Source organism: Suricata suricatta, chromosome 3 (genome assembly GCF_006229205.1).
Source record: "Suricata suricatta isolate VVHF042 chromosome 3, meerkat_22Aug2017_6uvM2_HiC, whole genome shotgun sequence".
Taxonomy (NCBI): domain Eukaryota; kingdom Metazoa; phylum Chordata; class Mammalia; order Carnivora; family Herpestidae; genus Suricata; species Suricata suricatta.
In genome coordinates, this window is record NC_043702.1 from 97933283 (window position 1) to 97998081 (window position 64799).

At 44.0% G+C, this 64799-nt stretch overlaps 1 protein-coding gene across 1 annotated transcript; it reads left to right on the plus strand.

Annotated features, from left to right (window-relative positions):
• The first annotated feature begins 1664 nt into the window (after positions 1 to 1664).
• On the plus strand, positions 1665 to 42533 carry LOC115287038 (glycine cleavage system H protein, mitochondrial-like). The gene is made up of 2 exons (XM_029933327.1): positions 1665 to 1740; positions 41952 to 42533. Exons 1-2 carry the CDS (start codon positions 1665 to 1667, stop codon positions 42494 to 42496), a joined length of 621 nt encoding a protein of 206 aa, XP_029789187.1. The 3' UTR covers positions 42497 to 42533.
• The last annotated feature ends 22266 nt before the right edge of the window (positions 42534 to 64799 follow it).

Genomic DNA, 64799 nt, shown 5'->3' on the forward strand with positions numbered 1-64799 from the left:
CACTGGGGGTCACAGATGAGTAAGTAAGACGTGGCCAGGCCTCAGGGAGGGCCCAGCGTGAAGGAGGAGAGGCCATGTGAAGTCCGGGCAGCAATGGCCGCAGTGTGAGGACTCGGGGAGGGGTACAGGAAGGGGTGATCGGTGCTCCTGGTCCACTGGCTTTGCAGAGAAGACCCCTTGCAGGCTCCTGAAGAGGGCCAGGGGCAGTTGGCAGGAGCACATGTGCAAAGGCTCAATGCTGAGAACCGGCACCTGTAGCATCAGGGGCCATACGTGTGGTCCGAGTGTAAGTTGTCGGAGGTGGAGAGTGCCCTGCACCAGGCCTCCCTGAGCCTGCACACGCCCCTCCCCCACACTTCAAGGGCCCCTCTCACCTCCCTGTGGAACCATCTCTTCTGTTAGCAGCAGCTGTCCTCCAGCCTCCCACGAGGCCCTTGCTGACCAGATACACTGGCCCTCAGCCACCTGCTGTCCAAGCAGTTGGCGCAGCTCTCTGGTGGCTTGGTGGGGCCTAGACTTTGTCTCCCAAAGGGATTCCAAGCTCCCTGAGGAAGCTCATCTCTGTCATCTGGTTCTCCAGGACCACTGCAGCCTGCACCCTCAGGCTGTGGGGGACATCTAGCTGGTGGTGGATGGGCTGGATGCTCATCAAGCCATAGAGAAGATGCGGGGTCCTGGATACAGCCTGGAACCAGACCGCCCCTTCCAAGCTGTCTACGGGGCCCGTGTCCTTATGTGGGAGGGGACCGGTGAGGGCGGCCAGGACCCCAAGTACTGGATATCCCCTTTAGGATCAGCCCCTACCAGGGAAACAGGGATACAAAGCCAAAGACCCGGAAGCAAGCAGGAAGGCAAGGCATTCCAAGGGAGCCCCCCTCCAAAGGAGAGCCCACAGCTGCATGTTCTTTAACCTTCGAACCAGAACTGGGCAGATCTCTGCGGCTCAGCAAGGACCTGGGTGATGGGAAGACAGATGAAAAAGAGGCCACCATGTTGCGGATTCCAGGACACCCACTGGAGGAGGGTCTATTTCTGGGCCGGGAGGCCCAGACTGGCCGAGCAAGTGGGCTCCGCCATCAGGGGTCATCTGTCACCACTGTCAGCAGCGTATTCAGCTAGCATTTCTGGGGTGCCAACTATGGGGCTGGCACCGCATACACATTAACATGAAGACACTGTGTCCTGCCCCCAGGGACTCCCGCCCTGCTCTGGCGAAAGCTGCCCTTCCTCCTCCCGCCCAGCTCACTCCCTCCTGGCTTCTCCTGGCCAAAGAGAAGCCACATAAAACGTGTTGGTTTTAAAAGTCCTCTCTTGGGGCACCTGAGTGGCTCAGTCAGTTAAGGATCTGACTTCAGCTCAGGCCATGATCTCAGTTTGTGAGTTCAAGCCCTGAGTTGGGCTCTATGCTGACAGCTCAGAGCCTGGAGCCTGCTTTGGATTCTGTGTCTCCCTCTTTGACTCTCTCTTGTCCATACTCTGCCTCCCTCTCTCTCTCATATAAATAAACATTAAAAACAAAATTAAAAGTCCTCTCCTCCCCCTCATGATGAACTGTAGACTGCAAGTGAACGAGAGAGAGGGAGATAAATTGTCCTGTTTTACAGACAATTGGGTGCCTAATGGGTGGAGTTTTGTTGGTAATATAGACCAGAACCCCAAAGTGCATGGGCTATGTGATGGGTGCCTCCGTACAGCCCCCACTGGCCAAGCCGCGGGACAGCAGCATCTGCTGGGCCTCAGGTGAGCTCTAGATGCTCACGCCTGGAGACAGTAACCTCAGCCAACCGCTACGGCACTCTGCACTTAGTTCAACAGTGTGCTGGTCTTGACAATTTCCTAGGTTTTCTTTTGAATCTTTATAGCATGCCTGTGTTTTGTGGGTCATTCAGGAAGCTTGGTGGTCCTACCAACTCCATTCATTCAGTCTCCATTACTGATAGTTTGATCTGTGGCTAAACATACGACGAGGCTCTCTGGGAAGATTCAAAAATCACCTTTAATTCCTGTAGGGTCCCTGAAGGTGAGAATTATGCCTCATTTATCTCGAGGCACTTAGCACAGTGCCTGGCATGTTATGAGTGGACAGTAGGTATAGAATGAATGAATGAATGAATGAATGAATGAATGTTCTTAGAGGCCTGTGGTCCCTGCAAGATGTCCTGATTTGACAGCCAGTTGGCTCTTTTCCACATAAAGACCATTGAGGTGACAAGAAAGATGTGGGTGAGAGGTGTCTCAGCCCCTTTATGCCTGAACTGTTGACATATCCCTCTGCTCCTTCTGAGGCTTGTTAAGTAGGCAGGACCTGCCCCAGGGAGTCTGACTCCCTAGGGCTGAGGTCAGGCCTGTGAAGCTGCATTTGAGCAAACTTTCCCAGGTGACTCCAATGCCGACAGCATCGGACCACACATTTGAAAAGTGTCACGCTGGCCCCACCCAAATCCCAGTGGTCCATATGGACACCTTTGCCTCCTTTTCACAATGTCACATGTGATGACCTTGATGGCTTTTGTCAGCCTAGCTTTCCTCTCTTCTGACAATACTCCCCACCCCCCAAAGACCACGCGCACACACAAGCATGTGCTCACACTAATGCACACTCCCTTAGAGTTCCCACTCACCTCCACCTTGCCAGTCATGGTGCCGCCATGAAAGGTCCGGAGGAGGACAGGCACATAATCCACCTTGCGCGAATCAGAGCCACGTTTCAAGTGGAAATACTCGCCTCACCGATACTCAGTGTCCACACTGATAACACGGGGATATCGAAATGGACCTGGGCTTCCTTTTGTGAGAACTGTCCCTAAATTGCCCATCATGCATAATGGATGCTGTTGTAGCTATTCATTTCCCCGTTTATTTTAATATCACCTAATTCTTTCTTGGGATCCAGCTGGAATCTGTGGGACTTATTAGCTCTCTGCTTCCCATATGAAGCTGAGAGTTCAGATGGGGGACAGGGCTTTGTCCCACACTCAGCAGATGCTTAACCAGTGAACGGTCTGAGTGCATGGGGCTGATCTAGCCAGGCTCTGGACGCAGGTGGAGGGGGGGGGGGCGGGTGTGCACTCTGCTCTGCCCTAGCCAGAGAGAGAACAGAGAAGGTTTAAATGCCTGGAGCAGTGATTTTTTTTTTTTTTTACTGGCATCTCAATCTGTCTACCGAATAAGATTTGCATAGGGGTGTTGGGGCAAGCTCAGTAGCTTGTGATTTAGGGATGTAAATTGCTTTTTAATTTGGAAGAAAAAAATGTTTGGTCTCAAGCAAGGTTCTCTTTAGATGTACAGCGCAGCCCAGTGAATTACTCTTCGGCTACAGGGCATCGGTTAAAGACTCTCTGGTGCGTCCTATAACTCTGGGGGGGCCGTAACTGCTGCGTTAACTCCTAAATTTCCCTGTGGCCAGAGGGTTGCGATCCATTCTCATTTAGCAAATCTGCTCAGGATTTATTATTTTCTTTTAGACTTACTCCAACCTTAAATTTTCCCCTTTCATAGGGGGAAAATTGTTTGCATACATTTGTGCCCTGGGGCTACCCGAACATGCCCATCAAGGACAGAAGCTCCTGACCCTGCCTTTTGGAGGAAGAGGAGGTAGTGTGCTCAGATCAACAACCACCACCCAATAGTCACTGGTCCAGGGCACATGACATCTCACACCTGTGCTGAGCGTATGTGTTATATATATTTACATACAGACAGACATATTAGTGTTTATATGTATACATAACATATACATAACATTGATTTGCATGTGTATGTATCTATACACACATATCCACACATATGCATTTATATGTATATACTTGTGTATGTATAGTTTGGTAAGTAGGGGTAGAAATATCTTCCCCTTTGCAGATGAGGAATCTGAGGCCCAAGAAATAAAGTAAGCATTTTGGGTCACACACCTGCTAAGTGACTGAGCCAAGTGTAGAAGGTTCATTCAACTCAAAAACTGCTTGTAGGCACTGTGCTTAAAAGGTTCATAGGCAGAACCTGGCTAAAAACGGACCCTTGGGGTAAATCACAGGAGACCCTCCACTCATCAATACTCTTTTGCGGCATGTCTTCAGCACCCCCACAAATTTTCCTATGATCATGCAGCCCAAGAGCTTCTGTGATGTGGACCAGGCACTCTCTCTCTCTCTCTCTCTCTCTCTTTTATTTATTTTTTGAGAGAGAGTGAGTGCATGCATGTGTGTAAGTGGGGGAGAGACTGAGAGAGAGAGAATCCCAAGCAGACTCTCCTCTGTCAGTGCAGAGTCCATTAGTGGGACTTGAGCCCATGAACCATGAGATCACGACCTGAGCCAACATCAGGAGTTGAACGCTCAACCTACTGAGCCACCCAGGCGCCCTTGGACCAGGCTATCCTGAGAGACCGACAAAGGCTTTGCTGAAGTTCGGGCGCCTTCATCAGCCAAGTTCACCCTACTAAAACCAAAGCACCTATGTTTGGTATCCTTTTCTTCACGAGCCCTCACTGGGCTCTTCCTTAAAGGAAGTGCTTTCTTCCTTAAGTACTTACAAATGGACAGTTTCACAACTGGACTTAGACAGTTTTCCAGGCACGAACACCAAGGTCAATGGCCTTTAGCTTCATATTTGGAAATTAACTTTGTTTTGTTTTCCAGTTTTGCACATCAGCACTGCATTTGTTGGTGGAGCCCTCTCTCCCTCTCTCTTGTCCTTCCTGTCTTGACAGATTCCAGACAGTGCATCTTTGAAGTCATATTATCCATCTCTTTTCCTGTTTGGAATAGAGTTGTGGAAGACGGGACTTGAATGAGATACATGTCTGCAAGGGTCTGGCAGGGCTGGCCTGCAGGTGGGCCCCCCCAACCCCGCCTCTCTTCCCCTCTCCATCTCTCCTCTTTTCCTGGGCTTCCCCTCCCACATCGAACCCTGTATCCTTCCTACTCATGTGAAAACCCTAGTGAGGAAAAACAATGAAAGAGGCATGGGTATGTGTGCATCCTCTCTGTGCCTGTGACCAGAGCAGGCTGTCATATGCCTGTCCCCTTCCCCCAAGCGGGGGGAGCACTGACAACTGTGGCAGAGAATCCCAGTGGCCCCCAGACAGCACCCAAATCCACATTTCCCAGCCCCAAACAAAATGAAAAAGAATTAATTTTCTCTCGTCCTTGACTTTTCCTTCCAAACCTCAGCTCATTCAATACTGGAGTTTCCCTGACACCACTCTTACTACCCCAGAGCGAGCTTTTGCATTTGTCCTTGGCTGCAACTCTGCCTTTTGTATGTCTCCTTCCAACATCCACGCTCAGACAGAGCTCCCTGTGCGCCCACAGCTCTGCCTTCCACGATTCTCGTGGTTCTGCCTCTCTGCTCAGTAGAGAAGACAGTCAGGACTGCTGGCAGGCTCAGCCCCTGTCCCCAACTGTACGTGTCCGAAAAGCCCTTTCCAGGACTCACCAACTCCAGGCTCCTCCACGACTGTGATACTTGAGTTAACATGTCTATTTCCAAACATATATAGAATTATATACGTGAGTTATTTTTCAGACAATTTTTTGCCATCACAAAAAGCTTCTGTGTTTCAGCCTCATGAATATGTCTGAATTTCAAAGGCTCTGGATCATAGAGAGATCTGCAACCAGGGATTCAGGCTGAGTAAACATTTCCACCTGCTCACACTCATGTATAAGACATAAGGCTTTACTTAAATACATAAACGTTGATATCTTTGAATGGAAATATACACAGAGAACACTGTCTCGGGAGATTGCTAATTTTTCCTTTCAGTAATACCCACAAGTCCTAGCCCAGGGATGGTCACACAATTAAGGACCTGTCTGGTGACTCATTAAACTTTTTTTCCACCTCCAAATGAGGCACATTTATTTTTCTGCCTTTAGCCCAGTACCTACTGGGTCCACTGGCTGCTGAGTTAGCATGTTGATTTTAGCTACTCAACTAACAAAATATATTACATAGTTCTCATGGACAAATTGAGACAGGTGGGGAGGAGGGACTTCAAGGAAAAGGTAGGCTGTGTTCAGCCCCTTTCCTCTCCACTGTCAGCTCTCATGTATTTCACTCTCCCAAGTCAAAGAGCGGCAGGGGCCCGTGGCGACCGATGTAAAGCCCATGACCCATAGGGATCACGGTCAAGGAAACTGATACAGGACTTTCTCCTCCAGGACCAAGAATGATGGGGATGGCATGCATGGTAAAGCTGCAGGCCACGAGAGGAGCTTACCTGCAGACACCTGTCCCCCAGGGGACCAGGGGACCAGGGGATATGCCACCCCTTCCCTCCCCCTGCTCCCATCTGCCTGGTCAAGAGATAGCCGAATAAGTGGCTTGAGTCCTCCACACTCTGGTGGCTGAGGGAGTCCTCTGCCCACCTTAGAGGGATGGTCACCCTGATGGCTGCAGCAGCAATGGTCCACAACAAGGGGACTACTCAACAACCACCGATTTAGAACCTGTGATATTCCAATAAAAGACAGAAACTCAGGTGGGTCACAAAGGAAAATAATGGCCCATCTGTACTGGCTGCTGTAATGTACCACCTGGATTCCCCTACAGGAATGAAGACCTTCCGCCTTCCCTCCCTCTCTCTTCTTGAGCTTCTGAGATGCCTGTAGGTAGACAGACTCAGCTGCCAGCCAGTCCTCTTTGGGAATTGTCCTGGCACATCCAAGGTCATGCCCACTTTCCAGGACAGAGAACACTGAAAACCTGATTGGGTTCAGGAGTATAAAATCTAAGCCCCCTCACCTCAGCTCTAGGCAGTCTTGAAGGGCCATACTTCAGAGCTCTTTATGAAACTAAGCTTGGTGTACAGTGCCCATCACTTCATGAAACCAAGCTTGGTGGACAGTGCACATCACAGTTCAAGTTTTCCTCCTCCCAATCCTACTCCTTCCTTCTCCTCTGGGGATGAGTCCAAGAGAACTCCCTAATAGACTGGCAGTCTGCTCTCCATCTCAGTCTCCTTGCTGGGGATCCCACCTGGGATATGTTCTGGGGCCCAAAGAGAAGATGGCCTATCAGAGAAAAATATACACCTCGCCAAGGAGAGCTCCTCTCTTGATCCTTAAATGTTAGGTAAAAACCCACCTGTAGTCTCACTGACCCTGGTTATTTACTAAATAGTATCTCTCCAATCATTTTCTTTTTCTTTCTTTGTTTGTTTGTTGTTGAAAAAATGATATTTTAACAAAAGAAGATGTTGCTTGAAAAAAATTTTTTTAAGTTTTTACTTAAATTCCAGTTAACATGAAGTATAATATTAATTTCAGGTGTATGATCTAATCACTTCCTTTTCTAGGCTAATTGGTCCTTTCAAGTGTTACATTTCTTCTGTGGTCAATTTAGAAAATATATTTGCTATGAGATGGCACATTTCTTCTAGATTTTATAATTATTTCTCAAAAGTGACACATATTATTCTCTCTGGTATTTTAATTTCTCTTGGCTATACCAGTTTTCAAATTCTTTATCTCTGAGACTGAACAGAAAAACAGAGCCCTCTTTAGCAATCAAAAGCAGCACATACATGATAAAAGACTTTCTGAAGCTGAAATGTGGATTTTCCAACTTATCAATGTGGCACGTGAATGAAAGGAAAAGGTGGCACTGGTTAGATGTGCGTTGGTGGCCTAGAGAGTCACATGACATATACACTAATGCACAGAGCAAAATATAAAGAGATGAAAATCATGAAGGAAAAAATTAGAGAGTTAGAGGTAGAACCAGGACACATGACATGCAAGCGTTGGGGATCTAGAAGAAAACAAAAAGGATCCCATAGCAAAAGGGTGATAATTAAATAAATAACAGGAGAAAATTCCTGAATGGAGAATAATGAGTTGTCTGGAAATGAGAAATATATATGTCTGAAACTCAGAATCTGGAAACTGAAAGGAGACATTTCAAGGGAAAGTCTAACCACAGTCTAGATATAAAAGCACTAACTACTTGAGCAACACCAGGCAGCAGGGGCAGTGGGTGGGGAAGGAAGTGAGAGACATTCCAAATATTTCTTCCAGGACTGGGAGACGGGAGAGGAAGAGGAAGGGAAAAGGGGGTCCTGGGGGTGCAGGCGAAGTGAAGGCATTCTAATGGCTTTATATCATAGGGTAACAATGGGAGGAGAGCAATATAAAAATAGAATGTCTCCCTTGGTAGAGGAGTATCTTATTTATAATAATAATAAGAGGAAAATAAGTGATTATGAGTACAAGTAATGGAAAATGTTAATAGAATGTAATAGAATTTGTTAAGAATGTACAAATTAGGGGTGCCTGGGTGGCTCAGTTGGTTAAGCCTCCGACTTCGGCTCAGGTCAGATCTCACGTTCGTGAGTTCGAGCCCCGCGTCAGGCTCTGTGCTGACAGCTAGCTCAGAGCCTGGAGCCTGCTTCTGGTTCTGTGTCTCCTTCTCTCTCTGCCCCTCCCCCTCTCATGCTCTGTCTCTATCAAAAATAAATAAAATATTTTAAAAAAAAGAATGTACAAATTAACAAAGGTAAAAGAAGATGAGTAACAATGTGATGAAACCAGTGAAAATATGGAAAAAGAAAAATAATGTAAGAGAAATTATAACTATAAAGCAATATGAAAGGAAAGAAAAAGCAGGTATATAGGTTTTTCAGTCATTTGTGAATAAACTGAATTATCTCTTTAAAAGACAGAGCTTATCATAGAGGGTTAAAGCCAAAAATATTTATACATTATTTAAATAAATATACTTAAAAGGAATCAACAATGAAAGCTTCAAATTAAAGGCATGGGAAGAAGAACGCCAGGTAAATGCAAATGAATAAAAAGCAAGAGTGGCAATATGTAATATTAGACAAAGTAGAACTTAAGGTTAAACACTAAATGAGACAAAAAAGGGACACTGCATAACACAAGTGGTACAATTTATGAGGAAGATATTTCTTAAGTGTATGCCTGAAACAATGTATTGGCTAAACATATAAAACTAAAACTATTAGAAATGTAGGAAGAACTTGATTTTTAAAATAATACACGAAGATTTCAGTATAATTCCATTAGAGTATTTCATATCTAATAAATTAAATTACATATGGACATATATAATTTTAAAAACTCAATAATCTTGAATATACATAAAATTTATAATTGCACTGAATAAAGAATATACTTATTCCAGGGGCGCCTGGATGGCTCAGTGGGTTGGGCATCCAACTTCGGCTCAGGTCATGATCTTGCAGTTCGTGAGTTTGAATCCCATGTTGGGCTCTGTGCTGACAACTCAGAGCCTGGAGGTTCTGTGTCTCCTTCGCTCTCTGCCTCTCCCCCTCTCATGCTCTGTCTCTCTCTGTATCAAAAATAAATAAAAAATTTTTAAAAATTAAAAAAAAATAAAAATAAACATTTTTTAAAAATTAAAAGGGGAGCCTGGGTGGCTCAGCAGTTGAGGTTTTGGTTTCAGCTCAGGTCATGATCTCACAGTTCATGGTTCGAGCCTTGCATCGGGCTCTGTGCTGACAGCTCAGAGCCTGGAGCCTGCTTCAGATTCTGTGTCTCCCTCTGTCTCTGACCCTCTCCTGCTCTTGCAGTCTCTGTCTCTCAAAAATAAATAAATAAACATAACAAAATTAATTAAAGAAAAATTTATTAAAAAATTAAAATTAAAAAAAGAACATACTTATGCTATGTTCACAAACTATGTAAAATATTGATCATGTTCTTTCCCCAAAAGAAATGTTGTGAATAATCTAAAAATAGAGATTATATATAGCTATAAAATAGAGATCACATTCTCTAACCATATCGGAATGAAATTAGAAACATATAATAGGAAATGACCGGGGCGCCCGGGGGGCTCTGTCACTGGAGCGGCCAGCTCGTGGTTCGGCTCAGGCCAGGGTCTCAGGGTTTGTGGTCTCGAGCCCTCTGCGTCAGACTCCTCGACGATGGTACAGACCTGCTGGGGATTCTCTCTTTCCTCTCTGCTCCTCCCCTGTTTGCTCTCTCTCTCTCTCTCAAAATAAATAAAACTTTAAAAAAAATAACCCAAATCTTAACCACTTAGAAATTAAAATATATAATCTTAGAAAAACTTTGGATTGAGAGAGGGATATTACAACTTCTGAAGGAGCCAAAGAAAAGAGCACTTTATACGAAACCCATGGGTCAGGAAAATACTAATAAAAATTAGTAGTGTTAACGCCTAACTACTTAAAATTAACACTAAGTAGTTCAGAATTCAAGAAATTAAAACATATAAACAAAAGACATTTCTTAAAACTAGGACTAGGAAACTCACCAAGACAAAAATTGAAATTAAAGTAATAAGCAAATATTTCAAATAAGAGAGAGGGAATATAAATCTAAAATCAAGTACTTTTAAAAGAATAGTAACATGAAATATGTCTTCACAAACTTGATTAAGGAAGAAAAGAAGAGATTAGTAATGTGAAAGTAAATAAAAACATAAATGCAAGAGAAATTAAAATACAAGAAATTAACACATACAACTTTTTGGCAATGATTTAAAAATTTAGAAGAAATGGATGATTTCCTGGAAAACACAAATTACCAAAATTAACACCAGGGGAAGTGGAACATTTGGATAGCAATTATGGGGGAAGAATTAGGAAAGTGAGCAGAGAGCTATGATTTAGTAAATAACAGGGGCCCAATAGGGTCGCAGCTGGGTTTTATCTAATACTGAAAAACCAGTTGATTCCCATGTCAAAGAGCCTACTCTTAACCCTATGAAAAGATGGAGAGCTGTCTTATCTTATGAAGACAGCATAGCTTTAATGTCAAACACTGAAAAACTATTTTTAGAAAAGACATAGGCCAATCTCACAGGTGTCTATAGATGGGAACACTCAATCTAAACTATTAGTAGCCTCTAATGATGCTTCAAAAGAAAAATAGGCTGAACTCAAGTAGAGTTTGTTTAGGAAATGCAGACTAGTTCAATATCTGGACACTTATGAACATAATCCAGTGTATCAGTACATGAAAGGGAAAAAATCATGTGATCCCATCAGTAAATGCTTAAAGAACACTTGATATAAGTCTGCAGCCATTTCTAATTAAAACATAAGTAAAATGGGGATGCCTGAGTTGCTCAGTCGGTTGAGTGTCCAACTTTTGCTCAGGTCAAGATCCCATGGTTCATGAGTTCAAGCCCTGCACTGGGCTCACTGCTGTCAGTGCAGAGCCCACTTCAGATCCTCCATCCCCCTCGATCTCTGTCCCTCCCCCACTAACACTTGTACATGTGCTCCATCTCTCTCTCTCAAAAATAAATAAACATTTAGAAAGACCTAAGTAAAAGAGTAAAAGAAAATACTCAGATATGAGTATAATATAATAAGATTTAATTATAATAAAACAAAGAATTAAGTATTAGGTTAGATAAATATAACAAAACAAAACATAAAATATAACAAAAAATTAAAGGAAATCTTGCTCTAAATGCCAAACGCCTAAAAATATTTAAATGAAAACTCATTAACTAGACAGGGATGCTTGCTTTCATTATAATTACTCAATTATTTTGTTCTGGTGAATGAAATCAGCATTTTTATGCCATAAACATTAAAAAGATAAAATGCTCTCTTTTTATGCTAAGGAGATTATTGCATTTCTAGGAAACTCAATATACTCTAATTAGAAAAGCTTAACAAAGTGTGTAAGAGAGTTTGACAAGGTAGCAGGATATAAGGTAAATATACAAAAATCAACGGCTTCTATCCAAGCAATCCATATGACAAAGAAAATGAAAAAAAAGTGCTGAATACACAAACTAGAAAATGCTAGGGAATGAGGTTAATAAGAAAGGCACAAGACCCGCCTGAAGCAAATTATAAGATTTTATCAAAGAATATGAATATAAAGTAAGATATAAACAAGTGGAAATGGGGTACCTGGGTGGCTCAGTGGGTTAAGTGTCCTGCTTTGGCTCAGATCTTGATCTTACAGTTTGAGTTCAAGCCTCATGTCAAAAACAACAGAGAGCCTGCTTTTGTTCCTCTGTCCCCCTCTCCCTGGCATTCTCTCTCTCAAAAATAAACAAACATTAAAAAAAAAAAAAAGAAAAGAAATCGTCTGCTAAACAAATGGAAACAGATAAAAAATTTTAGGATGGAGAGACTTGGTATTGTGCCAACTAGATTTCCCAGAATTGGTATATATAAATTTAGTGTAATTCCAATTTGAATCCCAATAGGATCATTTGAACTGGAGAACATGGTCTTATGACATATATTTTTATTTATTTATTTATTTTTAAATGTTTTATTTATTTTTGATACAGAGAGAGAGACAGAGCATGAGAGAGGGAGGGGAAGAGAGAGAGGGAGACACAAGGGAGAGGGAGACAAAGAATTGGAAGCAGGTTCCAGGCTTTGAGCTGTCAGCACAGAGCCTGACACAGGGCTCAAACCCACGAACATGAGATCATGACCTGAGCTGAAGTCAGAGGCTTAACCAACTGAGGCACGCATGTGCCCCACTATATTTTTAAAAATATAAGACTGAGACTTGACAATATGTTAAAAAAATACTCTACTTACTAAATTTTACAACATGCTATGAAGTTCCTATAAACAAATTAATGTGTTATTTTCATAAATGTAAACAAATGGATCTGCAAAAGAGAATAGAAAATCCAGAAATAGATTATAAAATAAGTGAGAAACAAATCAGTAAAGCTGGTATTTCAATTTGTGGGGAATAAAAACAAAAAATAAATTTCAGGGACACCTGGGCAGCTCAGTCAGTTAAGGGACCAGCCCTTCGCCTCAGGTCAGGTCACGCTCATGGTTCAAGAGAAAAAGCCCATGTCGGGCTCTGCTCTGACAGCACGGAGTCTGTTTGGGGTTCTCACTCTCCCTCTCTCTCTGCCCCTCCTCTGCTCATGCACACGTGCTCTCTCTCTCTCAAAATATATACATTTTAAAAGTAGTTTTAAAAAGTACAAATAAATTTCAGATGGATTAATGATTTTAAGTGTGAAAAAAAATAAAAATTACATCCAACAACCTGTTATCTTCAATCTGGAGAAAAGGACACCCTCCAAAATGATACTAGAAAACCACAAATCTTATAAGCAACAGCAGAGCAATTAAAACCTTAAGTATAGCAAAAGACACTACAAATTAAGTCAATACACACAAGATAGACTTGGGAAAGTGTTTGCAGTGCGGTAGATAGACAAAGTTAAACCTATATTATGTAAAGAGTTCATACAAATTGACAAGAATTGGACAAATGACTGACAGAAAAATAGGTATAAAAATTAAGAAGACAGTAATCCAGGGGAGAGCAGAGTTAAATGATCGACAAACACTAACTGTATGTAAATTCTGAAGTAGTCAGTGAAATGTAAATTAAAGTAGCAATGATGATGTATGACATGGTGACTGTAGTTAATAAGATTATGTTACATATTTGCAAGTTGCTAAGAGAGTAGATCTTGTAAGTTCTCATCACACAAACACACAATTTTGTAACAGTGTATGGTGACCCATGTTAACCACACTTATTGTGGTGATCGTTTCCCAATATGTACAAATAGTGAATCATTACACCTGAAATGAATACAAGCTTGTGTGTCAACTATACTTCAATTAAAAAAGTAACAATGAGCAGTCACTTACTAACCTAGCAGGTTTGCAAAAATTAAAACACTGGAAATGCCGTCTGCTGGCTTCTAGGTGGAAATGTGATTTATGACACCCATTTTGAAAGTGATCTGGCAACATCTATTAAAATTAAGGTATTAAAATTAAGAGTAGTCTCATTTCTCAGCATTTATCTCATAGGAATAAAAGCACCTGTATGTAAGGACACATGTATGAGAATATTTATTGCTTGTACAGAAAAAAAGGTGAATTCCTACCAATTAGGAATAATTGAATAAATTCTAGCATATTTTTCATATGACAGCCTGTTATGCAAGCACTTAACAGGCTGCATTAGCGTAATGACAGTTGACCTATGGGCTGGAGTTCAGAGTTGAAGTGATTTTCATGAGTTACTGTTGATAAGAAAAATAAGATAAAGAAAAGTGTAAAAGATTAATGTAGAACATTGACTAAAAAACTCAATAACATGCATGTATGGCAATGTACGTGTGTACGAAACCATTATTGTTATACATGCAGGTAAAATTATGAGTGTGCATCTAAAAAGATTTGTTAGAAATAATAGAAAATTAAAAGGTGTAGGAGTGTGCACAAAAAGGAAAGATGACTTTTGAACTTGCTGAACAACCACAGTGTTGATGAAAATATTACAATTAATTTGGGGGGAAGACCAAGAACTCTCTCCCTAGTCCTTGTCACCATCTTGGTCATGACATTGGAAAGATACTGGAAACTATGTTGGTTACACTTGCAGATAAAGGAAAGAAAGATGAGAAAGCTATTATGTTTGGAGAAATGAAATTCAAAACAAGCCGGAAGATTTAGCCCAGAGCTATAAAATGAACATTAATCAAGATAAACACGAAGTCTTGCACTTGGGTTTGAACGGATCCATTTCCTTAAACCATCTGTGTGAGAATTATCAGTTTCTGATCTGTGAATTCCATGAAGTCACTGAGCCTGTCTTATTTATTTTTAAATCTCACTACCGACTACCCAGCATCGTGCCTGGCCCATAATCACACAGGACACAGCCTCAACAGCATCTGGTAGGACAGGGGACAAGATACGAGACCAACCCGCACAAGGAGGAGACAGGACGTCCATGAGGGGCACCTGCTCTATGTCAGATTACATCCTGGGGTGCTGTCACCTCCTAAGATCCTTGGAGAGTGAATAAAATTGATATACTTTGCAGGTAGAATATATTAGAAAGGGCAGGTAAACTAAGTATGTTACTTGCCCCCCAAAACAGGGATTTGAACCCAGGGTTTACCTGACTCCAAATTTTCTCCCGAAAACTTGGTGGGAGAACAAAAATTATTTTAAAATCATAGGGGGCAGGGGACAATCTGTGTGGCTCAGTCAGTTAAGTGTCTGACTCTTCATTTCGGTTCAGATCATGATCTCACAGTTTGTGGGTTTGAGCCCCGCATCGGGCTCTGTGTTGACAGCATGGAGCCTGCTTGGGATTGTCTGTCTCCTTCTCTGTACCTCCTCTGCTTGGTTGCTCTCTCTCTCTCAAAACAAATAAATAAACATTCAAAAAAAAAAAATACAGGATGCCCTGTTCCTTAAAAAAAAAAAAAAAAGTCATGGGTACTTACTGCTGGGAAATCACAGGGGTCAGAGGTCGGGGTGTGGCTGGGGCCTGGGGCTTGAGTTCTGGGCACCTCTCTGCTGCCACCACCACTACCACCACCCTTAACCTGGGAAGTTTTGCTTCTCTCTTTTTTGCTCTATACTTCATAAGAATTGTTGTTTTATTCTTTGTAAGACTCCATTTGAATAAAGAATTCTCTGACTGAAAAGGAAGAGCTTAAAACCAATGATCTCATGCGTGCTGGGTCAGTCTTCATTACATACATGAGAAAAATGGAATTTCAAGAAGAGAGTGAATTGCTTGAATTCTCGAGGCCCTGCCCGGACTGGCCCCAGACCACCAGAAAACCTGAATTTCTCCTGTGGCCTTGACCCCAGACCTGCAGATCTCCTGAGTGGGTGAAGGGGGTGGGGGCTGTTTGCAGGTGGCAATGCCAGACGGTCACTGTCTCTCTGCTCCCTGGTCCAGACACGCCCAATCCCCACCCCCCTTACCCACCAGGCTGCTTTTCCTGTCTGTGCTCTGGGGAGGGCTGAGGGCTTGACATAAGCCTCCTGGGGTCTGTCAATCTTTCCCTGAGTGCATCCACTTTTCCAGAAGGCAGTGCTACCCCTAGATGCTTAAAAGCCCATTTGGGGCCCCCCGTGGGGTGCCGGAGACTGCCCCACACCAGGCAGCGGGTGAGTTCCTTCTTGGTTGCTTTCCTGTCCGTGTTTGCTTGGCTAAGCAGTGTTGGTTTAGCGCTGCTCACCCACTTTCGCTCCCAACAGGAAGCCAGCCTGCTGACCCAGGCAGGCCCTCTCCCCTCAAGCCATGGGGAAGTATCGCCATCTCTATCTCAACCATTGCACAGTCTCCCTGCTCTTCCAGAACCGGGCAGCCTCAGACACTGAGATGGACCTCAGGTTTGAGGCAGCGGGGCCTGAGTTGAGGGGGCCTGCTCCCTGACATTTCCATCCAGGGGGAGTTGAAAGGGCCTCTGCCCTGGTATTTGTTGTTGGAGTAAAGGAGCCTCTGTAAATAAATGACACAGGTCAAAGGGAGTACTGTGGTCTAACAGTGGATGCCTCTGTCTGATAAACTGTCCAGCGTGTGGGGACGAAGGGTGACAGGAGCAAGACCTCACAGCCCAGGGGACTGGCACTCTGAATTCTAGCAAATCAAGCCCCCCTCTCGGACCCTCAGTGATTTCCTCATGCTTACAGTTAAAGACCCTTAGTAGCAAGTGTCTGCAGTTTGTGAACTTGAAAAAGCCTCTACTTCGACCAACGTAGATTTTTGTTTTTTTTGTTTGGCTGTTTTTTTAAGTCGCTTAACACAGCCATTTTATTTGTTCCTTCTTTTGTGGCTCTGAGTTCAGGAGGGGCTCTCCTGGGCTTGAGGTCTCAAGAGGGGTTGCAAACGTCAGGACCACCTGGGGGCTGCCAGCATCCAAAGCCCCAGTTGGGCTGGATGTTTGAGTGGACCCGTTCACAAGGCTGGTGGTTGATGCTGGTTGTCTGCTGGGGGCTCAGGCAGGCCTGCCAGCCATGGCTTGCACATGGTCTCCCCATGTGGCCCAGGCTCCCTCACAGCATGGCGGCCTTGCAGTTAGATTTCTGACATGTAGTTAGATTTCCACAACTCCAAAGGTGAGTGTCCCTGCCTGGAAAGTTTGTCTCACTTAAAGCCCTTTAAAATTTCAATGGGACAAGACGTGATACAACTGAAGGCATTTTAACACATCACGATGGTCATTTCTAACGAGATGTCTGTGGCTATCAGCCACAAGAAAGCCCTGTGTGGCATGGATGGCGCTGACTGTTACAGTTATTTTGTCAACCGGCAGCTTCGTACTCAGGGCCAACCTGTCTTATTCACATCTCACAGCTGGAGTCTCACATTTGTGACTCTGTGCTGGCTGTCCCCATGCTGGTCTGTCCACAACACATTCTGAGCACTGGCTGTCCCTGCTCTGAGTGTCACGTGCAGAATTCTAAGACCCGGAAGCACACCCTTTCCCAGCCCTCCCTGCCCTCAATGGACAGTGGCATTCTGTCAGTTGACTGAGGGCTCCTCTGAAGACTTGCAAAGGCGCATTTCCACAAGAGCAGAGGGACACAGGGGTCCCTGCTTGGTCACTGCTGCTGACCCCAGTATACCAATAGGCATAGGGTACCATGCTGGAAACTTAGCGAAATCTATGCCGAGGTGACAACATGTACATTGGCAACATCAGGAACTCCAGGGTTTTGCCAGGGGCCAGGTGGGTTGCTGTTAAAGAGCCAGGTTGTGAGTACAAAGGATCTTGCAAGGATGCATGCAAAATGGGCATCCGTTCCCCGCCCCACACTTCATGCACACAAATTAGGGGACAGAGCAAGAGCTCCAGCTTCAGCTGTTTTGGAGAGAAGAGAGCAAAGAAGGCAAGTAGAGAAAAATGCTCCTCTCCCCTTGGGGAGGATGAAGGACGGAAACTTCCGGCACTCAGAGGGCAACCCAAGGAAAGGGAGCAGTCAGGGAGGCCGCGATTGTTGGAAAATTGTAGGAGTTGGGATGACTATCGAAGGAACAGCAGGATTTACTTATTTGTTTTGTTAACTTTTTCTTCTCTTGAGAACTTTTAAAATCCTCCCTCCTAGCTACTTTCACTTAGGAAATGCGGTATTATTAACTCTAGTCACTTGGCTGTACATTACATCCCCATTGCTTGTTTATTTTATAACTGGACATTGGTATCTATTGAACTTCATTCATTTAAAATTGTACATTTTATTTTAAAGTGTATTTTGAGAGAGGGAAAAAGAGCCCATGTGCATGTAGGGGAGGGACAGAGAGAGGGAGAAAGAGAATCCCAAGCAGCTTCCATGCTGTCAGCACCGAGCCTCATGAGGGTCTTGATCCCATAAACCTTGGGATCACAACCTCAGCTAAAATGTTGTTAAAAGTGTCAAGAGTTGGACAGGTAACCAACTGAGCCACCCAAGTGTCCCTTAAATTGTACATTCTACTGATGGTAGAAATGTCCTGTATCTGTGCTATTCGATATGATAGCTGTTAGCCATGTGTGCCTTTGAGCAGTTGAAATATGATCAGTCCAGGGGTGCCTGGGTGGCTCAGTCAGTTAAGTGACTGACTTCAGCTTGGGTCATGATCTCATGGTTCATGGGTTTGAGCCCCGTGTCAGGCTCTGTGCTGACAGCTCAGAGCCTGCTTCAGATTCTGTGTCTCCTTCTCTCCCTGCCCCTCCCCCTGTAGCTCTCTCTCTCTCTCTCACTCTCTTTCTCTCTCTCAAAGATAAATAAACATTAACAAATTTTTAAAAAAGGAATATGATGGGGAACTGAAGTTTTATTTTATTTTAATTGACTTAAATTTAAATATCCACATGTGGCTAGAAGCTACAAAACAGAACTCATAGGGCTTGTTTCAAAGAGATAAAACAATATTATCTCTGTACACGAATGTTCATAGCAGCATTATTTATAAAAGCCAAAAGCTGGAAACCAACCAAGTTTTGTTATCAACTGAATGGATAAATAAAATTTGCTTTATCCACACAATGGAATATCATTCAACCAGAAAACAGAAATGAATGGATGACCCTTGAAAACATTACACTAAGTAGAAGAGGCCAGACACAAAAGGCCATGTGTTGTATGATTCCATTCATAGGAAATGTCCATATGAAACAAACCCACAGAGACAGAGAGCAGATTCATGGTTGCCGGGGTCTGGGAGGGAATGAGGAGTGACTATTAATGTCTTCCCTTTTGGCGTGATGAAAATGTCTTAGAACCAGAAGTCAGGGCTGCCCAACATTGTGAATGGACTAAATGTCACTAATGGTAAAGTTTATGTTATACATAATTGACCACAATAAAACAAAACAAAATGCAGACAAACAAAAGGCAATATTACCTCGTCTTATTCTTTTGGAAAAGGGAATGAAGTCTTCTGGCCTCAGTGAAACTCCAGCCCCCAAGAGTTCAGTCTCTTGCCACTTTCTTCCCCTACTCGAGGGGCAGAAGACACCACTTAGGGATAACAGGTGAGGTGTCATGTCTGAAGGGACCAGAAAGAGCCACACAGTGACAGGGGAGGGCAACACCAGTTTAGGTTCTTCTAGCCCCCACAGGGGCACTGGCAAGACTCCTGGACAGGAGGCTGACGCCCGGCACTCCTGAGTGTCTAAGACATGGCAGCCCCGCCCCTGGGAGCTGGTGCTCTCATGTAAGGCGCTGAGATGATTAACAACCCCTTCTGTGGGCCCAGCCCCCATCAAGGCCAAGTGTGTGCCTATTAATCAGGCGGGAGTGCTCTTTGCTCAGACATGCGTTTGGTGGGGCAGGCCCCCAATATTCATCGAGGATGCTGTGTGGAGCTCCTAACCTTTCCCTGCAGTCTGCTGGGAGCCCCGCCTCCCGCACCCACAAGGAGCTGGCCAAAAGGACAAGGCACCGTAATTTAGCTGGGGATGCCACTCAGGAAGGGGTGGGCCTTCAGAAAGGGCTCTGAAATGAGACCATGCTCCTGACTCCACAAATCAATATTCACTGTCCAGGTGGCACTGGAGACAGGTGTGGGGAGGATTCCCCCTCCCTGCCTGCCAAATGAAATAAATTGTGAAGTCACCTGGTCAAAAGAGAAAAATGACTCCTGATCAGGAAAAGCATGGTCTTGAGGGAAGCACAGAGAGCCCAGAACTAAGAGTCCTCTGTGCTGCTGTCCAGCACCGTGTCCCCAGGCTGTCATGCAACCTTTAAAGTTTCAAGTTTGTCAAATGGAGCCAAGGAGCCTGCCCTCCCACACTCATGGGCTCACAGGAGGATGGGCCCTTGAAGTCAGACAGACCTGAGCTCAAATTTTATTTCTGCCACCTGCTAGATGGGTAAAGTGGGATAAGTTGCTTGGTCTTCCTAAGCCTGTTTGCTCATCTGTAACATGGGTAGAAGAAAGTCTACTTGACAGGGTTGTCATGGAAATCAGGTGGCATAATGGATTGTGAAGCCATTAGCACTATGCCTGGCCCTTACCAAGAAGTGCTCAATGGATAACAGCTATTATCAGAATTATATATACTGTCAAACACAGCTTTAGATGGGGAAGCAGTTTCAAAATATGTGGCCTATTTTGCCAGGATGACGCAGTCTTGGAAGCTCTGCAGGGATAGGGAGAAAATTTGGGAATGAGCCCTAGCACTGCCGTAGGCAAGTGGGGCAAAGCCCTACCATGTTTTATCCTGTCCCACCTTGGGTTCTCCAATGGGTCCAAGTTGCTCAAGAAACGGACCCTTACCAACCCAGAAAAGTCTTGCTGTGGGTCCTTCTTACGGAGATTAAATGTGTGTGTCTTCCACCATTCACAGGAAGAAAACTACCCGCCCAAAGTGATGGTGTTTAGAGGGGGACCTGTGGGAGGGAATTAGGTCATGAGAGTAGAGCCTCGTGAATGGGATACTGTTCTTATAAAAGGGACCCAGAGAGCTCCCTCCCCTTTTCCCACTGTGTGAAGACACAGAGAAAAGATTGCCTTCTGAAAGCTGGGAAGTGAGTCTTTACCAGACACCAACCTACTGCTGTCTTAACCTTGGACTTCCCAGGCTTCAGAACTGTGAGAAACAAATGTCAGTGGTTGGAGCCACCCAGCATGTGATATTTTTATTTTAGCTATATGAAGGGACCAAGAGAGCCCCAGAGATTGCTCCGCTAGTTGTCCAGAATGGGGGTCCATATTGCTGTGGCTTACCTCTTCCTTCCCGGATCCCTCTCCATAGGCCTCCCACCTCTGCTCCCCACACCTTGCTCAGATGACTCACCTTGGACATACTTCTCTGGTTACACCCTGGTTCAATCTTTTGGGATCCTCTGGGACCCATCCTCTGGCTTCATCAGCTCAGATGCAGGAGGGATACAGCCTCCTTTCCCACAACCCAGCCTTCAGGACCAGAGCCAACCTCTCAGGTCACTCACCCTAGACCTTAGTTTCCTCATTCATAAAATAAGGGTGTTGAGCCAGATGCTCTTGAAAGTTCCCTCCAGTTTTGACATTCTGTGATTCTAAATATTATTATTGGCATATATAGAATTTTTGTTGTTCTTCTTTTGCAGAATGCAACCTGTGAAATCAGCCATGACACAGGTGGTTCTGAAGGAATGAGTCACTCTGGGGCAACCGAAACCCCAGATTAATTAATTCTTCTCCAAGTGTCTCCCATTTGTCTCACCTCCATTAACCTTTGAGTCTGTTTATTGTGAGAAGCCTGAGCAGGATTGAAGCAGAATGATTCCTGCCCAAGGTGTCAGTCAGCTGCCCCAGGGTTGTTCTTTGGGGAATGGGAAAAGCTGGGTGAAGAGATGGGGCAGAAGCCAGGACTCAGAAATTGTCAGGCTCCCTCATAGGGATGGAGCATGAGATACGGAATCTTTCTCTAAAACACCATTCCAAGTATCAGGCTCCCTGAAGGGGCTCCAGAGCATGGAAAACTCTAGCTGTACTGTACATTTGGTAGCCGCTAGCCACAAGAGGCTATTTAAAGTTACATGATCCAAGTTAAATATAAATTCAGTTCTTCAATAAAACTACCCATATTTCAGGGACTTAGTGGTTACATGTGGCTACTGACTACCATACTGGACATCACAGATAGAGAACACATCCATCATCACAATGGGATATATACAGCTCTCCTAAGGACATAGAAAATAAGACCAAGATCTCCCTGGCATCAGAAACACCAAAGTCGGCAATAACAAGATATCTTGAAGTCACACACCAGTCCACTCTGAAGATGTCCCAGCATCTTACAACATCCCATACCTCCTCTTGGACTCTGGTGGGCAGTTGGGCTGTGCTGTTGGAGGGCAACATGTCAAGATCAGAAGCTTAGAGTGGTCCCTGAAACCTCAAGCATTCTCCTTGTTCATAGAGCTCTCTGGAAGGATGGAAGTGAGAGATAGCTCAGGGAAGGGAATTCACACTTACTGAGCAGTTCCCACAAGCCAGAGTTGTGCCAGATGTTGTATGCATGTTGTTCATTTAATCCCTATACTAAGCTGTGAGGCCAGGCATGCTGTCACCCTCCTAATGACTCCTTGAAGTCAAGGACTGCTGAGGAAGTACTTGCCAAGTTCTTAGAACAGTGTCTGGGACATCGTAAACCATACGAGTGTTTATTAAAGAACTTGGATTCAGTATTCTAAGAAAGTTGGGGGCAGAGCCGAGGATAGAATCTGGCCTGCTGCCTATACTCCAGGGCTTTCTTCTACACCCACTAGCTGGGAAGTCTGACAAAGAGGACATCGTAATTGTTTTTAGTCATCCCATTCTGTCCTCCTGACTTCCTTTTTCCTCATCGTGGGCAGTCTTGGCGAGCTGTAAGCTATGATGCCCTCCCTGCCCTAACCAAGAGAGGAGTCTCTCTCTGCCAGGACTTTGAATTCTGAGCACAAAGACACAGGGATACAAAGCCCCATGGAATTCCCTCACCCCAGCATTAGTGCCTAGAAAAGTGAATTGAGCAAGTTCTACTGCCTGGGTCCTGAAAGCAGTCCTGTGATCTATTCTGTTCCCAACCTGGTTCTCCAGTGACCTGCCAGTTTTTGTGAGCTGCATGATAGGCCTTCATTCAATTTCCTTTTTGATAAAACTGGCCAGAGTTTCTGTAGCTTGCAATCAAAGAAGATTGATTGATGCTTCTTCAAAGGAATATGAAGTCACAACCCTGAAAAAGATGAAGGAGGAGAAAGAAAGAGGTGGAAGAAACTAGACTGGAAAAGGGAGCTGGGTCCCAGCAGCCATTTTTCTGTTCTTTGATGATCCCAAATGATTCTTCATGGATAGGCAGGAGGCATTGAAGAGTGACATGACACACTGAGTGATTAGCCCTAATTCTTCATCTTCCCTATATCTACACCTTTTGTCATGTGGTTTTGCTCCCATTAGAGGTGAAATATATTTCTCTACTCCTCGAGTTTGGGTTTGGCCATGTGACTTGCTTCTCCAAGGAGACATTAATTAGTGAGCATGATATGGGCAGAGGCTTAAAATATGCTTGCACATTTGGGCTGTGCTTCTGCGATGGCAATAAGAATCACAGTTCTAAGCCCTGTGGAGCAGATCTGAACCCAGATCTTACAGCCACCCTGTTGAGCCCACCTTGGATCAGCAGAATCCTAGCTAACCCACAGAAGCAAGAGTAGGAGTAAATGATTGTTGTTTTTGGCCACTGAGTTCTGGTGTAATTTGTTACACAGCATTAGCTAACTGATACAAGTAGATTGTAAATCAAAGTACTACAGTGTTCTCATAAACAGCATATTTATGAATAATAAGTTACCCTTTTTTAGTTTACTATGGGTCAAGTACTGTGTATTCATTTTGCAGGTGCTATTTCATGTAACCACCACCAACAGCCTTATAAGGCTAGTGCCTTAGTTATATTATAGTCAAGGGCACTGATACTCACACTGGATGAGTATTGCCAACATCATACAATTAGCTGGTGGCCACATTGAGATGCAGACCTAGGCACATCTGCCACTATACATTGTACATTTCATATCTCCTCCCTCCATCCTACTCCTTTCCTGGCTCTGACACTGGATTGAGATGATTCTATTCAAAATATCCCGAGCATGATATGTAGAATTTTAGGCCCAGGAATTTTATTCCAAGAACCAGTAGCAGGCAACCAGATGTTTGAAAGTGTGCTCCATTTCTCACTACGAACATGAAACTATTTGTTTAATAATAGTAACAGACCCTGAATGTCATCTCCTGCATTCTTTTTGTATCCGCAATTTAAAAACACAACTCTGCTATTTTCTGTCTTTAATTCCCATACCTGGCTAAAAAGTACTGTGAATTTTCATGTCTTCTAATTATATTGCCAATCGGTTTATTTCCCTCCATTCTTCCATCACCTCTTTCCTAGGTTACATGATCCTCTCCTCCTGGCTCTCCCATTTCCAATCTTGTCCTCCACAATCTATTCTCCGCTCCGCAGCCAGGGCGATCTTCCAAAATGCAAATTGGACCACCTTCTTCCTCTGTTTAAAGCACTTTAATGACCTCTCATTACTTTTAAAATAATGACAAATTACCTGCATGTGGCCTGCAAGCCCCTGTGTGACTTGGCCCCATCAGCCTCTCTAGCACCTTCTCCCACCATGCTCTCTCTTACCCGCTGTGCTCCAGACACTATGCACATTCTACTCTTCCCCAAATGTCCTGTGCCCTAGACTTCCTTTAATCACAGGGCCTTTGAACACTCTGTTCTTACTGGAACATTCTTCCCACCTCAGTCCTATCACCAGGTTAACTCTTACTCATCCTTCATAACACCCCTTGGTTTCCACTTCCCCTAACTAGCATCCCCTTCCCCAGACTAAGTTAGATTTCCTACCCTCCAAAATCTGCATTCTTTGTGGATATTTATGCATTTGCTGTATGATTATTGGATTAAGGCTCCTCATCCCAATGGGGCCATTAGGGTCATGAGTTGAAGGACCATGTCACTCATCATCTGCCTTCTACCTCCAGCCCTGGCACATACCTCACCCTGTAAGTAGTTGGTGAATGGATGAATACAAAATCAAATGTTACCCCCAGCTCACCCACAGCTACTGCCAAATCTGCGCCTCCTGCAGCCTTCCTCATCTTAGTCAGTGAGATTCCATTTTTCTGGTTCTCAGACCAGAGTTCTTGGAGTCATTCTTGACTACTTTCTTTCTCTCATATCCTGTGTCTAGTCTACCAGCAAATCCTATGTGCTCTACCTTTACCTCATGTCCATAATTTGAGCACTTGTCACCTTCGCCACTGCCCACCTTGATCCAAGGTAACATCATCTTTTGCCTGGATCATGGCAGTAACCTCCTACTCGCGCTTACCTTCTGCCGTCTCTTCTCAAGCCAGCATCCAGAGCGCCTGTGTTAAACTGTCAGTCTGAGCAGAGCCATCTCAGAACCCACCCATAGCTCCCATCTTAGAATCAAAATCAAGTCCCCACCCAGCATGCCCTTCTGATCTCATCTGGGGCTTTTCCCTCTCTCCCTTCTGTGTTGGCTTCTGGCCTCTTCGCTATGCAGAACATTCACACATGTTGTGATTTTGCTCCTGCCGTTACATCTCCCTGGAATGCTTGTCCCCCAGACAGTTACTCCACAGCCTTCTCTGCTTGCTTCAAATCTTTACTCAAAATTCCCCTTCTTAGCGAGGTCTTCCGCAGCGATCTTATTTGGAATTCAGCTCCATCCTGACAGTTCATCCCCCTTCCCACTTTCTTTCTTTCTTCCTCGGACTTACCACTTCGTCATGAACATATTTTTAACTGTTTTACTTGTTTGTTGACTGTCTACCTCACTAGAATACAAACTGTGTGGGGGGCAGAGAGTTTGTGAGCCTGCCCACAGCCGCATCCTCTAAGCCTAGACACTACGTACCACATAGTTGGTTCTCAGCAGATATTTGTTAAATGAATTAACAAATATCGTAGCTCAGCCAACCTTGCAAATCAGTCAGCTAATGGCCGACACTGGGGAGTCCTGCCTCTTAATCTGCCTGCTGATTCTCAGGAGGACCAAGCCTTTGCTCAGCTGTTAAAAGCTTTTTATTTCACTCCTGATTTAACTGCCTGAGGCCCACCCACCCAGAAGGTGATCGGCAGTACCACAGCCAGCCCCCTCCTGCTCCTTGGGACCTAGGGCTCTGTTCTGCAATTACAGGCCAGCTTTAGAGTCCATTCCCAGGACAGGGGACAAGGCTGACATTGGAGTGTAGATGAGGGGTATCTGCACCTCTCCAGAGAACAGTTTTGGTAGGGAAATAAGAAGGAGGGTTTGAGTTAAGTGGGAAGAGAAGGCAGAGTAGGGTGGGGGAAGAGCTCTGGGTAGAAAATGAAGAGTCCGAGTTAAGTGAGTTGCAGACCCCTGAGGTCACAGCTTTGCTGAGGCCTGGACTAGTCTGAGATACCAAGTGTCCCATCCTGTAAAGTTTGGAAAGCACAGTTGTGAAAGCATGTCCTGGGGAACAGTGACCAGGACCACAAGATTAAAGCATGAGGCCAGGTCACAGAGAGCCGACGCCGCACACTGAGGTTTGCCAATGAGTTCAAGAGCAGGAGGGGAGGTTGGTAGGCTGACATGATGGGATGGTTGCAGCAGGCCCACTCCGGAGAAGAGGGGAGAGGGGACTGTTCAGTGCTCGCCCTGGGCATCCTGCATGATGGGGCCACATTCAAGCCAAGCCTCCCGGGCAGCTGGTTTCCATGACCCTCCTCTAGGGGCAAGCTGGCAAAAAGTGCTCAGGGGAACTGAACTTCTTCTTCTTTTTTTTTAATGTTGTATTTATTATTGAGACAGAGAGAAACAGAGCATGAGCAGAAGAAGGTCTGAGAGAGAGAGAAACACAGAATCCGAAGCAGGCTCCAGCCTCTGAGCTGTCAGCACAGAGCCCGATGCGGGGCTCGAACCCACGAACCGTGAGATTGTGACCTGAGCCACAGTCGGCCACTTAACCGATTGAGGCACCCAGGTGCCCTGGGAACTGAACTTCTGCCTCTGTGTCCCTGAAATGGTTCAGGACCCCTTACTACCCTCTGATTCATGGACACCAAACTACACCACTTAAGTCCCTCCATTCTCTCCCACCCTCTGCTGCCAAGGACCTGGGCTCCTGGATGAAATAATAGAAAACCAAGTGCATTCTAATAGGCATTTCAACTGTCCTTTAGGTAGATCACTGGATGAAACACCGGGTGGGGGGAGGGGTATTGGTGAAGAAAGGCACTGAATCTTGGGCCCCTAAAGCCATTTCCTGTTCCTGCCTGAACTGGGACTTTTTTTTTTAATTGAGACAGAGAGAAATAGAGCATGAGCAAGGGAGGGTCAGAGAGAGAAGGAGACACAGAATCTGAAGCAGGCTCCAGGCTCTGAACTGTTAGCACAGAGCCTGATGCAGGGCTCAAACCCACGAACTGTGAGATCGTGACCTGAGCCGAAGTTGGCCATTTAACCGACTAAGCCACCCAGGCATCCCTGAACTGAGACTTCAAAACATCCTCTTGTGATGCTTGGATCCATAGGAAACCCTGTGGAAGTTTTCTCCTAAGGACCCTGTTAGAATTGTAGTCTGAGTGCTACGGGCAGGATGTGAGCTAACAGCCAGGAAATCCTATCCCCATATCTGCACTGTTGGACAAAAGTGCTGCAGCCAGGAATGACCAAAACAGTCAGCTCACATGAGACCCCAGCTCCCTCCAGGTGCCTGTCCGAAGGGGAGAACAGAGTCCCCATTGTCAGGTGCTCCAGAGGGTGACAGGGTTGGCTGAGCAGAATTCCAAATTACCCAGAACCACTTTTTAGTATAGCTGACCCTTGAACAACCCAGAGGTTATAGGTGTCGACCTCCTATGCAGTCAAAATTTCCCATATAAGTTTGCTCCCCCAAACTGAACTAATAGCCTACTGTTGACCAGAAGCCTTACCAATAGTCAAGTAACATATATTTTATATGTTATATGTATTATATGCTGTATTCTTACAATAAAGTAAGCTAGAGGAAAGAAAAATGTTATTAAGAAAATCATAAGAGGGGTCATCTGGGTGGCTCAGTTGGTTGAGCAACTGACTCTTGATTTGGGCTCAGGTCATCATCTCACAGTTGTGGGATTGAGCCCCCCCACGTCAGGCTCCATGCTGAGGATGGAGGCTACTGAAGATTTTCTCTCTCTCTCTCTTTCTCCCTGTTCTTCTGCCCCTCTCCCTTACTCGTATGCCCTCTCACTTTCTAAAATTAAAAAAAAAGAAAGGAAAATCATAAGAAGAAATACATTGACAGTACTGGACTGTATTTATTGAAAAAAAAAATCCACTTATAAGTGGACCCACACAGATGAAATCAGAGTTATTCAAGGGTCAGCTATATTTGGCTTTTATGAGATGGTAACACAAGGCAGCAAACAACTGGATATTGGCCAGAAGGTAATTTCCAAAGGCCATCAGCCAAACTGAATGCAAGTTAAATCCATGTTCAGGACTTCCTATGTCTTTGACATTGGACCAGGCTTCCGGGGACAGGGTCATGGAGAATCAGGGAGAAGCATGAGCTTGTGCCATGAGGCGCTGACCTGTGAGACAGAGGAGCCCAGGAGATGTGCGGGCTGTGGCGGGGACAGCACTGGGGAGGAGGGGAGAGGGACAGGCCCTGGAAGCCTGGCATGGGACAGGTGGTGCCAGATGGGGCAGGAAGGTCAAACGGTGACCCAGGCCAGCACACCAACAGGATTACAAATGTATATTGAGGGTGTGTGTGTCCAGAATAGAGTGTGAGGTTCCATTCGAGTTTACACACCTTATAATTAGGGTTTGCTAGTTTGCACGTCAGGCTTGTGGCAACGTTGTTGCCCTTGCAAAAGGGGAAGGCATATCCGCCCCTCTTCCACTCCGAATGCCGAGGGAGAACAATGATTGTTCAGTGCGTTCTCATCTAAATCATCTTTGTGCATTTGGATTTCACATTTTCTTTCAAATTGGAGATGCGAGTTAGTCTCTCTGCTAACAAAACACTTTCTTCATCCTACACCGAATCCCTCAGCAAATCCTCAAATATCTTTGCAAATCTCAAAGATATTAAGGCATTTAACTTTTTTTTTTCATTTAGACCTTTGAAGTGTGCTGTGACTGGAATAATTTCAGAGTTAAAACCCGTCGACTGCATAGAAAATTAAGGAGCCCGCCTGTCACCCTCGTAGCTGAGCTGATAACTAATTACTTATAGATTATAAGTCAAATTTCAGAAAGATAAATATTTAAATAAAACATATAATCATTTGGAAATACCGCTCCATGTTTTGTAATTATTGTCTTGAGAGAAATCATTGCTCAGATGGTGCGTTCCATCATCTCTGAGGGCCCGGCATCGCTAGGAGGGAGAGGAGGCGGGGGGGGGGGGGGGGGGGGGGGGGGGGGGAATGTTGGGTTATGCTTGCACTTGCGTGTGCGCTATACATGCTTTCATAAAGGGCAATGCGATGCTTAGAAATACTGCATCTGACTGGAAGGGGCACATCGATCACGGGTGCTTTATCTTCATCAGTCGTTTAGTTCCAGGAGCTAGGGCTTTGCTGGGGTGGGTGTGGGTGTGGGGGGTGTTCTGGAGAAGGAGGGAGGGAATGTAAGTTCCCTCCCTCCCGCAAGCTGTTGGCCAGGTCACAAATGCTCTGAACCCAGCCCTTCTCCAGTTTCTGGATCTTTTCTTCTCCAATACCCCATGCCTCCCTTTCTCTGGGCCTTGTTTGTAATGTTTCAAAACCCTTCACCTAGATCCATGCCCTCTCTGAGAACCATTTGAAATTAAGTTACAGACAGACATCCCCACATTCAGCCCTAATCCTCAGCATGAATCTCTACACGACCACTGCACAGCCCTTCCATGTAGGAAAATAAACATTAATTTTTCTAGGGTTCTCCAAATATCTTTTGTAGCTTCCTCCTGCCCTCCAGTCCCCCACCCCACCACACCACATCATTTTGTTGCTCAGCCCGTTTAACATCACGGACACTGGAAAACTCTCCCGATGGTATTTGTCTTTTATTACACTGATATTTGTAAAGATTTCAAGCCAGTTGTCCTATAAAAGCTCCCGCATCTGGATTTGTCTGATTGGTTCCTCATGATTAGATTTGGTGAGGCAGTTTTGCCAAGAATGTTACGTAAGTATTACTAGCGTTTCTAATTGTTTCACATCAGAAGATGCATAACTTCATGGTCCTCACAGGTGATACTTGATTGTTTGGTTAGAGCAGGGACTTCCAGACCCCTGCCCGTCACCATTCTCCCCCCACCCCTGCATCCTGGAATCATAAGCAATCTGTGTGGGGTGATCATTTAGGTTTATGCAAATATCCTATTGTCTGATGATTTTTTTCTCAAATCAAATTCTTTTATCATCCTTGATTAAATTCACCCGAATGAGTTACTATATTGCTGGTTACAAAATGATGATTTTTTTAATTCTACTGTTCCTTCCATATTTATTAGCTTGCATTCTTCCGGAAAGAGAAAATGCTAATGAATCACCCTTTCATTCCCCCCCACCTCTCTCTCTGTCTGTCTCTCTCTCTCTCTCTCTCTCTCTCTCACACACACACACACACACACACACACACACACACGCACCAACTTAACGGTGCCAAATTTCCCCTTAATAATATATTTATTAAAAAGATAAAAGACTAGTCCTTACATTTCTCTGTTTTGGGGGGGATCTTTATAGCTGCTACCCGACCTATTTATTTAAACAGTAGTCACTCAAAAAATAAAAAATAATTATCAAACATCTCCACCATGACAGCACTTGAGCTAGGCCCTGGGGATGCAATAGGGTTGCCAGTTAAAATACAGAATCCCAGGGGTGCCTGAGGGGCTCAGTCGGTGAAGTGTCTGACTTCAGCTCAGGTCATGATCTCACAGTTTGTTAGTTTCAGCCCCACAGTGGGCTCTGTGCTGACAGCTTAGAGCCTGGAGCCTGCTTCAGATTCTCTCTCTCTCTCTCTCTCTCTCTCTCTCTCAGAAATGAATAAACATTTTAAAATATATAGAATCATAGTTAAATTTGAATTTCATATACCCAAAAAATAATTTCATAGTGTAACTATGTCCCAAATTTATGTCCCACAAAATGTATTAATTGGGCACCTTGCATTTTTATTTGCCAAGTCTAGCAACCCTGAGATCCAAAGACAAATATACTGCCACTCCTTTCCCAAGGCGATCACAGCCAAAAAAGACATACAAACTCAAAACAAATAGAAGCAATAAAGCATTTTACGTGCTGTGCTAAAAATACTTGCAGGGCCTGATGGTAGTATGTGGAGTCAGGGAGATGGTTTAGAAAAGGCTGAGTTTTAAAAGCCAGTGAAAAATTTCTCATTAATTTCCCCCAATGAACAACAAGCAATGAGGAGACGGGTCTGCAGCATGCGGATTTAGGGATGAGAGAAGAGAGGAAACTCGGGAGCCGTGGTGGGGCAGTCGTAAGCCATGTTGAGGAGTTTGGGATTCACCCAGGAGGCCAATGAACTCCAAATATTTTTTTGTTGTCCCTTCCACCCCAAAATATCTTATCAACATTGCACAGTATATATATTTATAAATGTATGTTTATAAACGTAAACATAAATGTATGTACAGTGTTTTTTTAAGTTTATTTATTTGTTTTGAGAGAGGGAGAGAGCAAGCACATGAGAGGGGGAGGGGCAGAGAGAGAGGAAGAGAGGGAATCCCAGGCAGGCTCCGAGCCATCATTGCAGAGCCTGACTCAGGCCCGACCTCATGAACCATGAGATCATGACCTGAGCCGAAATCAAGAGGTGGACACTTAACCCACTGAGCCACCCCGGTGCTCCGAGTACACGTATAGTCTTGCTCAGGTGCCATCTACGTTATAAGCACAGACCAAATAATCTAGAGATCAACGAGATAGGAAGTAGCTATACATACAAGTTTCAACACTTACCTCTTGCACACTTTTGGGACTGATGCAACCCCCTTTGGGGACCCCTGTTATAAGTTAGGGATAGTGTTTCCTTCTAGGGAAGGATGAAAAGAAAACTGAAAGAGAAATATCTTGTATTTGTTTTAGTATTCATTAATGTCATGTCCCTCAACCGACTGTCATTTCACCAGTGGGACCCTTGGCCAGGTGTCTGGGAGGGCCTGAGTCAGGCCCATAGACAACATTTCCGGGGACACCCCAGGCACGATGTGTGTGTCTCCTCACCGGGTGGCTGCTTCACTGACAGGCTCAGCACATACTCCCCTGTGGCCCGGGCTCCCATGACCCCAGTCTCTTGCCTTCACTCCTGGTGTCCCTGTCTGGCCTAGAGAAATCAGTTCTCCACTCCCAGACAGAGTGATCAAAAACTTTCAAAAGTTTTCCAGAATAGAAATGAAACTTCCTACCACAGGTCCTTGTCCTCTGACTTCACCCACAACTCTACTTTCTTCACCCAACCGACCTGGTCTTCTGTTGCTCCTCAGACACGAGTGCTTCCTTCCCACTTCATGGCCTTTGCACCTGTTGGCACCCTGCCTGGCACACTGTTCCCTGATGCATGAACAGCCTGCTTACTTCAGGTCCCCTCAGAGAGGTCATTCCACATGCACCCCTCTCTGTATGATACCCACTCCGGCACCCACTGCTCTTAGCTACTGTGTTGTTCCTCCTTGATCTTGACATCTTGTAATGTACCATATACTGGGTTGTTTTGCTTATTTATTTCGTTGCTTAATATTAGCCTTTCCTATAGACTGTGACCTTCTTGATGGCAGGGACTCCTGTTGTATTCGCTGCCTGGCACATGGTGAATGCTCCACGAATATGTGTTGAAATAAAGGATAGAGGAAGGGAGGGAGGGTAGGAAAATGAAAGAATTACCTTCCACACAAATGTGAGAACAACTACCATGTCCCCAATAAATAATCAACAAGTGCTTTTAGTGTGTGGAGATCCATGGGGCATCAGGTGGGGAGATACAAAAAGTTCAGTGCTGGGACGCCTGGGGCTTAGTCTGTTAAGCATCTGACTTAGGCACAGATCATGATCTCATGGTTCATGAGTTGGAGCCCTGCATTAGGCTCTATGCTGTCAATGCAGAACCTGCTTGGAATTCTCTCTCTCTCTGTCTCTCTCTCTCTCTCTCTCTCTCTCTCTCTCTCTCTCTCCCCCTGTTTGCACGTGCTCCTTCTCTCTGTCTCAGAATAAAAACTAAACTAAAAAAAAAAGTTTGGCACCTAAGGGGTCTGAGCTCTGGGCACCCAGTCTTCTTCCTTGGGCAGCGGCTTCTCCCCTGAGCGCTGCCAGCCCTCCAATGTGCCTCTGCACTGTGACCTCTGAACCCTGTCCTCTCCCAGTCCTCCACAAATAATGCCCAGACCTCCAAGTGGAAAAGCAGCAGGCATGGGAGGGCCCTTGTCCAGTCCTGGGATTGACTGCAGGTAGGGCCTTGACTTTTCAGAATTCTGCCACTCTGTCTGGGTTCATAGTGGGAGCACTTTGTGACTCAGGTGCACATGGGCGGATTAACCCCCTCTGAACCTATGTTTCCCCACCTGGAAAAATGAAGGTGGAGCTGCGTGCCTTGAGGAGTGAAATTGCACCCAAGTGAGGTCATGAACACAGTGTTGGGCCTAGGCGCCACCTAGGAGAGGCTCCACAAACATCTACTGTCATAGGATTACTTTCATTACAGTTGGTATTGTTTGTACTAAGGCATCGTGTGCCTCTGGTGGACGCTTATCCATGTGCACACCACCCACATCAAGGTGTAGACCATCCCCTGAGCCCATGCACCTAGATGTAGCTCCAGTCCTGATCCCAGGCACTCAGATTAACTTCACCTTGTCTTGAACCCCATGTCAATGGAACCATCCCTCACAGGCTCATCTGCGTCTGGCTTCTGTTTGTTGCTCACGTTAGGTCTGTGAGACTTACCCACATGACTCTCTAGGTTGTGGTATATATCTGAGGCTTTTCCTGCCATTCTGTGCTGTGCCTTGGCCGCGGTCTGGAACTCCTGGTCTGCCCACTCTTGGGGAAGGGAGCCCAATGTTCTCCACGTTGGCTCCGGGTTTTGAATCAACCTTCTTAATGCTCCTTTGGCCATCTCAAAGCCATTCTAGCAGACATCAGCTTGTATTTTCTTACCATTACTTAACACATGCCTTTTATACCAAAAGGCTGTATCTCTCACAGAGCCAAGGGAGTCCTAGATGAGGTAACTAGCAAGTAACACAGGAAGGACATCATTAAGCTCTGACTGCTTCTGGTTCTGAGGGAAGGGAGCCCAGTGGAGGGGAGAGCCCAGAGCAGGTGAGTCTGACATCTTGATGTGGCTTAGATGGGCAAGGGGGGCTAGAAGGGGGTGGGCAGTGCGGGCAAGAGGAAGACAAGAATTAATGAGAAACAGAAAATAATTTAGCAGGACAGCAAGTCCCTGGAGACAAATTCCTTCTCCAAATGTCTCATTTGTCCAGAGGAGATGAGGAAAGTCTATGGCAGAAAGGCTGGCCTCGCGAATTTCATTTCCCTTATGCTATTCAGATTTCCAATGTGATCAATAAAAGTACAATTAGCGCACCAGATAGCATCAGATGTTTTTAACCTTTAGGTGGTGGTAACATGCATATTAAGGTTCTGCCTCTGCTGTGCCACCTTTCATGTGGGTAAGATAAGTCATCGCCACATTTGACATTTGATGTTATAATTTTAACATACTTTAAAAAATTCAGATAAAGATTATTTCAATTTTTTAAAGCTGGGAGCCAGATGTAATTGCCTTGCTCTGGACTTTAGATCTAAATCATTCTGCCAACTCATCCTGTAGTTATTAAGGACTTTATCATTGGAATGTGTACTGCATACGCCATAGGTTACAATGCCTCAGAGGGCTGGAAGTAAACTTCTGATTTCTCCTACGATAAGGAATGACTTTTAATATAGAAATCATGAAGACTTCGCTTAGTAAATTGTTCAATCAACTAATTAATCAATCCATCTACAAATCTGTGGGGATGCCCACTGTACGTCTAGGATATCATGTTCCCTGCACTAAACAGCTTTCAACGTGAACGGGAGAAGACAAGAAACAGACTTGGAACTTTTTGTATCATGGTGCCTGAAACTGGGTATACAGTGGTGCTCCATAAATGATTGCTAGGTGAATGTTGAGTAGAACAATAGTGGAAAACATGAGGTTGCACAGGACAAGCTGGACCTACCACAGCAGCACATGGTTTTGATGTCCTGTGTTATTTCCGCTCAGCTCACATCCAATTTTGTTGCATCTGGGGGGCCCTGGCTCAAGCTGACAAGGCTCATGCCAGGTAACTCTAGTCTCCCTTTTCATGCCTCAGGACCTGCTCTGCAGGAGAGTCTACTCACCCTGCGAGCAAGTGCAGCCCATAAATGCTGGGAGTTAAAGCTCCCAGGCCAACCCCCAACCTATGGGATGGGGAGAAATGGATAAATGCTTCAATTTTTATCCTCAGTGGAAAGTTTTGGGAGGTGCTCTGCACAGTTCACAGAGGTCCCAGCAGACCAAGCCCCTGGTGCCTCAATAAGCCACATTTCCATTGGCTTTTCCTCCACCCCCATCCACCAAATCCCTTACTCCAATTTCATTTGGGACCACCTCTCAAATAAACTTCCTGCATCCATGTCTTGTTTTTGGCTATAATTTCAGGATGGCCAATCTAGACACCTAAAGAAGCTAATTTTCATAAACCATTCAGGAAGTTTGTCTTTATTTCCTTAGAGGCACAGCTCATAGTTAAGTGATGCACTGCTGAGCACAGCCTCTGCATGCTGAGGTCCTCACAGCAGCACTGGTCTGGGACAATCAGGGCACCCTCATGGAGGGATAGGTACTTGCATGGGCCTGGACTTGGGTGGAGGACTAGAGGAGGACCATTTCAGAAGAGAGGACATTGAGTGAAGTTGCAGAGGTAGAGATGAGTGTTGCCTGTGCCTAGGACCATGAGGAGCCTGTAAGCTGGAGGAGAAGCCAAAGTCATCCAGGTGCAGAGTAAGGTTAGACAGAAGCATGGTAGCTGACCCTGGAGGGATTGCTTTGGGCTTTATTTCCACATTAATGGCAAACCAAATCACCATGAGGAATACACACACACACACACACACACACACACACCTCAATGAAATGCACACAAATTGTGTGCGGATGCACAGACAGGTACCAAAAGAAGTTTGCTGCAGTACAGAAAGGAGAATTACAGAGCCTTGGAGCAATAAGAAATCTTTGTGAAGGACTGACCAATGAACAGTCTGAGTACCATTGCTTCCCAGCTCTGTATCCACATATATCACCCACTGACTTGCTGAGCCCAGAGGTGGCTTCCTAAACTTACTCATCCCCATGTCTAGACAGCCACTACCGGTCTACTAGAGCTATCTTCCCAGGTCTAATTCAACCTTGATTCGGGACAGAGACACATGTCTCCTGAGTTATGTCACCCAATAGGTGAACAGGAAGTCTTTTCTCAAATATTTCCAGTGATTAGAGGCTCACCTCTCCATATGAAAGTCCATGCTGTTGGTGAGGAATTTGCATTATTAGAAAGTTTTGAGAGCCACTAAATGATCTAGTCATTCTTTCGTATGAAGCTTAGCAGATAATTGATGGCCATTTTCAGCCCCTACCCTTCTCAATAGCATTCCCTTGGAACCACGTGCAGGTTGTAATCTCTAAAATGGAATAAGATCAGTTGGTCATGCCAGGGTATGTTACTCAAAAACCACTGCTGGCCTACAGTGGTCTAGGCTTTGATTCTAGTTGTTCACGAACCACTGGAGGATGACAGTAGTTGCTGGCTGCATGAGGTCTTGGAAGGTTTCTAGGGAGTCAGAGAAGAACATCTATGGTCAAAAGGTAGGAGAACTGACTTCAGCAAATGGTGCTGGGAGAACTGGACAGAACATGCAGAAGAATGAAACTGGACCACTTTCTTACCACACCATACAAAAAAATAGATTCAAAATGGATAAAAGACCTAAATGTGAGACAGGAAACCATTAAAATCCTACAGGGATCAACCTCCTTGTCCTAGGCTACAGTAACTTCATACTTGACATGTCTCTTGAGGCAAGGGGAATAAAAGCAAAAATGAACTATTGGGACCTTATCAAGATAAAAAGCTTCTGCACAGTGAAGGAAACAATCAATAAAACTAAAAGGCAACTGACATATTGGCAGAAGATATTTGTAAATAACATATCAGATAAAGGATTAGTATCCAAAATCTATAAAGAACTTACCAAACTCAACACTCAAAAAAAAAAAAAAACCCAAATAATCCAGTGAAGAAATGGGCAGAAAACATGAGTAGACACTTTTCCAAAGAAGACATCCATCCAGATGGCTAACAGACACAGGAAAAGATTTTCAACATCACTCACTGTCAGGGAAATACAACTCAAAACCAAAATGAGATACCACCTCACACCATTCAGAGTGGCTAAAATAAACAACTCTGGAAACAACAGGTGTTGATAAGATGTGGAGAAAGGGGAATCCTTTTGCACTCTTGGTGGGAATGCAGACTCGTACAGCCACTCTGGAAAATAGTATGGAGATTCCTAAAAAAATTAAAAATAGGACCACCCTATGACCCAACAATTACACTACTAAGAATTTATCCAAAGGATACGGGAGTGCTAATTTGAAGGGACACGTGTACCCCAATGTTTATAGCAGCACTATCCACAATAGCCAAATTAGGGAAAGAGCCCAAATTCAACCAAATGATGAATGGATAAAGAAGACATGGTATATATACACAATGGAATACTACTTGGCAATGAAAAGGAATAAAATCTTGCCATTTGCAACAACGTGGAAGAAACTGGAGGGTATTATGCTAAGCAAAATGTCAGTCAGAGAAAGACAGATATCATATGATTTCATTCATATGTGGAATTTGAGAAACTCAACAGATGAACATGGGGGAAGGGAAGGGAAAATAATATAAAAACCAAAGATGAAGGCAAACCATAAGAGACTCTTAAATATAGAGAACAAACTGAGGGTTGCTGCAGCAGGGTGGAGGGGCGTAGGTGGGTTAAATGAGTGATGGACATTGAGGAGGGCATTTTTCGGGATGAACACTGGGTGTCTTATGTAAGAGAGGAATCACTAGGTTCTACTCCTGAAGCCAAGTCTACATTGTATGCTAACTAACTTGAAAGTAAATTTTTTTAAAAAGGAGACTAAGAGAAGTATTCTATTAGCCTCCTTAGGAATAAATTGAGAGCTATGCTTTACCTTAGAGGAGGACTCTATATCTATACAGTCCAGGATAGTTCTGAAAGCCTCTTTGGCCATGTGGCTCTGAGGCAAGATAGTAACCACCTTGCAGGACTTTGAGGATTAAACACTTCAACATACATTAGTGTGCGTAGCATAGAGCATGGCTCTTGCAAATAATTCATTCTGTTCTGATCCCAAAGGGGCCATCAACTCGTGTGTTGATCTGGGATCTGTAGTTTCCTAACTACACCTCAACAATTCAAATTAGTGTTCAGCAAAGAAGATAATTTTATCAGAAAGGAGCAGAGATACCTCAGAAATCTGGGGGGCCGTGGCAGCAGCAACTGAGAACCTTCCTAACAGAGATGGTAAATACTTCTGTCTAAAGGACTTCTTCCCCAGGTGCTGCCACCACAAACCTCCAAAAGCAGACCAGCTTTTGCTCACTCCAGGCCCTGGCAGGAAACAGCCATCCAATCCCCCGCTCCAGGGCTCCCAATGGAAATTCCCAGAATGGTTTTTATTTGCCTAGCTTGGGTCAGGGTTCCACCCTTGTCCAACGGGCTGTGATGAAGGAGGGTTGGGATCACATTTTATAACATGACTATGGAGACTCCGTCTTGGGAGGGTGCAGTTATCAGAGAGGAAATGTGTAGGCTGCTAAGGCATCCCAAAATGTGTCTACTGGAGTTGTGATAAAAACTTCACATCTTTTTCATATTATGTAGATCATATATGAAACAGTTCACTTAGTTATAAAGGATGTGTAGGGAGTTGGTAGGTAAGGGGGTGGGGATCAGTGAACTTGAAAAACCCCTCTAAATGTCACTGAGAAGATTAAAAGGGTGAGGATAGCCAAACAAATTTGATTTAAAGAGTATATGTAGATGAATTTGCCTCACCATTTATTAAGCACACTGTAAAGCTATAAAAAGTATAAAGGTTAATACTAATACAGCAAGAGACTAACAAACCACTCCAATTAGGGACTATATTTATAAAATTCCCAACTATCTGCAAAGGCCAGAAACATACATATACATTTGTTATATAAGAAAAGTATTGTGGCAAACTCATAGAGGCAAAGAAAGGAGAATTTAATTTTTTTTAAGTTGAGATAATTTAGTAACAATTAGGGAGAGAAGACGGATCTTGACTGAACATCATACATTGACACAAACTCCAGATGAATAAAAGGTTAGTTATAAATACAAACCCACACAAAGAGAAGAAAACCTAGAGGATGTGAGGATTAAAGAAAGCCAGAACCTCAAACTAAAGTCAGTACATTTGACTACATAAAATGAAGAACCTCTACACTTTATTGTTTTATTTTTTATTTTAGAGAGGAAGGGTGGGGGAAAGGGTTAGAGGGAGCGAGAAATTCTCAGCAGGCTTCATACTGTCAGTGCAGAGCCCGACGCAGAGTCTGGTCCCACGACCCTGGGATCGTGATCTGAGTCAAAATCAAGAGTCAGATGCTCAACTGACTGAGCCACCCAGGCACCCCCAAGAACCTCTGCACTTTAGAATAAGAGATTCCAGGGCACCTGTGTGGCTCAGTTGGTCAAGTGTCTGACTCTTGCTTTCAGCTCAAGTCATGAACTTGCAGTTTGTGAGTTCAAGCCCCACATCGGGCTCCATGCTGACAGTGCAGACCCTGCTTGGGATTCTCACTCTCCCACTCTTTCTGCCCCTAAACCTCTCACTCTCTCTGTCTCTCTCTCAAAACAAATAAATAAACTTAAAAAAAAATTTTAAACAAGAAACACCAAAACAGAATTAAGAGGGAAGCGGACAAATTGAGAAGACTACTTCCATGATGATGACAAAGTTTTAATACCTAAAATGATAAAGTGTTCTTATAAATTAACAAGAAATAAATGAGCAGAAGACATGATCAGTCAATTCCAAAGGAAAAAATAAAAAAATGTAAACAGTATATGTTTGAGAAAATGGGTAACCTCATTAGTTAGTAAGCCAGCAAACATACCAAAACATCAGCTTCAGTGACTTACCATTTCCCCGCGCGGGACCGGCAGAGGCATGTCTGTCCAGCAATACTCCACGTTGAAGGAGGTCTGATGAACTAGACACGGTGGTTGGTAGACCATTTCTGGGATAACTTGGCAACTTATAAAAAGAGTTTTGACTTTGTCAGAACCTATCCTAAGAAAATAACTATCAATGGATGCAGTGTCTATATGCAAGAATGTTCATCTCTGTACTGACTCCTGTACTAAAACAATTCAAATGCCCATCAATAAAGTTCTGACTAAGCTAAATGTGGTTTACTTGCATAGTGAAATATTATGTAGCCTTCCTAAGTACATTTTAAATGAGTGTTTACTGACCAAAGAAATTTATCCCTAATATACTGTTAGCAGGTAATGGGATCTAATTTACATATGATCGAATTAACCCATTTGAAATCTACAGTTTAAAGGGTTTTTTTTTAGCGTGTCCACAGAGTTATGCAACAGTCAATTTTAGAACCTTTTCATCACCTCAAAGAGAAAACCTGAACCCATTCAGAATCACTTCTCATTCTTCCACCTAACCCCCAGCTCTGGGCCACCCCTAACCTTTTTTCTGTCTTTATAGGCTTACCTATTCTATACATTCGGTATCAGTGGAATGACACAACATATGGTCTTTAAATTTTTTTTAATGTTTTATTTATTTTTGAGAGACAGAGTATGAGTAGGAAAGGGGCAGAAAGAGAGGGAGACACAGAATCCAAAGCAGGCTCCAGGCTTTGAGCTGTCAGCACAGAGCCTGACGCAGGGCTCGAACTTATGTACTATGAGATTAAGACCTGACTCAAAGTCAGACACTTAACCGACTGGGCCACCCAGGCGCCCCAACATGTGGTCTTTTAATAATTGGTATCTTTCATTTAACACAATGTTCCCAAGTTTCCTCCATGTTACAGCATGCATCAGGACTTTTTAGTGCTGAATATTCTATTGAACGGCTATGCCACATTTTCTTCATCCCTTCATCTATTAATAGACATTTGAGTTATTTCTACTTTTTGGCTATTGTGAATAATGTTGATATTCACATTTTGTTTGGATGTAAGTGTTCATTTCTCTTGTGTATACAAATAGGAGTAGAATTCTTAGATAACATGGTAACTCGATGCTTAACTGTTTGAAAAACTGCCAAATGTTTTCTAACTTAGATCCATCATTTGACATTGCCACCGGCAGTATTAGAGGACTCCAATTTCTCCACACCCTTGTCAACACTTGCCACTATTTGTGGTTTTGATTCTAGCCATCCTAGTGGATGTGAAGTGGTATCTCATTGTGGTTCTGATTTGCATTTTCCTGATGGCTAATGCTATTGAGCATGTTTTCATGTGCTTGTTGGCCATTTGTATATTTTCTTTGGAGGAACGTCTTTTCAGATCCTTTGCCTCTTTTTTAATTGGTTTACTTATCTTTATAGTATTGAATTAGAAGAGTTCTTTATATATTTTGGATATAAGCCACTCATCAGATATATGATTTGCAAATTTCCGATTCTATGCGTTTTCTTTTTTATGATATTAGTTGCAGCACAAAAGTCCTTAACTCTGATTAAGTGCAATTTATCTATTTTTTTCTTTTTCTCGCTTGTGCTTTTCTTGTATCTAAGAAGTCTTTCTCTAAAGCCAGATCATGAAGACTTACTCCCATGTTTTTCCTGCAACAAGTTTTATAATTCTGGCTCATAAATTGAGATGTCTGATTCAGATTGAGTGTTGTGTATAAGAAAAAAATCCAACTTCATTCTTTCTTTTGCAAGTAGCTTTCCAGTTGTTCCAACACCATTTGTTGAAAATTCTTTTCCCATTGAACTATCCTGGTGCACGTTGAAAAGCAAACGATCCAGTCCGGGGCCACCCGGCCCGGCCCCGCCCCCGTCGTCCTGGATTCCCGAGACGCAGCACTGCGACCCCGCCCCTCTGCGAACTGGGAGCTAAGAGCTGTGCGGAGCGTGCGGCTCGAAGCCCGCAGCCTGCCCGCCGCTTCCACGCCCGCTGCGCCCTGCCTGCCACCGCCTGGGGGGCTGAGGGCGGGCGCGATTCGGACGCTGCGCATGGGCTCCGCTCTGCTGTCTGTGCGTAAATTCACAGACAAACACGAATGGATAACAGAAAATGGTATTGGAACAGTGGGAATCAGCAATTTTGCACAGGAGGCTTTGGGAGATGTTGTTTACTGTAGTCTGCCTGAAGTTGGGACAAAATTGAACAAACAAGAGGAGTTTGGTGCTTTGGAAAGTGTGAAAGCTGCTAGTGAACTCTATTCTCCTCTATCAGGAGAAGTAACTGAAATTAATGAAGCTCTTGCAGAAAATCCAGCACTTGTCAACAAATCTTGTTATGGAGATGGTTGGCTGATCAAGATAACAATCAGTAATCCTTCAGAACTGGATGACTTAATGAGGGAAGAAGCATATGAGAAATACATAAAATCTATTGAAGAGTGAAAATGGAACCCCTAATAAACTGGTATGAAACAACTTAAAAAAAAAAAGGAAAAGCAAATGATCGTTAAGTGTGAAGGGGTTTCTTTTTGGCATCTCAGTTTTATACCACTGCTCTATATGCCCATATTTATGCCCAAACCACATTCTCTTGATTAGGTAACTTGGTAGTAGGTTTTAAAATCACAAAGTGTTTATCCTCCAAATATGTTCTTCTTCAAGATAGTTTTGAGTTAGCCTGGGTTTCTTAATTATCATATGAAGTTTAGAGCCAACACTCTAATTTCTGCAAAAAAAAAAAAAAAAGCCAAGTGGGATTCAGATCAGGTTCTCATTCAACCTATAGATCAGCTTGGGGCATACAGTCATCTAAGAAATATGAAGCCTTCCTATCCATAAACATGGGCTATCTTTCTATTTATTTAAGGCTTCTTTAATTTCTTTACAAAGTATTTTGTAGTACTCAGAGGTAAGTCTTACACTTTGTTCCATTTATTCCTAAGTATTTTATTCTTGATGCTCTTGCACATGGAATTTTTTAAATTGCATTTGCCAATTGTTTATTGCTGGTGTATAGAATTACAGTTGATTTTTGTATGCTGATCTCCTAACCTGCAACCTTGTGGACATTTCATCAATTTTCACAATTATTTTGTAGATTCCTTAGTATTTTCTATGTACAAGATTGTGTCATCTGAACATAGTTTTACTTCTTCCCACAATAGAGATTTATCAATAAATCCATGTGTTAATATTATTTCAGTTTTTGGAAGATCAACTGCTAAGGGGAAATAGGCCAAATGCCAACAGAGATTTCCATGGGTGTGGATATTACAGTTTTGAATCTTTTTTAACTTTTCCAAATTCTACAAATTAATGAATGTGTTACTTTAATGTTAATGTGTTACTTCAGGACATGCATAAAATTGTAAAATTTCCAAGTATTTTTGAGCACCAACTATATGTCATGACTTAGCAATTGTAAAGCAGTCCAAAGATGTGGAAGACCAGCCCTTCTTTCCAGAGAAGTGCTAATAAACCATTTAAAAGACAATACAAGACAAAGTGCTAAGACAGAAAGAATTCATGCCCAAATGTATAATCCTGAGAGAGAGTACTATAGGCCATCAGAGTGGGCCTCAAGGAAGAGGTGGGCCTCGTAGAATGAGCAGCAGTGGAAATGGAAGAAGCAGGGAAGAATCAAGGTAGAGAATGGAGGTGCCCAAACCTGATTGGTGCAGTGAGGAGACAAGCTGGGTACACCCAGTCAGGGAGAGGATGCTGATGCCAAGTAGAGGACCTTGCCTTTTAAATCTGCCTCCACTGTGGTCCATGATAAGGGTGGGGGTGGGGAGACGACATGCAGAAAACTGGATTTGGGTAAGATACACCAGACAGAACCAATTAGCAGGGAGCACTGAAACTCAGCACACAGAAAGGGGCTGGTGGGACGGGCCTAGATTAGGGTGGTTGCAGTGTGGGGTGGAGGACGTCAAGAAACGGCCTGAAATCTGATGAGGGAGACCTATAATCCGCACTGTGGCCTTGGGCAGCTCCTGACCCCTGAGTGGGGCTCTGCTATCTCTTCTGCAAGTAATAAAACATTTGGCAAGCTTCAGCAGTAAAGACAGTAACCTCTGGCTACCATCTCACACAAGGAGAAATCCAGAGATAGGCTGCTCTGGGTTTGGTGCAGCTTCCCAGTGGCATCGTTCTGGTCTCTTTCTACCATTCTGCTCTGCCATCACTGGATGTGATGCCTTGTCTGCTGTGGCTCTAGGAACCACATCTGTGCTCTAGGCAGAAAACAGACAGAAGGTTGAAAGAACGCCAGCCCCATCTGAACTTCTCGCCAAGAAACATAAGCTTCTTCAGAGCCACCACTAAGTTGCAGGCCCCTCACCCAGCTAGAGGAGCATGTAGGAAAGTGGCACATAGAATTGTCATGACTGGCATAGACCAATCATGTTCCATTGCCTGAGCGAACTGCCGATCAAAATTAAATCAGGATTCTGTTAGCCAGGAAGAGAGAGCACAGGCATTAGGAAGAGAGTGGACGGTGTCTGACCCAGGGGGTGGGACAAGATGCCCCTCCAGATGCCCACAGGCAGCCCACAGAGAGCTTCTCTCCTCTCCTCTCTTGTCCCTCTCACCTCCTCCAGTTACTGCTCAGTTGTTCTCTCACCCACTTTGCTGCCAAGGCCTCCCCCTTCCCCACTTGGCCTGTGCAGAAAACAATTACTTTATCAAATCAGGTGAACCAATTTTCCCAGTGTGATTATTATTTTGATTGGCCGGAAACGGACAAGTTGTTATGGACCCCCGTGGGATAAACACAGCCTCCGTATGCCTCTGCTCGTTTCCTGGCTCTACTTTACGTGCTCTTCTGATATTTATTGACTCTCCCTTCTTGAAATTTCTCCTGTCAGTTCATCAGCTCAACATGTGAGCCTTTCAAGTGTGAGGTTCAGGAGGACAGCCTGGCCTTCCCTTCCTTCTTCCTATGGCCGGTTGTCACATGTGACAGTCATCACGGACCCCACATCAATGAACCCCATAGCAGTTCAGTCATGGACTCTGACAGGAAACAGGACAGAGATTACTCGGGCTTCCTAGAGCCCATACACCTCGTACTCAGGGCCCGGTCATCGTAAACCCCAGAGAAGGCACCGAGTCTGATGCCTGTCTTGAGAAGGAGCTGTCCAAACGGCCAGGAGCCATCCGGGTTCCAGAGTTCAGAGGTGCCTCATACATGAAAATTTCCCACATCTGTGCCCAGGGCTGGGCTGAAGCTGCACGTGAGGCAGCCAGGCTCCCAGGGAAAGAGTTATCTCCAAGATTCCTCCCTCTAGCTCCCTGCTCATCTGACCCAAGCACATCCACTCAGCCCCTACTACCATCACGCTTAGTTCCATAGCCACACAGCTTTTTGATTCAAACTGCTTCTGCTATCCTCAATTTCACCTGTCAGGATCACACAAGTGAATATCCCCCACCGTCAGTCACTTCTGTACCATCTGCACTACTTGTTTCATTTCCTCCTAATGCCTGCATAAGAATGTCTTCATATTTTTTAATAGGACTGCCTATTCTTGCTTAAATACAATTTTTAAAAATTAAAACTTTAGATCACTATCCTTTATGGAAAACAAACATTATCTTCCCTAAACAGAAAGTAACCTTGAAAATAAATGCAGTGAAAACAAAACAATGGCAACTTGATGCTCATGATAAATAGAATATGGGGAGAGTAGGCGGGGGGAAGGATCTGCGAAGAAAATGGAAGGAGGTATCAGCCCCCTGACAGGGCGGGGAGCGGTGGCCCTCATAAGTGAGGACATGGAGGAAGAGAGGTTCAGTTCTGCAGCTCAGTTAGAGGTGCCTGGGTCTATGTTCAGTCCAAACAAAAGATACCAGAAGAGGGATCAGACACAAGTTCACAATTCGGCATTTCCTGTGTGTCTCCTCGATGGTGATCTATTCTGAGACACCGAACTCCTGGTGATTCTGAGTGTCTCAGTCTCTGAATATTCTGGTGTTCTGGGAAGATGTGGGGTGGACCTTTTTGACTCTGTCATGTTGGAGCCAATTCCAGAATGATTGAGTCAAAAAGGAGAGGAAGAAATGCAGGGCCACAGACTCATCCAGTCCCCAGGGACTGTATCTGCGTGTGCCTCAAAGCCCCATGGTTTTCTTAGGGCCAAGACTGAGCCAGAGTGGCCGGGCACAAGGGAGCTGTGGATGGGGTTTCCACCAAGGTGAGGAAAGAGGAAAGGAAGCTTCTAGTATGGGTGAAAACGTGTCAATTAAGTTGTGATACTAAGAATCCCACAGAAGCCTATAATTAAGATAGATATGACAGTGCCATCCAAGGGAAAACTTCAAGTGTCACCTTCAGCTCCCATGAGTCCTTCAAGATAGGGTGGCTTTGGAAACCCAGGGATATGGGCCAGGAGGAGACTCTAACGCAGGAAAGTCCTGCCTGAGAAGCCCTCACAATTGAGGCATGAGGGGTCTGGAAGCCATGAAGTGTTGCTTAGGCTTGACCTCTGGCTTCTGCATTTGCTAGCTGTGCAACCTCGGGCAGGTTACATAATCTCTCTGAACCTCACCAATAAAATGCGGCTGGTAATACCTATCTCCTAGGGCTGTTGCAAGGATTAAATCAAAGAGCATATGCACTGGGATGCCTGGGTGGCTCAGTCGGTTCAGCGTCTGACTTCAGCTCAGGTCATGATCTCATGGCTTGTGGGTTCAAGCCCCGTGATGGGCTCTGTGCTGACAGCTCAGAGCCTGGAGCCTGTTTCAGATTCTGTGTCTCCCTCTCTCTCTGACACTCCCCTGCTCACACTCTCTCTCTTTCTGTCTCAAAAATAAATAAGCATTTTAAAAAATTATTTTAAAGAAGCCTTTAAAAAAAAAAGAGCATATGCAGAACACCAAGTACAGTGCCTGGCCCAGGGCAGATAGTCTATTACTTACAATATTATTATTATTATTATTATTATTATTATTATTCACACTTGCCTTGGACTTGTCTGACAGGTAAGACTAAACTGGTCCCATTTTCTAAATAAACCAACAAAGGAGCAAGTAAAGGGAAGCCAAGAGCAATTTGTTCTATGACAAAGTGAAAAACACAAAACCAGAAAAAGAAATCCACCTCCGGCCCCGAAGACAGAAGCACATTCCAGGGACTCCATCTTTGGCACCAAAGATGCTTTCGTGGGTTAAAAAAAATGGACCCTTTCAGGAGTCGTGAAGATTAGAGCGGCGGTTGCATTTTCAAAACATCACTCTTGGTTAAAAAGGAAAAAAAAAAGACAAGAAATTAAAGCATTTGTGTTTAGGGGGGAAAATAGCTAGATTTTATAATCTGCCATTTGGAAAATCAAGTCTATATAAAGAAAGAAAGCTGTGAGCTGAGGCAAGAATGAGGTTTCTCGGCGACAGCTTCATTTGTAAGTTTTGTGTGGATCTTGAAGGTCACTCATTGCAGGGACTTCATCCCACTTCGCAAACAAGACGAATCTGCAGTCCCTTCTTGCAGCAGGTTATACAAGGAAACAATAAATGTGAGAGGCAGTAGCGCTCCTTAAAGAGGTCTAAATTGAATTGCATTGACTTTTTACAAAGCCACAAATTGCTTATCTTATTCAAGTGCCTGAGTGTTTGCTTTTTGATGAGCTGGGTACAAAGATATCTTGAAGTTTGACAGTGGTATGAGTCGCCCAATTTGAACTGTCAGTGGCGGGCCTGGGGGCAGGTGGGGGGCACTGAGTTCCTGGGCTTGCCTGCTTTTCCCCTTACCCAGACCAAGGGGATCATTCTCAAAGATGATCCTGGAAGACCAAAGTCCTATGAGGAAGGGTCCATTCCACAGCTAAAATGCACCTACCTCCCAGCTCACTTGTAGGGATCAAATAAGATAACAGATGTAAAAAATGGAAAATTCTTCAGGTTTAGGGAGGCAAAAGGAAAGAAACAGAGAGGAGCAGCCATTCCAGCTAAATAGCATGTGTGTCTGAAGCTCCAGTGTGTGTGTGTGTGTGTGTGTGTGTGTGTGTGTGTGTGTGTTGGTGAAAAGGCTGGGAAATAAGACAATCAAATTAGGTGCTGGGCTAACTCCGTGGTTCTCAGCCCTGGCTGCACATAAGAATTATCCGAGAAGATTTTTGAAGTTTCTGGTTGCTCTTGGGACATTAAATCAGAACCTCAGGGCGGGGAGGGGAAGGGTTTCAGGCATCATAATTCAGATGCCCCTTCACCAGGCTACTAGCAGGCAGATTGGATTTCAGACCACCAGACTAATTGAATAAGAGTAAAAAAGATGACATGGTTTGTCCCATTTGTTTAAGAAGGTTGGTGTCACTGGGTGTTACTGAGACAGTGACCATTATGTTGGGGGTGGGCATGGCCCCATCAATGACAGTTATGAATAATAGCTTTCTCCATACCACTGAGATGAACAAGCCAGGACCTCAAAGAGGAAGCAGAGGTGGAAAGTTGGCTTCTGAAAGGGTGCAGGGGGGACACATTTGCTTTGTTCTTGGGGGTTCCAGAGTGTGTAGAAAGACAGCCCCCATGGGGGAGGCGTCTGGCACACAGGGCTGGCCCTCACTGGGGATCATGCAAGTTGCATGGGGGTCCTCCCACAGCAGGGGCGGGTGGGGGGAGCTCTGTTAGTTCCATTTCTGGCTACTTCTTCAGGGAGTTCAGGCACCTCCTCAAACTCCAAGGAGCAATGGCCATGCCCATGCCCCTCCTGATTTAATCCAGGTGTCCCAGACCTAGGATTGGACCTAGGATGGCTCCTACCAGCTCCTTTGAAGGCCTTGGCCTACCTGAGCTTCCTTAGGGAAGTTCTTTAGATCCCAAAGTGGGGCATGGGGTATCGGTTGTGAAGAAGCCACTGAAGGTGTTTGAACTACTTAATCGGCTTTGCTCATCAAGACAATGCCTTTTAGGGGCACCTGGGTGGCTCAGTCCATTCAACATGGGACTCTTGTCGGCTCAGGTCATGATTTCACAGTTGGTGGGATGGAGTCCCACGTCTGACTCTGTACTAACAGTGGGGGTCCTGCTTGGGATTCTGTCTCTCCCTCTCTCTGCTCTGCAAGGCAGGAGCACCTCCCTCTGAGAGTGAAGCGTCTGGTGCTGTATGAGCTGGGAGAGTTCCATGGAGACAGTTCTGTTTTGCAACATGGCATGAAGACTTCTAGAGATGGTTGGATGGATGATCCATGAATAAAAGATCACTGGATGGATGACAAGGAAAGTGTGGGTGAACCATAAGAGAGAACAATGGAAGTAGGGAATGAGCTAAATAATGGCTACACGATACATTCAGTGATATTCTGGCCAGGCCAATCCACCTCCAGTTCCCCCAGCTCAGTCTGCTCTTCCTCACCCCTGGGCCTTTGCACAGTCTGCTTCCTTAGCTAGCGTCCCTTCTGCAACCTGTGCCCCACCTCCTGCCCTTTGACAGCCTAGGCCACCCTCACAATCCCAGTCCTGGAGGCTTTTTCTGACCACCCCAGGCAGGGGGAGATCTCCTCTGTAACAAAGCTGAGCACCCACATCTATTCTAGCATCTCTGACATTGCTGGAGATGATCTGTGAATGTGTCTGCCTCTTGTCTACTAGGCAGTGAGAGGAGGGTCATGGTCTGTGGCCCACTGCATCCCCAGCTCTGAGAACCACCGGTGTTTATCAAGGAAACTCAGTAATCTATATGTGTGCCCACGATCCACACATGGGGAGACAGCAGCAGCGAGGGGTCTCTCCCCAGAGGCTCCTTGGGATGCTGGCTCTTTCGAGCTGACTTTCTGGTCGCCAGGTGAGAGTCTTCTGGGTGATTGCAAAGGGCCTGAATGATTGCTTGGGGGCCAGGTGCCACAGCGGCAGGGAGCCGGGCACAATGAGACCTCCACACCCACCTCCTGTTAGCGCTAACAAAGACAGATCGGAGACAGCCCCTGGAGTGCTTTGCCTGTTAAGTGTTAAGTAGCAGACTGATTGCTCTGAAGTTGACAAGTGACAGGGAGTAAGGCAGCAGGTGCTTCCGAAAGCCCCCTGGAGAACACGGGGCCCAGGGCTCCGCTTGGGCAGGGGGGGGTTCCTGACTAAGGAGCCCTTCCCTCACAGAGCAGAGGGGTGGTGTCTGGATGGACGCTGGCCCTTGGTCTAGGCCCTGCTATCGTGGTTCCCCTTCTTGAGAAAAAAGGCAAGGCCTTCTGTTCTGTGAACATTTCTGGCCTTTCCCAAAAGCCTCAGTTCCTGGCACCCAGGATTGTCACAATGGAAGGCTCCTCCAGGAGACAATTCAGTTAGGATTTTTTGCCAGGGGGCGGGGCGAGGGTGCAGTGTTCCTGATGGGAGTTGGCACTCCTGGAGCTGGCCTGAGGGCAGTCGATGGCTCACTCGGCCAGGCCCGGTCCTCAGGGGCACGATCTGCAAAGACTGCTCTTCACGGTGCCTTGTTCTCAGGTCCCCAGTTCATTTAGCACATGCTGAACCCCACTGCCAGGAACACAGATCTACACCAGCATCTTAGATGGGCTCTAGCAGCAATATTCTCTTACACAATAGAGTAAGTTTAAATGAAATCTTACCTGAAGTGCATTGTATGTGACACAGATCTGGTTGAAGCAAGGAAGAGGGCCGAAGCCCCACCTGCTCTGCTATCCTGCCAACACCCCTGAGGAGGCCCCATCAGCTCCTGCACAGTAGCCCAGGGCCCCAGGGGGGACGACTCCTCTGTGCCCTTAGAGCCCCTGGGCCTGTCTTTATTCCAGCAGGTATCTCTGGGATTCCACTTGCCGACTCCTCCATTCCTGTTTCCAACTGTGAGCTACTTGAAGACCTCACCGGCAGAGTCTGAATGTTGATTGGATATGGATGGATGGCTAAGTGAATGGATGGATGGAACGATGGACACCAGACTTCGGTCAAAGCTCTGCCCCACGTCCCAAACACAGAAGGAAGTATTTAAAAGCATGGGTTTTCAGGGTAAAAAAAAAAAAAAAAAAAAAAAAAAAGACCTGGATTTGAACCCTGTACATCCTACGCTTTTATAAAGTGTCTATCCAAGTATTTTCCATTCTTATTGAAATGCTTGTTTTTATTCTTGATCTGTAGGAGTTATTTCTATATTCTGGATACAAAGTATTTGTTATATAATGTGATGCCGCATTGTTCTCAGTCAACTCTACTCCTTCTTAACAGTGTCTCTTGATCAACAGGAGTTACTAATTTTTTTTTTTTTAGTCTTGAGAGACAGAGAGAGATAGAACGAACAGGGTAGGGCCAGAAAGAGAGGGAGATACAGAATCTGAAGCAGGCTCCAGGCTCTGAGCTAGCTATCAGTATAGAGCCTGATGCGGGGTTCGAACCCACGAACGGTGAGATCATGACCTGAGCCGAAGCGGAACGCTTAACCGACTGAGCCACCCAGGCGCCCCAGGAGTTACTAGTTTTGATGAAATCAATTCTGTCAACTTTTTTCTTGTATGGATAGTGCTTCTTGTGGCCTCTCTAAAACCTCTTTGTCTACCTCCAGGTTTCAAAGTTTCACTGTTGTTGTTTGATTGGTTTCTTCCCTAGAAACTTTTTAATGTTAGTTTTGATGTTGCAGTCTATAATCAACCTCATTAACATTTTTTTAAAATATGGTGTGAAAAGGGGAGGGTAAGGTTTTTTTCAAAATACATTTTATACTTGTGGGGCACCTGGGTGGCTCAGCCATTTGGGCATCCGACTTCAGCTCAGGTCATGATCTTGTTACTTGTGAGTTAGAGTCCCACATCTGACTCTGTGCTGACGGCTCAGAGCCCGGAGCCTACTTCAGATTCTGTGTCTCCCTCTGTCTCTGCTCCTCCCCCACTCACACTCTGCTCTCTCTCTCTCAAAAATAAATAAACATTAAAAAATTTTTTCACATATTTTGTACTGGTTTCTTCCTCTAAAGCTATTGATCCAAAACATTTTTCTTTCCACTCATTAAATTGTTTGATGACTTGTTTAATGAAAATCAATTGATTTTATGCAGGTAGGTTTGATTCTGGAAATTCCTTTCAGTTTCATCTATTTTCTTATTTTTACGATATGCTAATGCCAATACTGTATTGTCTTCATAATATAGTTTTATGATAAGTCTTGAAATTGACTAGCATAGGTCTTCCAACTGTGTTCCTCAGCTTTATTTTTGGCTATACCAGGTTCTTCACATTTCCTTATGAACTTTTTAATCAGCTTGTCAGTTTCTACAGGAGGGAATTTGATTAGATCGCTTTGAATCCACATATTGAGTATCTTAACAATACTGATTCTTTTGATCCATGAACATAGAACATAGACAGTCATGTTATCTGCTAATAAAGACCCATTTACTTCTTTCTTTTCAACCATTATACCTTTCATATCATTTTCTTATCTATTATACTGGTTATGACCTCCAGGAAAATATTGAATGTGTGCTGAGAGCAGACATTCTTGTTTTGTTCCCAGTTTGGGGGGAAATGTCTTCACTTTTTCCCCAGCAAGGATGATGTTAGCTACAGGACTTTGGAAAACTCTTCATCAGATGGCAAATTTCCCTTTTATTCCTAGTTCATTGGGAGGCTTTAACCTGAATGGATGTTGAATATTATCCATTTTTTCCTGCATTTGAAATAATCAAGTGGTTTTTTTTCTTTTACTCCTATTAATATAATACATTACATAGATGGATTTTTGTATTCTTGAGTATCAAGTCTACTTGGTGTAGTATTTTATACATATAGCCAGGCCCAACTTGCTAAACTATTTTTAAGGATTGTTTGTATGTATGTTCATAAAGAGTGCTGACCTGCTGTTTTCTTTTCTCCTGATAGCTCAGTCTGGTTTGGGTAATGCAGAGGAATACTAGCCTCAGAAAATAAATTGGAGAGTGAGGCCTATTCCTCTACTTTCTGAAAGAGTTTGTATAAGATTGACACTATTTCCTAAGTGTTTGCTAGAAGTGACCTATGAATCTACCTGAGTCTGGCGGGTTTTCTTTTCCTCCTTGGAAAGGATTTTAAAAACAAATTCCATTTATTTAGTAGATATGGGGCTATTTAGACATGCTTCTCCATCTTGTGTCTTTTTTTAAGTTGTCCTTTTCAATCAATTCATCTTTTCCATCTAAGTTGTTTAATTTATCGGCATAAACTTGCCAATAATATTCTCTCATTACTCTTTTAATATATGTCAGATCTATAGTGATATCTCCTTTCTTATTTCTGATGTTGGTATCTTGTCTCCTTTCTCTTGATCAGCCTTTCTGAGGGCTTGTCAATTTTATTAATATTTTCAAAGAACCAACGTTGAGGTTTATTACTATTCTCTATTGTTTGTTTTGTATTTCATTATTTTCTGTTCTTATATTTATTTTACTTTCTTTTGTGTCTTTTATTTCTTTTTCTTTTTTCTTTTTTGGTCCTTAAGGTGGAAATTTTATGCATGATTTTTTTCTTCTCTAGTATAAATATTTAAGGGTGTAAATTTTCCTCTAAGCCCTACGTTAGCTATACCTTACACATTTTGAAATACTGTGATCTTTGTTTTTCATTTTTAACATGAAAGTTTCCCAATGGTTAAATGTTTGCCACAAATTAAAAAAATCTTTTCAACACTGTGCCACCCAAATGAAACCCCTCTGTGGCCTGCCAATTTGGAACCTATGGGCAGAAGCGGGTGCAGAAAGTGAAGGAACCACACCGTAAACTGCCGGCTGTTTACATTTCAAGATCAAGGAATGGCGGGAGGTGGGGATGGGGTGAAGCTGAAGCGTGGACAGGGACTTGTGGCTCGTGGCTCGGGCAGCATCCTACCTGATCCGCAAAGGCTGGGCAGCCTTTGAAGGTAAGCACCGCCTGGATGGTAGCTACACAGACTCATACTGGTGATTTGTTATTGTTTCATATGAAATGTTTTCTACTTTTTTTTGTGATTTCCTCTTTCACTCGCGGAGTATTGGAAATACATGGTTTGGTTTTCAAATGCCCGGAACATTGCTAGAGATCTTATTTCTAGTGATTTCACATACAACTCCTTTTCAATATGAGAAAACATATAAGTAAAACTTCAATAGTCTGAGATTGATTGACAGCGTGAGCTCTGTCTTGGTCATTGTTCATGCACACAAAAAGAATGAGTATTCTATAGTTGCCGGAGAGAGTACTCCATCAATGTCAACTTGGTCAAGTTGGTTACTAGTGTTCGGATCTTATATTCTTGCTGATTCATTTGTCTACCTGTCCTATCAATTGCTGGGGGAAGGGTGTTAAGATCCCCTAATACAATTGTTGGTTTGAATATTTCTTCTGTTTCCATTGGCTTTTGCTCCAGATATATTCTGTTATTAAGTGCAAGTTATTATCAGTATAATCTGTTATTAAGTGCAGACACAAGGCTTAACTGCTGGATTAGCCTAATTTTTTTAATCATAGGAAAGTTTCTCTTCATCTGTAGCTAACACCTCTTACCTTATAATCTACTTTGATATTAAAATAGCCACATACCAGTTCCCTTTTGCTTACATTTGTGTTATATGATTTTATATCCTTCTGCTGTCAACATACCTGTGTCTTTATATTTAAAATATACAGGGTTTTGTAGCTATCATATAATTGGGTTTTTTAAAAATCTGGTCTTGGGCACATGGGTACCTCAGTTGGTTATGGATCTGACTCCCGGTCAAATCATGATCTTGCAGTCTGTGAATTTGGGTCCCACATTGGGCTCTGCTTTAGATTCTGTGCCTCCCTTTCTCTCTGCCCACCCCCAACTCAAGTTCTCTTGCTCTTTCTCCCTCTCTCAAAAATAAATAAGCATAACTTTTTTAATCTGGTCTAAAGTCTCTGCATTTCCATTGGAGTTAAACTGCGTTTAATGTAATTACTAATTGAGTAATTACTAGTTGAGTTTAAGTCTGCTGAATCCCCATTTATTTTCCTTCTTTTATCACGTCTTTTGTTCCTCTGCTACTCTTTTTTTGCCTTATTTTATGCTAATCAAATTTTTTTTCATCTTATTTCCTATATTGACCTTTAAGCTATACCTCTTTACCTTGTTTTCAGTGATTTCTCTAATGATTATAGTGTATATTTTTTAACTCACAGTCTACTAAGTACCATTTCAGGCAAAATATATAACCCTTCCAGATTTGTATTTCCATTTATATCCTATTTTATACTTTGGCTGTCATATATTATTATTATATATGGTAAAAATCCCACAATACTGTTATTATTTTTGCCTTCAACTTGCTTAAAGGAATTAAGAAAAATAAGATGATAGACTTTTGTATTTATTTGCATTTTTACCATTTTTAATGTTTTTATTAATTCCTGTAGATTTTTATTTTCATCTCACATTGTTTCCCTTCAACCTAGAGAATTTACTTTAAAACATGGTATAGTGTGGGCACCTGAGCGGCTCACTTGGATGTAAATGCTAACTCACTTGGATGTAAATTAAAACATAAATGAATTATTTTTTAAAGATTTTTTTACCCTACTGATATTCCCAATTTGTTTGCTTGTTATATGCATATTTTCTTTCAAATCCTTGCATAAATTGATTATGGCTATTTTAAAGGGTTGTCTGTTAATTACAAAATCTGGGTCATTTAAAGATATATTTTTATTGACTGCTTTTTCTTCTAATTATAGGTCACAATTTTCTGAATCTTTGGATGTTTAGTAATTTTTTATTGTATGCTGGACATTGTGATACTATATTACAGGGCATCTTGGATTATGTGGTCTTCTTTTAAGGATTCTGACTCTCAGTTAAACTGGTGAATCTTCTCTATATTGTCAGGTTTATTATGCTTTCCAAATGGATCTATTTCTATTTTGACCTTAGTCTTAATGTATGGACCTTACTATAGGGCATGTTCCTTACTCCTAAAGCATAACTCAGTGTTCTCAGTGAGCTCTCTCCACTTTGGTTAAAATGCATTTTCAATATCTCCCAGCTCTACATAAACCCAGGTACCTCCATTCAACATTCTTTAGCAGCAACTCCCTAATAAGCCTATGCCGTAGCATCTCATCTTGCATATATGCAACACAGATCTCAAGTCAAAAACCTGAAGGAAACCCCCATGTAGACTTCTGACCATACATATTCCTATGCAGCTCCCCTCTGATAACCTTCATTGCATATTTCATATATTTTGATGACCCTAAACCCCAATCTCTACCTTTCCAACTCAATGAGGCCAACACTTGCATTCTTTTCAAGGGTTCCACTTCCCTGTACCAAAGTCTGAAAAGTGATCCAAGGCAGAAAATCAAGACAAACCATGGGACACAGTTTATGTGTTTTCCTTTTTTCAAGTTTCATAATCCTGTGGTTTCTTTTGTCCAATGTCTGAAAATATTTGCCTTGTACATTGTGTCCTGTTTTTATAGTTGCTTTTTGTGGTAAAGTAAATCTAAAATCAGTTACTTTGTCATGGTTAGAACTATTTCTGGAAATGAAAGACTGAAACAAATTTTGAAAATGAAGATGAAGAGAGAAAGGACAGGACTAGAGTTAAAACATTGTTGGGAGCCTTTGTGAAAAATTGAAAAATTTTCTCCCCTGCATAGTGGAATAAAAAGGGATCCTCTTCTGGGCAGAGCGATTAGCAATAGATCCTCTTCTTCAGGGCTGACACCCCATGAATTGGAGAAAAGAGTCCAGGCTGGGTCTCAGCCCTCACTCAGAACTTCTGGGTCTGTTAGTTTAGTGTAGTCTCTAACCTGCACAAGAGTAATTAGTAGCCCTCAAGGGAAGACCATTCCTGACTATTGTGCTTTACCTAGGGAAGTTGTCTATCTTTGACTTTTTCTCTTTGTGAGAGAGCATTGTTATTTATGAGTTTATAGTGCATGTGACATGGTCAATTAAAAATATTATTCTGGGGGACTTAGGCAGAGTCTCCAAAGAATGATTTATGAAAGAGAGCATAAGGGTAAGGACAAATCTGAATGTTTAGTCTGGGAAACTTGAACCCTCATTGAGCCCAGCATAGATTAGACATCTATGTTCTATAAACCTGTTGGATTTTGCTTATCAAGGTGGGGTGAGGGAAGGAAGGTAACTAAAGCACAACAAGGGGCAACTGTCCAGAAACCAGCTCCACATCACACAAGAAACCAGGTCCAGGGATATTTGTGCCTCCACTAAGAGAATGAGGCATTTCTTACAGGCAAGGCCTTTCTAATCTCAACCACTTTACATTCAAGTTCCCAATTCCATGGCAAAAGTATTCCCCCTTTTGAAAAAATATTATAACATGATTTTACGTCATTATGGAAAGAATACAGGCCTTGGAGACTGAATAAGTAAGTTCCCTGCTCTACCACTTACTAGCTGCATGGTCTTGCATAAGTTACTTTACCTCTCCCAGCCATAGCTTCTTATCTGCAAAATTGGGATTAATAATGCCTACTTCTCAGCATCTTTGTGGGGATTACACAAGACACTACATGTAAAAGCACTTGGCACAATGTCAAGCACATATAATGTTCTGTAAAGGCTCCTCGTCCTTGAGAGTGGCAGAATTGTTGCAGCTGGTTTAAAAGAAGTGAGGACTTGGGTGACTCCATGCATACTCCTCACTTCATCACCCACAAAGATAAACTTTAAATAAGGAGCATCAATGTTTTACATTTCCCCACTCTACAGGGCAGTCATACCTATGCCAAATCATCAGCTGACCAAATGGAAGGAGAAAAAGAGTGAGTATGGCTGAGCAGAGAAAAGCATAGCTAACCACAGAAAGGAGGACTGGGGGCTCCTTTGAACTTGCAGGAATTCATTATTCTGTAGTAGGCTGTTTCCCACTCTTTCCCCTGACCTTGCTGGACCTCGAGACCTGAGGGAAGGAGAAAGCAAGATAGGGACAATACTTCAGCTTCATTTGGGAGAGGAATGTTGTTAGTTCACTGCTTCAAAGAACCTGGACTTTCTTTTACACCTTTTCCTGCCTGGTTCCTCGGTTTCCCTTCTTCATTCTCCTTCTCGCCACATCACCATGTGTCCCTTACAGAGTTTTTATATTCTCTTCTCCTACTCACATATTCTTCCCATTTATTTCTTCCCACTAGTCCCTCATCTCCTATCATTTTCCTTTCACCTTCTATATTTGCTTTCTTCAAATTCATTTCTCCCTCTTCATTCCCACCCATTCTCCCCGCTCCTACTCTTTTCTTCAGCTTCCTCTTCACTCCCAGCATATTGTTTTCCTATTACCAGAACCCTCTCCATCATGCTCACCCTTCCTCACTTCCTCATCTCTCTCTCTCTAAATATATATATATATATGTATATATATATATATATATATACATATATATATATATATATATCTTCTCTCACTCCCTCTCCTCCTCCCTCTCTCTCTCTTTCTCTCCCTCTCTCTTCCTCTCTCCCATTCTTCTCTCCTACCTTTTCTAACCTTAGCCCTTGGGGAATAGATTGGAGAGACAGGAAACTAGGTGTGGGTAGAGAGGAATATGTAAGAACAGAGACCTGGGAGTGGGGGAAAGGAGGAGGAGAATGAGGCACAGATATTCCAGGAATGTGGTGAAAGGAAACAGAATAATACTTGGCTGAAGTTCTGTCTCCAGGACCAAACCAAATAAAGAGAAGCTCTGGAGAATAAGCTGTGAGGTGATGAAAGTCCCCCACTCCCACCCACCCCACCTCAGAGCACATCATCTTGAAGGTCTGACACAGCATAGCCTAGTGGCTAAGAGCACAAACTGTGGAGCCAATCTGTCCGAGGTCAAGTCTTGCTTCCATCATCTACTACCTGTGTGACTTTGGACAAGTAGCTAACAGCTGTGCCTTGGTTTCCTCATGTGTTAAAATGGGGACAAAAACAATACCTTTATCCTATATTTGTTGTTAGGATTTGTTGAATTAATATATGCAAGATTTCTAGCACAGAACTGCCACATAATTGTTAGTTACTATTCTTTTTCTGAACCAGACCCAACCAACAGGAGACAGGATTTCCCTTGGTGCTGTCCTTGGAAATGGCAGCTCAAATCCAGGAGTATGTCAGGGACTGATAAACACATTGCCTACATCATCTCACCTGTTCTTACTACCCCAGAAAACATTTTTATTGCTGAGTTGGACATGGAGTTTAAGCCAAAGTCATGCTGATTTCCATACTCTTTCTACAACACTATGCCATGTCTTATAATGTCATGTTGTCCTGGGGCACCTGGGTGGCTCAGTGAGTGAAGCATCTGATGTCAGCTCAGATCATGATCTCACACGGTTCATAAGTTTGTGTCCCAAGTCAGACTATGTGCTGAAAGTTTAGAGCCTGGAGCCTGCCTCAGATTCTGTGTCTTCCTCTCTCTCTGCTCCTCCCCCGCTCACACTCTGTCTCTTTCTCTCTCTCAAAAATGAATAAACATTAAAATAATAATAATAATGTAATGTTGTCTCTTGTGTCTTCATCCCACTTTCAACTCCCTAATTTCTGACAAAGAACACCTGCTCCTGCTAGTGAACTGTTTGGCCTAATCAACCACCAGGGCCATCCAGGTGAGGATTGTTTACGGTGTTTGCTATTTGATGCTCCTCATATTATGAGGGTATCACAGTATGTTGTACTTGACTACTTCTGCGTTTTCCTCTCTAGGTAAGCCTTCAGTTCCTTTGGGACAGGGGATAGCTATTATTTATCCTGACTATAGTAGGTGCTTATTAAATGCCTGCTAAATGGATTAATTTTCCTTCTTACTTTAATAACATGCCAGAGGCTTGTCTCACCATGCTATTGTTTTACTTCCACAGGTGTTCTCTTTTCCCCATCTGGGTTTCTGTCACCCCTGCATGGAGTCCTTGCCCCTTTGGCCGACCTCATTGGTCTATGAATAGGGCTTTACTAAGCAGCTAATTCATTGACCCTCCTGTATGCCCAGCACTATGCTAAATGTAAGCAGGCCCAAATATGACAATCATGCTTCCTGCTCCCAAAGCATGCACAGTCTCCTGGGAAGACTGAATTAGGACATGTGACACAGATCACGACCAAGTGATTCTATACTTTATGTGAGCAAGACAAGCACAGTAAATGCATATATGGTGAGAGGAAAGTGATCCTTGAAGAATGAATAAAACTTAGATAAGGAGAAGGGAAGGCAAAGTATTCTGAGTAGGACAATAGCAGTCTCCATGTCCACAATTATGTGCGAGATTGTGCTTGTGATTGTGTGTGTATGTGCACGTGGGTGCATGTGTGGCTGAAGGTAGAGAGGGTGGATGGAAAAATGAATGTACGGACAGTCTAAAACGGGGATGTATTTTGTCAGACATTTTGAGCTTAGGTTGAAGGAGGACATGGCAGAGGGTTAGGAAATAGGGAATTACCAAGATGCATGGAATGCAAGTGTGTGCTTTAGAAACATTCTCTCAGCAGCATGGAAGACCAATGGGAGTGCTGATCCTGGAGGCGGGTACGCAAGCCAGAAGGCTCCTTGTGGGAGTCAGAACTGAGGGGATGGGGTCCTAGGTTCAGAAGGTGGCAGTGGAGAAGAGATGAAGCACATCCACAGTGGGCAGACCAATGCCAGAGACCAGTTATGCTGGCCAAATTGAGAATAACCAAGGACAAGGAGCCAAGCTCTCCCCTGAGGAAGTCTACATTTTTCTCCTTCTATTTCCCACAGCACTTCATGGTCTCCAGCGGGGCATTCTAGCTGGAAGGGATGACAGATGCTTTGAAAGATGAAAAGAAATGAAAGAGCTCACCCTTTCACCTGCACATTAAGGCTGTCACTTCACAAAGCATCTGGGGTCTAGAGCACCTAGGATGTCAGGTGCCCCTCCAGCTGAAGGTAGCTCCAGCCATCTAGGAGACAGTGCCGAGGGTGGTTGGAGGGTCCCAAGCAGCTGGCAGGTGAGGTGGCCCACATCTCCGTCCGCTGCTCTTCCAGGGCCATTCTTCCAGAGAATTGTGTCATCTCGGGGGCTGTGATAAATGCAGATTCTATATAAAACCAACCCCACTGAAAACCACACTCCACTAAGTGCCTCTGTGGGTGTTGGTGGCCGTGGAGAGCACTAGGTTTAAAGCCAGGCTGCCTGACAAAAACCCAAAGCAATCCAGAAAAAAAGGTGCGGGTGGCTGAGGCCTCGATGGTATGTCTGCCTGTCAAGTGGATCCGTTCTGTCCCATTGGACACACACTCCGAGCTCCCATGTGTCATATTCCTTCAAACCTTTTATCATTTTGCAGCTTCCCCAAACTCATTGTCCCATTCTACACTCATCACACCCTGTGAAGTAGAAACAAAAGGCTTCGTATCTCCATCTATCTGATCAGCCAGGAACCTGGAGCATTGTCCTAGGCTTTCCCTATCACCCCATGATAATTACTAGTTTAATTGCTTGAACTCACTGCTATCCACTGAGCTCTATGAGCGTACAGATCAGTTCTGCCTTCTTCATTGCTATTTTCCTAGAACCTAGCACAATTTTTGTCATCCAACAAATATTTGTGTGAGTGCACAAATGAATGAATTGCCTGAGAGCATGTAGATGATTCCTGTCAGAAACGGAACTGGGTCCCAGGTCTTCTGTCCTCTGGTCTAACCATGGTTATCATAGGATATTTGAACTAGAAGAGCAATTGGAGGTCATTTAAGTAGGTTTCCTCCCCTGAAATGCCCTCTTCCCCACTTCCACAAGTGACATCTCTTCCGGCAAATGTGTCTTTCCACGAAGCGTGAAGACACTGTTTCATCTACATAGAAATCACTGGGACCCTATAAAAAATGCTGACGCCTGGGTTCCAAACCCCAGAGAGTCTGACTACTGTGGACTGAATGTTATTATCTCCCTCCCAATTCATATACTGAAGCCCTAATCCCCAAAGTAATGGTGTTTGGAGGTGGAGCCTCCTCCAGTTTAGATGAGGCCATGGGGGTGGGGCCTTCATTAGTGCTGTGGTCTGAAGAGACACTAGAAATCTCTCCCTCCCTTGCTCCCTCCCTCCTCTGTCTCTACCTCAGCTCTTTCTACAAACAGATATCCAAAAAAGCCATGTAAGGACACAGGTTTGAGACAATAGAAGGGCACACATTGCCCAAGGCAAGAGGGGCCACCCTTGTAATACCCTTAACATTCCTAAGGGCAGCCTATTGCTTAAGGCTAGTTACACCCCATGTGAGGGTCCTGGGTCCTGGGTCTATTCTGTGATTGGTTAACACTCTAAATGTTGTAATTGGATAAACCTGTCAATAATAATTGGATTCCTGTAATTCCCCCTTCCCAAACTCATAAAAGCCCTGCCCCACCTTTGTTCGGGGCTCTCAGCATGGATCCACCACGCCTGTAAAGTCTGTGAGCCGAGTTTAGGCCCTGGCGAGCCTAAACCCGTAATAAAGCCCTTTGCTTTTCCATGTGTGACTCGGTCTCCCTGGCGGTTTCTGGTTTTGGGGGACGATAAAGAAATCTTGGGTACAACAGCCATGTGCAGACATAACCAGGAAGTGGGCCCACACCAGGAGCTCAACCACTCTGTCACCCTGAACTTGAACTCCCAGCCCTCAGAACTGTGAGAAATAAGTGTTTGCTGTTTACACTATGCAATCCGTTGTCTTCTGTTACAGCACCTGAGTTAAGGGGTCTGGAGACCAGTCCAGGAATGGAGAGCTAATGCACGCTGCCACTCAAAATACGGTCCCCAAACCAGCAGCCTGTCCATCCCCTGGGCTCTTGTTAGAAATGTAGAGCCTCCTGCCCCACCCGGATCTGCTAAATCAGAATTTGCATTTTAGCAAGAGCCCCAGGAAATTTACTGACTAGAGCAGCGCTGTGTCCTCCCCTGGCTACCGGTGGAATCAGAGAGCTTTCTAAATGACCAGTTCCTGGGTTCCACACAATACCAAATAAACCAGACTCTCTGAGGATCGGGCTCAAGCAGAGTACTTTTAAAAGGCTCCCAGGTGACTCTCTTTTGTAGTTATAGCTGAGGACCACCTGAGAGAATAGCTAATCTGTACCTCTGCTGGCAGTTAATGCTCTCTGCCTTGCATTGTAATTCGAATTATCTTTGTGCTGACTTTATCTCCTTCATTGGACCATAAGTTCCCTGAGGGTAGAGCCTGTGGCTTATTCATTTATGTGACTCAAAGTCCTCAAACCCCTACTGTGTGAGAAGCACCAGGCTGGGCACTAGAGACACATTTGCAGCCTCTGCTCTCAGAGAGATACAGTCCTTATCATCAAGAAGTTCACAATTTAGGGGAAACAGACATCCAAATAAATGATTAAAATGTGAAAATAGGAGTCTGTCACAGAGATGTGAGAGACGACAGCCGGGCACCGGGGAAGGGCAATGGGACTCTCCAGAAAAAGTCAGGGAGGACTCCCTGGGGAGGCAGCATTGATGCTCGCCCCTGGGGATGAGGGCAATGCCCCGACCAGGTAGGACATGGAGAGGAAATGCCTAAGGAAAGGAACAGCCTGTTCATAACCACGGAGGCATACGTCCAAGATGATGAATATACAAACTGTTATCCCAACCTTATTTATAATAGAAAAATATTGCAAACAACCTAAATGTCTGTCAGAAGAGAACTGCTAAATAAATTATGGTCAATCCTTACAAAGGAATACCAGGCAAACATAAAAATATTGGCGAAGCTCTTTATGGACTAATAAGGAATAGTCCAAGATACAACGTTAAGGTAGGAAAAAACGAGGTGGAATGAACACCAGCTCTAAAGAGAGGGTACATATTTCACATATATATTAATATGTCATATGTAAAAATACATTTATATATAAATTCATAGAATATATATTTTTAAATTTTTTAATGTTTTATTTATTTATGAGAGAGAGAGATCATGAGTAGGGTAGGGTCAGAGAGAGAGACACAGAATCTGAACCAAGCTCCAGGCTCGAGAGCTGTCAACACAGAGCCTGACGTGAGGCTCGAACCCACAAACTGCGAGATCATGCCCTGAGCCGAAGCCAGACACTCAACCAACTGAGCCACCCAGGGGCCCCCAGAATATATTAAAATATCTTCTTATGTACACTAATCTGCCTAAACACATTGTGAGGCATCATCCTGTTTTGCAAATAAGAAAATAACATCTCAGAATGATGAAGTCATTGCCCAGTTTCACAATGCAAAGAAGAAAACTGGTATTGAACCTTCAGGGGTCTGCCTACAGAGCTGGCCCTGAGCATTATCTGCAGAGACCATCTGTGGAGCAGACAGAGTTGGGGGCATCAGGGTCTGAGGCAGGAAGACAGGGCTTGAGGGCTAGAGCCGGAATCCCCCAGAAAAAGAGGGGGACCAAGGCCAGACGGAGAGAATGAAAAGACTTCATGGGGTCAAAGCTGCTGCTCTTATAGGTGCCCTTCCTCAGGGTCAGGGTCTTCTACCCACAGGAGCAGTCCTGCACCCCTGGGAGCCCTGATGTGGCTGCAGCCACTGCTGTGACCTTCGGACAAGCTAGGCATTTGCAAAGGGCCCTGTGGTGCCCCAGTTTGACTTCTGCTCAGATCATGATCTTGAGGTTCATGAGTTCAAGCCCCACACCTGTGTGACTGTGTGATGTCAGCACAGAGCTCACTTCTGATCCTCTGTCCCTGTCTGTTTCCACCCCTCCCCCACTTGTTCTCTCTCCCTCTCTCTCTCTCTCTCTCTCTAAAGAAATGAACTTTAAAAAAGAGTGCAAAGTGTAAGAGTCACCTTGGAAGTCACCTTGGGATGGCGACCGAGTGGCCATTTCTGGGGGGGGGGGGC

What these genes read in the sequence shown, in the direction of transcription:
- LOC115287038 (XM_029933327.1), top strand. Translation starts at nt 1,665, where the DNA reads ATGGGCTATGTGATGGGTGCCTCCGTACAGCCCCCACTGGCCAAGCCG. An exon ending in CAGCATCTGCTGGGCCTCAG is followed by an intron (nt 1,741 to 41,951) that starts GTGAGCTCTAGA and finishes CCCGAGACGCAG; the next exon opens with CACTGCGACCCCGCCCCTCT.